The 72,089-nt window shown below is 42.4% G+C and overlaps 1 protein-coding gene across 2 annotated transcripts; it reads right to left on the bottom strand.

Annotated features, from left to right (window-relative positions):
- Positions 1–5,841: 5,841 nt before the first annotated feature.
- RBBP6 (RB binding protein 6, ubiquitin ligase) lies at positions 5,842–39,293 on the bottom strand. 2 transcript variants are annotated; one of them, XM_060648801.3, is made up of 18 exons: positions 38,016–39,293; positions 33,227–33,326; positions 30,880–30,916; positions 26,285–26,329; positions 24,109–24,197; positions 23,899–23,995; positions 23,362–23,501; positions 20,315–20,487; positions 18,259–18,362; positions 17,810–18,144; positions 16,438–16,534; positions 16,225–16,303; positions 16,068–16,122; positions 14,674–14,742; positions 12,632–12,994; positions 12,240–12,341; positions 9,624–11,381; positions 5,842–7,830 (listed from the first exon to the last, which is right to left on the bottom strand). In XM_060648801.3, the coding sequence occupies exons 1-18, from the start codon at positions 38,179–38,181 to the stop codon at positions 6,261–6,263; spliced, it is 5,379 nt and encodes a 1,792-aa protein (XP_060504784.2). In that variant the 5' UTR covers positions 38,182–39,293; the 3' UTR covers positions 5,842–6,260. The 2 variants fall into 2 exon arrangements, with proteins under 2 accessions (XP_060504784.2, XP_060504785.2); XM_060648802.3 differs by lacking the exon at positions 12,240–12,341.
- Positions 39,294–72,089: the final 32,796 nt, after the last annotated feature.

Raw genomic sequence — 72,089 nt, forward strand, 5'->3', positions numbered from 1 at the left:
GGTCACGATCTCAAGGTTTGTGAGTTCCAGCCCTTTGCTTCAAAGGATATCACAAAAATGGATCGGGAATCACAATGGCTTTGAACTCCTTCTCGGCAATGCTGGAAGCTAGATTATGAGAAATGCTTGCAAGTATGAGTGAAAATAACTTGCAACCTACAATTCTTGACTCAAACCATAAATCAGGTGTGGGGGTGGAGTCAGAACATTCGTGATGTTACAGGCTGTCAAAAAACTTACCTTTTCACGCAGCCTTTCTCAAGAATCTACCAGAGAATGTGCCCTTCACCGCAAATAAGGCAGAAAACCTGGAAAGAGAAAGACACAGAATGGAAGACACAAAGATCCATTGCAGGGAGAGGGTGAGGAAAATTCCCAGGATGGTAGTAAAGAAGCTTGCAGGGTCATAGCTGTGTGGCTAGCCTAGAGGACAACCAATTTTCATAGGAGATGTATCACACGAAAAAAGATAAACTAAAAGACCACTTGATTTATTTGAATATACTGAGGAAGAGGTTTACATTTTTTGAGTAATCTTTAGGAAATGAAACACTTTTTAAAATAAGCCAGTTATTAATTCTGGGGAAACCAAAATTTTACAGGAAAAAGAATCCTAATATACCAAATGATTTGATTTTGAAGTACAGATGTAAAGGCCTAAGAATGTCCATAGCATTTCAATTCAGTCCAGATGAGAACTTTTATTTAGAGGATGGGAGAAGAGACTTGTGGGGGGATGGGGAGGGGCTAGAGTCAGTAGTAGCTAATACTTGAAACTGAAAAATCAAGACTTTTTATGTTCAAGTGTTTCTGTTTTGTTTTCAAAGAAAGAAGAGTTGGAACTGATTGCATCTGAAGAGCTGGAGTCTGGAGTCAGGGTGCAGTGGGTGGGGGCAGGAGACTCCGGTGTTTTAGGTCTTGAAGAACTCGAAGACTTGAAGTCCTATGCAAGGACTTTGTCAGAAATAAACACAGAATTTAAAAGCCTGCAAACTGAGGATGTGTATTACGATCTAAGCAAACTTAGTGAAATATTAACCACGGGACAAATGCTGGTGGAAATGCCAAGGGGATGAGGCGAGGGAGAATTGGGTTGGTTTGGGACTTGCAGGCAACTCTAAATACCTGAAGGCAGAGGAACTTCATCTCACTGGTGTTTTTATTGCCAGTGACATTTAACCTTTTCAAATGTCAATTGGCCATTTGTATTTCTGTACAATAGTTGAGTTTGTAATTTTTAAAAATTGTACAGGGAAGAAAGGCACTGCTATTCTAAAGAAATGCCAGCAGCGTCCTCTGCTCTCTAATGGCATAATTCATCACAGGGCGATGGTTTCTTGCCTCAGAAAAATACCTTGAAAGAGGAAGAGCTGATGGTGTAGGAGAGAAAAGAAGTAATGACACTGGACACAGGGAGATGAGAGGGTGTGATGTATCCTGAGGGAAATGTCATAAAACTTATGAAGACTTGAGACTCTACTGTAGTGAGATCCGAAGAGAAGAATCAGCACCGGGAATGGACACCAGGGAGTCAGAAAGGAGCCAACTACGATAAACCACATCTCACAAGTATTATCAGAAATATTGGGGAAGATCTTGGGTTTCCAGGTGACCGGTCAGTTTGAAAAATAAAGACCTAAACTATCAAAGATCCTCGAAAAAGGAAAACTGACCAATACTCAGGTTGGGTAGTAAAATAAAATTTTGGATATTTATTTAATCCATCTAGAATTTTAAGATGTGAAAATTTTTTTCTCAAAATGGTAATCCAGCTCTCTCAAAGCTCCTTACTGAAAAATTGATCTTTTTCACATTTATTTATGCTGCAACTGTTATTACTTACTTATGTGGGTCAATTTCTGGAGTTTTACTCAATTCCTCTGATCTACCTATTCTAGTACCAATATTATCATGAGTTGAAAATTGTGTACCTTTGGTTTTTAACCCCAACTTGTAATAGCCGGGGGAATGAGGCCTCTGTGGTCTAACCCCCTTCCTGGCAATGAGTCCACATACAGCCAATCTGGTTTCGGGTGGAATCTTCTCCTATCCCCATCAACGTTGCAGCCTAGGTTTCAGGGTTCCTTTGTGCAATTCCCATATTAAAATGACCACAGAGGGAGTAGTCCTCATATGCTCCATAGCCTACCATTGTCCCTCCCGATTATGAAGCATTCATAATGCTCAAGATCTTCTATTTGCACTTCCCAAAAGGCCATCTGCTTTGTCAAGGAAGAGAACTCTGGGCATCTGTCTTTAGTTTGAAAACAAAAACAAAAAACAAACAAAAACACAACTTTTAAAATGTGGCATTGTGGCAAAGTTCCCCCATTTCTGACTGTCTGCTCCTCCCATCCTTTCCCTGGGTTCTAGCACTGATACAATTTTCTCCTATGTTCACTTTTCATCCAATTTGTTTTTAAGTCTCCACCCAACGTGGAGCTCGAACTCACAACCCAGAGATCAAGTTGCATGCTCCACCAATTGAGCCAGCCAGGCATCCTTCATCCAATTTATTAGTTTTAAGTTTTAGGACATGAAAAGGAATCGGTCTACCATATTTCCTTGTGTGTTATTAAGCCTAGGTTAAAACGTACTTATAAATATCAAAAAATTTACAGTGTCAAGGTTTCTACAAAAAGAAACTATTTTGAATTTTCAGTGAATGTCCACTCTTTTACTAGTATCTCTTAGTACTGAAGACTTTAAAAATGAAAAACTAAATTGAAAAAGATCCACACTGGCCAAGCCAACTTCATAGCAAATGACTATGTAGCTACATTTCTGTGTGGGAAGGCAAGATTCATTCTGGTGTTGGTTCTAATACGGGATCACTGTTCACCCACCATTAGTTTTTTAGAAATGCATAAATTAGCAATGGCTTTTTTCCCCCCCTTCAAATTAGCAATAGCTATTCTTTACAAGTCCTTTTAACATGATCTTAAAAATAATCTCAAAAGCCTATAACAAAGAGAAGCCTTGATGAAGTGTTGAGACTACATTGCTGAAAAGAATTCTCATGAAATCTCTGAACACTCCTGGTAACCCCATTTTTATTAGTGGGTACTGTTATCCACATATACCAGTGCCACACTACCCTTTATCAAGGATTTAAGTGGCTTACTTTATTTCTTTCATGATTACAATTCTTAAAAATGTTGATGAAAAATGTTAATGCCAAAGGATGTATTTAGGATACATAAATAGAAAAAGTAGGGCACACTATCTATACATACCTATGTATTAGCAAGGCTTTGTTAAAGTAAGAGACCAGCTGAAGCTGGCTTACGTAAATAGCAGTAATATAAAAGGACTTAAAGAAGAGCGAGCATGCTCCAAATCAGAGGTTTTGTTCTGTGTAGTTTGGTACAATAAGAACAGCATTCATTGAAGGAGTTAAAGACAGGAAAAAGTGGACAAGACAGATGGGGACACTTGCACAAATCGGAATGAATAAACCATTAACTGGCTTTCTCTGAAATCCTAGGCTTAAACATTTTGGAGGGGACTTAGCACTCTTCATTTGGCATGCTGAGACTAGCAAAGGAGTTATTCTTAGGCCTCTGATTGTAAGGCTTTGCAATATCCTTGGCACAGTGAGGCAGCTGGTTATTGGAAGGCTACTATCTTCCAAATCTGTAGTAGCTCAAAAATTATTTTCCTCCCTTACAAATGTTGACACATCGCTGGTTTCCAGGAAGATTGCAAAATTTAACTTCAATCTAAAAAAAAAGTTACTCTGTCTTATCAAACATTATGTGCAAGGCGTGGTTTGGCTTCTGGAATATAAACCACACATTCCTTTCGAGGCTCTCAGTCCCGTGAGGAAGACGATCAAAGCCCATAGAAAACAACTGGAGTGTCACCACAGCATATTCAGCGATGCCACTGTATCCCGGGTGTGCACCGGGGTGGGCGGGCAGGTACTGCGAGGGAGTAGTTCAAAAAGGGCAAGCTAACTCTTGAACAATCAGTAGGAAATTGTGAGACGGGGGCAGAGGCGGAAGAAAATTCCAGCCAGATTAAAACAGCTGAGTGCATTAGGTAAGGAGACAGAACGTGGACTTTCTGGGGACCAGCAAAACTAGGGGTTTCTGGTTGGGCCTTCCATGTTGCCCAACTTTCTAGCTGGGCCTTCCATGTTGCCCAACTCTGCCCCATGGCAGGGGTAGTTGGACTAGTTAGGCACTGAGGTTTGAGCACCCAAGGTTGGCCTGCAGCTTCATAGGCAGTGGAATTTCCTCCTCAAAGGGGTATCAGACATACCACTAGAGCCACTAGAATTTTTAAGGATCAAATAGACACAAGCACCTTACAGTGCCTGGCAGTCATTCCTTAACGTTTCTCTCAAGCCTTTAATTTCGCTAAACACCCCATTCAGCACCCTTGTTTAGGTTTGGGAGTTCCACTGTTTTGGAAAAGGAAGATGGGGAAGAGGGGACAGGTTTGGGGAATGTCATGTGGAAATGGCAGGGCTTAGGCAACCACAGACAGTAGAAAGAGTAAGAGAAGAGTTAAAACCTCGGGCCTAAGTTGAGGATGGAGCTGGAAGACCAGGCTACCTATGAAATACTGGTTTCAACTTATGAGCAGAATCAGCACAGATGAGGAATTCTGGAAAACTGTCATACGAGTGCACTGCAGTTAAATAAAAGTCAGCTGAGATTAAAATCAAAGACCAGAGGCTTGGTAAAGAAACTGACTTCACATGATGAAATTTATGCTGAAGAATTCTGGGTGCTAAAGTCCTCAATGAATGGGGGAGATAGGATCTAGATCTGGGGTCCCGATTTACAGTAAGAGTTAAGAGGGTAGCCTAGTTGGGAGTATCTGAAAGTAGAAACAGCAGTATGTGTTGTGGGGGTGGGGTGGGGCTGCGAGTGGGCAGAACAGACATCCTTATCCCCAGTGATGGAGCCCTTTAAAGGAAAGTTGGGTTTAACTTATTTTAACAAACTTACTTTTGAGAAACATTCAATAAACTTAACTCAGTTCTGAATGACGCTGTTTAACATGTGTCACCCACATTAATTTTTCTTTGAATATTAAATGCTGCATTAAAAAACACATTCAATGAAGTATGTATGTCTGCATTACTATCCACATGGCAGAGTCTGGAAATCCTGACAAGGCACAGAGACACGAGGTTAACAGAAGCAAGTTGCTGCTAATGTAAATCCTTTCCTGTTACATGATCACAGTCCAGTGGTACTCCAGGGCCACCCTCAGACCGGAGCTGATCTTTCTTCTTCTCCTCCTAGCAGCTGTCGTCTTGATCCCTGTTCGTGCTGCCGTGTTTCTATTCTTACCCCAACCCCCCTAAAACCTTTCGATAGCTTTTCATTGCCTACAATACTTCCTGATCGGCAGACACAAAGGAAGAGCCCATCAGAGTCTAACCTAGTGTTCCCGGACCTACTGCAGCTTGCTTTTGTCAACCAGGCAAACCAAGTAGGCCTTAGAGGCTCACCGGTGTGTGCTCTCTAGCTGACAACTCATCAATGAGTTTCATACTCCTTTATCAGGGTTTCCAGAAAAATACATGACCATGTAAACAAATCACAATTCCTCATGGCTAAAATGCAAGTCCAAACTTGTAATTACTTTATATGTTTAAGGCCCTTTTAGATTTTTTTCCCACCCAGAACTCCAATTAATCCTGATTTCTTATTTCTGGCCATCCACCACCAGCCCACTGATGAAGTCTATCCACCATGTTTGCTTCCTAATTTTGTACACTCAGTTCGGCTTATACTACAGGCTCAAGGATATTTTAAATGAGGAAATGGGAGGGGGGCAGAGACAGGACACACTTTCTTCAAGTAATGCAAATATTCGACATTTGAAAAGTTTACTGAAAACTTTTATTGTAATCAAAAAGTGACATAACGGGGTTGTAATGAATTCAGCAAATCATTCTGCTGATATTTTAGAACTGATATCAGCTTTTGCCAGGCAATTAAAAAAATTCAAATGTGAAAATTTCACAGTACAGTAAACTCCACCCCAACTAATTAATGGTGGTTAAAAATAATAGGCCCTAGCAAAACCTCTCATGTTACATGGTCACAACTCACAATTCTGTACAAAAGTTCGTGTTATAAAGCTCTGATGTAAAAATCAAATAATCAAGCAGCAATATTTTAAGTGCAGCACAGGGTCTTCCATATCATTATTTACAAGGCTTGAATCTCTTTACATTATAACAAAATTTAATACAGATGACTTAGTAATTAAGTCAATTTTTAAAATCTGTCCCTTTATACAGGGACAGATTTCGCTTTTTGGTCATCTTTCTCCTTCTCCTTTTCTTTATCTTTGCTCTTCTTGGACTTCTTTTTCTTGTGTTTGTGTTTTTGGCTTTTTTCTAACTCTCCTTCAGTGCCTGCATGCTTCTTATGCTTCTTGTGTTTTTTGTGTTTCTTGTGCTTCTTCTTTTCCTTCTTCTTCTTCTTCTTCTTGCTGTCCTGACTCTCTGCGGAGCTGGCACTACTGCTGTGGCTCCGGGTCCGGCTGCCAGAAGGGCTATGACTTCTGCTTGGACTAACACTAGGGCTGCTTGGACTCTGGCTCCTGGCGGTGCCTACCTGGCTGGCTGCTGCCGTGTCCAGGCTGTCTTTTGCTTTCTCCACGACTTTATCTTTCAGTTCCTTAGCAATCTTTCCCGAAGTTTCCTCCTCTTTTACAGATATGTTGCTTTCACTGTCACTTTCATTATAGTCTGGTTCAAAAGCAGCTTCATCAGTTTCCCTAGTTAAGTCGGAGGAAAGTCGGGAGGAGTGGCTTAACTGTGGCTTAGGCTTGACAGCGCTCTTGTCAGTCTGCCCAGTAACTTGCTCCTTTTCAATCTGTGGGTCTGGTGGGTTAAGCACATACAGTAATTTGTTGCCACCCGATTCTTTATTGTTCCTTGCTTCTAACGTGTGCTTCTCACGATCCTTACAAGGATTTTTATCTACAGATTTTGTCTCTTCAGTCGAGCGTTTCATATCATAAGTGGCTTTGTGATCATGAGGTTTTTTGTCTCTGGAGGGACTAGAATTGCTCTTTTTGGAATCTCCTGTTCCTTTTTTAGGCAAATCTCTCTCCTCCCTTGGCTTAGTTTTCTGTCCAGATGCAGAATCTTTACTTCGAGAAGGGGAGTCTTTCCTTCTTGTTAATTCATTCCTTTCGTCTCTACGTTTGGAACTGGAGTACTCTCTGTTGTCATAGTCTGTTTTTTTGTCTCTGTTGGGAGTGAAGTCTTTAGTCGAGGAACCTCGAACGGAATCATGCTTTTCTGAAGTTCTTGTCTCTTTGGAAGATTGAGACAGACTTTTAAAGTTTCCTGGTTCACTCAGACGGTCCAAGTTACTCTCTTTCTCTGGCTGAGTGCTGTTTTTCCTCTTTTCGGGGTTTTCCTTCTCCAACACCGAATGATCTCGATCTTTGGCTTTCCCCTTTTCACTGGATGCAGAGTTTTTTGAACTCTTGATCTCATGCTGTATAATTTCATGGCTAACTTCCTTGGTGAGTTTCTGAATTTTCTCTGACGACTCACTTTCTTTTTCAGTATACTTGACTGTATTTAACGGTTTAGTGCTAACATTTTTTATAACACTGGCGGGTTTTCCTACACTTGACATAGGCTGTGTGGCCTTAACATCTTCTTCCTCAGATTCAAAGTCATCTTTATCCCATTTGGACTGAGGAACCTGAATCATAATAATCACGTCTTCAGCAGGAGCTGTATTGTCATTATTATACTCTTCCATAGTTTTAATGACGGTCCGTTTTGTATCTGTTTTTTCTTCAGATTTCCGCACAGGACTGCCTCCAGTTGAGCTCGTGCTAAAAAGAATTAAAATGTTGTTAATGAAAAATTTGCTATTACTAAACACTGATAAATAAGAGTTTTAAAAATATTTATTTTGAGAGAGCCTGTGTGCATGGCATGTGCAGGGGAGGGGCAGAGCAAGAGAATCCCAAGCAGGCTCTGAGCTATCATTGCAGAACCCGACACAGGGCTTGACCTCATGAACCAAGAGATCATGACCTGAGCAGACCTCGAGTCAGACACTTAGCTGACTGAGCCACTCAGGTTCCCCTAAACACTGATAAATACATAAAGGCTAATAACTTAAACATAAGTGTCCTTTTAATTCTCAAAACCCAATTACCCTACTCTAATAGAGATTAAATGATTTAAAGACAGGATTACATAAAAATAAATGCTGGCTCACAAAATCTACTTACTTCAACGCCTTTCTTTAAAGACAGGAGTAAACCAGCCTAAACCCTTCTTTTTTTTCTTTTTTAGAGAGAGCGAGCGGGGGGGGGGGGGGGGGAGGGGGAGGAGGGGGGGGAGAGGGGGAGGAGGGGGAGGGAGAGGGGAGAGGGGAGAGGGGGAGGGGGAGAGGGGGACGGGGAGGGGGAGGGGGAGGGGGAGAGGGGGACGGGGAGGGGGAGGGGGAGGGGGAGGGGGAGAGAGGGAGAGGGGAGGAGGGGGAGGGAGAGGGGAGAGGGGAGAGGGGGAGGGGGAGAGGGGGACGGGGAGGGGGAGGGGGAGGGGGAGAGGGGGACGGGGAGGGGGAGGGGGAGGGGGAGGGGGAGAGAGGGAGAGGGGGAGAGGGAGAGGGAGAGGGGGAGGGGGAGAGGGGGAGGGGGAGAGGGAGAGGGAGAGGGGGAGAGGGACAGAAGGGGAGGGAGAGGGAGAGGGGCAGAAGGGGAGGGAGAGGGAGAGGGGCAGAAGGGGAGGGAGAGGGAGAGGGGCAGAAGGGGAGGGAGAGGGAGAGGGGAGAGGGAGAGGGAGGGGGAGAGGGGAGAGGGAGAGGGAGAGGGAGAGGGAGAGGGAGAGGGAGAGGGAGAGGGAGAGGGGAGAGGGAGAGGGGAGAGGGAGAGGGAGAGGGAGAGGGAGAGGGAGAGGGAGAGGGAGAGGGAGAGGGAGAGGGAGAGGGAGAGGGAGAGGGAGAGGGAGAGGGGAGAGGGGAGAGGGAGAGGGGAGAGGGAGAGGGGAGAGGGGAGAGGGGAGAGGGAGAGGGGAGAGGGGAGAGGGAGAGGGAGAGGGGAGAGGGAGAGGGGCAGAAGGGGAGGGAGAGGGAGAGGGAGAGGGAGAGGGAGAGGGGCAGAAGGGGAGGGAGAGGGAGAGGGGAGAGGGAGAGGGAGAGGGGAGAGGGGAGAGGGGAGAGGGGAGAGGGAGGGGGAGAGGGGAGAGGGAGAGGGGAGAGGGGAGAGGGAGAGGGGAGAGGGGAGAGGGGAGAGGGGAGAGGGGAGAGGGAGGGGGAGAGGGAGAGGGAGAGGGAGAGGGAGAGGGAGAGGAGGGAGAGGGGGGAGAGGAGGGAGAGGAGGGAGAGGAGGGAGAGGAGGGAGAGGAGGGAGAGGGGGGAGAGGGGGGAGAGGGAGAGAATCTTAAGCAGGCTCCAGGCCTTCTCTTTCCCAACATGGGACTCAATCCCACCACCCTGGGATCACGACCTGAGCTGAAACCAAGAGCTGGACGCTCAAATGACTGAGCCACCTAGGTGTCCCAAACCTAACCCCTTCTTAATTTATAGGTTACATTTTGAAAGCATAAACGTGGATAAAATTAAAGGAAACTCTTTCCGAAAACGAACATCCATGCCCAACCACCCATAATCAGATACCTTGTATAATCCACAAGAGTTGAGCTGGATCCCTCAGCTCCAGCTACTTTTCGTCTGACCTTTCCTTTGACTTTTTCTTGTTTAACTTTGCTAGATGCTGACTCCAATTTTTCAGAGGGTTCTTTCGTATTAGATACATTTTCTGTACTCCCAATTTTTTTACCAGTTTCTCTGTTGAGCTTGATTTTTTTGGCTGGGGCAGTTGATGATGAAATTTTGTCTTTCTCAGGGGTCCTATCCATTTTTTCAATATCAGGTTCCATTTTGCGCTTTGGTGATGGTTTCACTATTTCAGTCATTTCCAGTTTAGAGACTTTCGTTGAAGAGGACTCAAAATCTTTCTCTACACTCTTCTCTTCGGTTTTTCTTTTTCTTTTTTCTCCCTTGCTATCAGGTGGCTTACTTTTCTCACTAGGCTTCTTGGCCTTTTCTTCCTTATTAGTTAGCTTTTCTGATTTCACGTCTTTGGGGTAATCCTTCTTCACTTTTTCTTCTTTGACTGGTTTTGTCTCTTGGTGTTCTTTTGCTGATTTAGAGTGAGCTTTTCTGGGGGTACCAATGGTCTTTTCATCTTTTTGGGAGGAAGATGATGATTTAGCATTATCAGTCTTTGGAGTCTCCTCTTTGGCTTTTTTAAGTGGAGGTTCAGATCGAGGAGATTTTTCACGCTCTCCGTCTAGTTTTTCTTGGGGTCCCTTAGCAGGTTTTGCAACATTTTCTTTTTTGGACACAGCAGACCCATCATTTTTCCGTTTGGTCTTGTCACCTTTTGCTTTTGGTTTATCTTTCTCCCTCTTGTCTTTTTCAGACACCGACTTGAAAGTGATGGATTCTGCATCCATTGGTTCGTCTCTAACAGGTGTAGCATCATCTCTACTTGGGAGAACAAACAATGAGTCTGTTTTATTTTCTTCACTGCTTGTAGGTTCTCTTGATTTCCTAGAAGTTTCTAATAACTCGGGGTTTAGAAAGCCTTCACTCTCTTCCCCCTTTCTTCTTTTCCTATGTTTCTTATGTTTGTTTCCTTTGCCATCTCCGGGATTATTTTCGCTCTCCTTCTCTTTTGACTTTGTGTTGTCCTTCTGATTGTGACTATCTCTTGTTGAAAGCTTTTCTGGATAGTTGCCACCTAAGTTTCGACTTCTATGACTTTGTCCACCAGCATAATCTTCTCTGCGGCCTCTCGTGAAAGGAGAATTTCTGATATTAAGAGGCAAAAATCTCTCAGGAGAAAAGTTCTCTCTATTTGCTGATGGTCTAGGCTGTGCTCCGGCAGCATAACCTTTATAATACTTTTCATACCACTCTCTATATTTTCTTTCCCATTCTCGGTAACGCTCTTTTTCAAATGGGTCTCTAAAGTCAACACTCCTCCCGTAATAAGCTTTCATGTCGTAAGGTGGCGGAACTTCTCTGTATCTATTAAAATATTCACGTTCTGTTTCCCCTTGAGGCACATTACGTTTATTGGGAGACTGTCCCCTAAATGCTTGAGGAGATCTTGACCGTGAATGGTATCGTCTATAGGGGGGTGACCTTGACCTAGATCGATGATATCCATGAGATCTAGACCGTGAACGGTAATTTCGGCTCTTGCCTCTGCCTCTTCGGGGGTATGGAGGTGATCGGGAATAGGAACGAGAGTGTGAGCGGCTAAATGATCGAGAGTAAGAACGTGAACGTGTTGAACCAGATCTTGACTTAGAATAAGTATACGAACTTCTTGAATATGATGAACCACTATAAGGAGATTTAGACCTAAAAACAAAAAACAAAACAATAGTTGATAGTTGAGAAATATTTGCAAAATAAAATACAGACTCAGATTCTAGCATGCTCTCCTCACGGTTCCATCTTTCTTTATACCAAATTTCATCTTAGATGATTAGAGAGGCACAGTGACCTCTACTGGAATGGAATAAAGTACACAAAGATCAGAGCAATCACTTGTTACAAAACAAAAGTGAAATCTTGACAATTAGAGTGAAGCGCATTCATGTACCGTGAGTTATATGAGCTAATTAACTTAACATTAAACAAAATTCCAATTAAATTTAAATTTTATTTCCTATCTGGTTATTTAAATAGGAGTAATTTCTTTGTCCTACGTTGTTGGCCAACAGTCTAGCACTTTGAAAGGAACCACAAATGTAAGCTTAAAAAGTAAGTCTTTTAAACAAACTTCCAGGGAATTTTTATAATTCAGTTTTTCTGTCGATAAAACAATTTGTATTCTACCACTGCTTCATAATTACACAGGTTAATGTTCCAGCAAGAAGCTGTAGCCTTAGATAAAAGCGTCCTCAGAAATGTTCTTTGGCTAGTCCTCTATTTCTTTCCTTCCACAAACATTTTCCCAATTATTTCACACTATAAGTAACTTCAGGGGACAAGGGCAATTTAATCCCCATAACTGCTAGTTCTACACAATAGAATTTACATTGAGACAATATTTCAATAAACAAATATTGGGAAATAAGCTACATCTCCATTTCTATAAGCCTGGATCGAATCAGAAAAATTCCGTAAGTGCAATGTTATTTATATCCATAGCTAATCCCTGGATATTCAAAGTCCCATTTGTAATTCTGTTGTGAAGGCTTGCAAAACACTAACCTGGAAAATGAGCGCCTACGCTCCTTTTGAATCTTTTTGTATTCCATCAATTCCTTAGCAAAATCATTTGTAAACTCATCTAGCTTGGACTTTTTCTTTTCCCTAGTAAAATAAAGTTAAAGAGTGAAAGTTAACAAAAACCATTTAAGAAAACTAACAAGACAAATGTAATTAGATCATGAATGAAATGAATGAAATTGCCATTAGTTTTCCACTTTAAAACTATAAATAACTAGGAGTCCCTGAGGAAGTTGCTTGTATGGCTTTGGTTTAATTTTTAGGTGATTTTTTTTGTACTAACTGGAAACAGTAGAAAATGTTTCCAAAGATAACCTGTTTAATGTTACATCAGAAAATGAAAGTGTATGATAATTTCACACTGAAACACTCACTCTTCCTTCAGCCGTCGTTGCTCTCTATAGAATTCTTCCCTGGACAACGGTGGGGCTTGCGTTGTTGGGATGGTATTTGAATGAGCTGTCTGCACTCCTGATGATACCCAAGGTGTCGATAAATTGGCCGGAGCTGGCGGAAACCCTGGAGGAGGGACACTATATCCAGCAGGTGGTGGCTGGCCAGGAGGAAACTGAGGAGAAAACTGTGGTGGAGGAACACCTGGAGGGAGAGGAAGTGTATGGGGAGGAGGTGGATACAAAGGAGGGGGTGGGACAGGCACAAAAACTGGAGTTGCTGGTAGTGATGGGCCTTGAGTTCTCTGTGATCTTTCGCTGTGGTGTCGTCCTCGGTTTATACTTCTGGAGAAATAAATTCCAAGATATTATTCCTTCAAACTAACATCACCCGAGACAAGTAAGCTTGTCTTTTCTATCCATAATTATCTTCAAACTTACAAACAATGGAATAGAATCAACTATTCAAATAACACTGATATTTATATGTAAATAAAATTTTTAAGGCCACCTGGGGATTGAGATGATCCAAGTTTACAGCGCCTTCTCCATGAGGTGCTGCTATATTTAGAAGTTCTCTTTTGTGAAGTTCAGATTCATTACCCCTCCACAATGATCTTTGGTGACTTCCCAATCTGTCATTTAAAGGAACTAACAAGGCTAATGCCTCTCTGACCTAGGCCTCCCCAAAAAGCCTTCCAAGATCAAAACTTTAAATGGAAAACCACCTCCTGTAATCTTTTGAGGTAGGAAGTGTAGAAAGATCCTTCAATGTAGAATAAGTATTAGGTATTTTTTATTTTTATAGTTTTACATAATTTTATTTCTCACCTGACATTATATCATGAGCATGTCTCTATGTCGTTAAAATGTCTTTGGAAACCTAGTTGTTAAATGGCTTCATGGTTTTGTGGGGTGTTTTGTACTTAAAGTACTTTTTATTTATTACATTTTTAAACACTGAGGTATAGTCACGGTTACATTATTAGTTGCAGGTGTGCAACACAGCAATTCAGTTAGGTCTGCATGTTACATCATGTTCACAGTGTGACTGCCATCTGTCCCCACACCATACCACCACAGTACCACAGATTACATTCCCTATGCTCTTTCATCCTCAAGAAAGTAAGTTCCACTTTTAACATCTGTAAGCAACAGCTAAAAATCTCAATTATTTTCTCTCAAAGGGTTAGGTGAAAATTACAGTGCTGGCCCAAGTTTCTGAACTGTCGCTCTTAAAAGAAACAGTGGCTTCTTTAAAACATGGGTTCATTTCTGTTAAGCTAATGGTTCTTTAAATTCTAGGTAACTGGTACAAAGAACAGCAGCAGCCAGGGTTTAGATTTTAAGCCTCTTCAGAATCTGAACTGGTAACTATTATCTTCTATTAACATGTGATCTAGTAACAGAGTTACTTAGCAATTCTCAGTAGAGCACTAGAAGACACCCTTAATATTCTTATTATAAAGTTCATTTGGAGGCCCTTTACCCTGGTGGCGAGAACGACCTCAATAAGACCTACGGCTTACTTTGCAGAATAACATGGTTTTTGCCTGTCCAGGGCAGGAGCCCCGAACAATCTCTTTGTCTCTTCTTTTGGAAAAGAGAAGGTGGGAGAAGACTGGGACAATTGAGTCTAGAAGAGAAATAAATGCAATTCTTTCTCACGCTTGAGAGGTAAGCTAGTTAACTTTTGCCTTAAATTAAACTGACATCTTAAATACTGTCTGGGCCTTAGTGACTTCCTTCTACCCTCAAAAGAGTAAATGTAACCTAATATTCTGCTGTGTGCTGGAAGAAAGTAGTCATTGGGAAGGAGTATTAAAGACGCAGCCTAAAAGCATCATTTAAAACACTAAATGTAACCTGTTCTTCTCTAGGCCTCAAGATCAACTACTGAGGACTGAAGTGAGATGAGCATAAAGTAATCTCCCTCCCTTGCCACTGCCATGCTTTCGTTTCTTTGTGTTCTATTTTTCAGCAGTGTCATCAGATTAATTTTTCAAAAATTTTAAAAAGCATACCTGTAGCAGCTCCTCTCCCCCCTTCTAATTTGCTGTGGCGGAGAAACCAGATATCCAAGCTTATTGGAACTGTGTGGAAAGAAAGATAAAATGGGCTTGAGTATAATATACAACCTCCTAGCGTGTAGACCTTAAAAGATACCTATTTTAACTACTCTAGAAGATTTTTCCTCTCCCTGATCCCCATTCGGAAACTTGTTCCAGATAGAGGAGATAGGAGCAAGCATTACACTTACTTGAGTTAATTTTCCTCATTAATTTACTGTGACAATAACTAAACCTCAATGTACAATATTTTCCGCAACATGGTATTTCATTTAGCATCCTACAAGTGACTGTGAACTTGTTACAGAAGAGAAGAGCCCTTTCATCTGCTAGGCGCCATGCCGGTGGAACTAGCACTGTTCCAATTCTGCAGATGAGGCAATGGGGCTGAGAAGTAAAATCGCATGCTCGGTGTCATGGCACTGCCAAGTGCAGGGTCTGGAATTCCAACTCAGGCCTACCTGTCTCCAAATCCCTTGCTCCTTCTACTGAAAGAATCCGCTAAGTCTCTCATTTAGTCTATTTGTTTAAATAAAATATTTGATTTATCTTTAAAAGAAAAATCATAGTTTTAGAATAGAAGCCAGTTTATGCAAATACGTAAGCCTGTTGATATAGACTAAGACACAAATGATTGCATACATAGACAATAAGTAAACATACTAATTTTTAATACCATAGAACATCTTATAAAAATCATAATTCCTTGTATTTCACAGGGCAAAAAATAATATCCTATATATTTTGATATGCAATAAAATCTCATTAACACAGATTATTCAAAATGAGAAATTCTATGTTTGGTAGCCTTTAATCTTACTATGTGTTAAATCAAAATTTGAAAATCCATTTAAGGATAGGAAAAACGAGGGGCACCTGGGTGGCTCAGTCAGTTAAGCATCCGACTTTGGCTGAGCTCAGGATCTCACGGTTTGTGAGTTTGAGCCCCACATGGGGCTCTGTGCTGACAGCTCAGAGGCTGGAGCCTGCTTCGGAGCCTGTGTCTCCCTCTCTGTCCCTCCCCCATGCTCTCGTGCTCCCCACCCCCCCATCTATTAGCACAATGAATGATTCAGTATTTCAAATACTCTTTCAAAGAAAATAGTATTTCAATTAATCTTATCTATTCATTAACTGAGATCCTGTCAAGATCACTTTGTTAAGACATGAAAGTAAAAAGCGGAGCCTGGGTGGCTTAGTTGGTTAAGCATCCAACTTCAGCTCAGTCTTAACATGTCATAAAAAAAGGGGGGTTTACAATAAGAAACATTCAGCAACACACTAGATTATAATTCCCATTATCTAGTTTGAAAGCAATCATCTGGAGATTATTTTAAACATATACTTACTGTTCCCAACCTGGTCGACCACCACCTGGACGAGCAGTATTTATTCTTACTGGACCTTGGAAACAAGAACAGTAGGTAAATATGAAATTGCATGTTAAATAAAGTTAAAATTATTTTTTAAAGGAGAAAATGTTCAACCCAAAATGATTTTACTCACCAGTTGTGGGGATCAACTGTCCATGCAGTAGTGACTGTCCAAGCAAAGATGGGGTTCCAAGTACAGGCACCTGGTAACCCTTTAGGAAAAAAACATGCATAAAAAGAAACAGTTTAAAAAAAAAAAAAAAGAGGGAGAGTTAAAAAAAGAAAAAATTAAACCCATCAGAAAACTGTAAGATAAATCTCACATTTAAAAGCCAATAAAACTTACCTTCTCTTCCATAAGAGCAGTAATTGCAATTGAAGAGGTTCCCTTTGAATGTTCTGATGCAAGGGCTGCAGCTGGTAATATTTTATTATCAGAATCCCTAGAAGACAAGAGAATTTGCAATATGTGAAAAAGTCATCAGAAATGGAGGAGTAAGAGTAAGCAAATTACAGTACATTATTTAGTAAGTCTGTTCACCCACCACCTGCATGAAGATGCGTTGATGAAAACTTTTGGGTCAAGTGGAGAGCTCTTTGGATACAAAAGTGATAAGGAAAAAAAAAAAAAAAAAGGAAATCTCTTTAAGAGGTCCCATCTATATAGATGGGAGAGAAATCAGCTGTAAGAATAATAAAGCTTAAAAAAAAAAGAAGAGGGGCGCCTGGGTGGCTCAGTCGGTTGAGTGTCCGACTTCAGCTCAGGTCGTGACCTCGCAGTTCGTGAGTTCAAGCCCCATGTCGGGCTCTGTGCTGACAGCTCAGAGCCTGGAGCCTCCTTCAGATTCTGTGTCTCTCTCCCTCTGCCCCTTCCTTGCTCACGCTCTCTGTCTCTCAAAAATGAATAAATGTTAAAAAAAATTTTTTTTTTTTAAAAAAGGAAGAAAATCAAATTGTGGGACCAAAAGAATACAGGATTAAGAGTAAATTCTACTTCCAGCTCCACCACTGAAAAGCCAATGAATTCTGACTGAGGTCTTAAATATAAATGTAAAGGTCCCAGTCCTCAAGATTTTGCTTCAGTATGTCTGCACAGACCCCTGGCATCTATTTTTTTTTTTTTTTAAGTGGCTGATTCCTCAAGAATTTATGAGCCACTGGGGCACCTGGGTGGCTCAGTTGGTTAATGTCCGACTCTTGGTTTTGGCTCTAGTCATGATCTCAAGGTGAGTTCAGGCCCCCAGTTGGGCTCTGCGCTGACATAGCGGAGCTTGCTCAGGATTCTCTCTCCCTCTCTGCCCCTCCCCCACTTGTGGTCATGTGCGCTCACACTCTTGTCATTCAAAAATAAACAAACATTAAAAAAAAAAAAAAAGAATTTATGAACTACTGGACTACATGTCCGAAGATCCTTTTCATGTCTGAACCAGTAGGATTTAAGTGAGTTTTAATTCAACACTTGACAGGGGTGGTTGGCAACTCGTATAGTTCTTTATCCTGGGATGCTTAATCATTTGCCAAGTGAAACTCCTTCATTTGCCTGTTCCTCCAATAAGACTGAGTCATCTCTTAAAAGTACCCGTTTAGCAATGGGTTACTTTATGGAGTCACCCACCTTACTGAGCACAGTGGTTCACAAGGATGATACTTACCAGTCACTATAACAACTACTAAAGCAATAAACAACAATGAAAAACCAGAGAGATACACAGACTTACCGGAAAGGTCCATCTGGTTTCTCAGAGTGGACTGAGATGGACACTGTGGCAGTTATATCAGGTACAGGAGCCGGGGTAGAAGATGAATTTCCAGGCACAGGAGGGGCCAAGGAAGACTGATTAGAAGTTAATGAAGATATAGAAGGAGCAGGGTGAGTTGAAGAGGTCACTGGAATCATCAGGGGATCCTGTTGTCTTGATATTGGAGATCTCATCAGAGGTTGTAGGTTCCGCTGAATGAGCGGTCTCGGAGGTGGTATTGGGGGCTGTGGTGGGGGTAACTGTTTTCGTAGTCTTTTTGTATAACCGGTTTCATTTTTGAAGTTATTAACAGCCTATAGATACCAAACAGAAAGATGCAGGAAAATGTAAGGTGGTATTTCCTCAAGCACAGTTTAAACCACCAAAAATTTTTAAAAATTTTCCAAAAGGGATACAAAGTCAGTTACCTGTCGTAAGAACTTATTGGCAATTAAAGCATCAGGAGAGACATCATTCTGATGGCATGTTGGACATGTATGATCATCTGATTCCAAGAGTGCTGTTCTTATACCTATGTGAAATAGTTTAAATATTACATTACTCTTTCCAAGCACACATTACTTATCATTTCTAAGATTGAAAAACTTAAAAGTACAGACTCTTGCCTGATAGCACTCCTCTGCTGTAACTTCTACCTTAAAAACATAAGTCATTGGGGTGCCTGGGTGGCTCAGTCGGTTAAGCGTCCGACTTCAGCTCAGGTCATGATCTCGCGGCTCGTGAGTTTGAGCCCCGCGTCGGGCTCTGTGCTGACAGCTCAAGAGCCTGGAGCCTGTTTCAGATTCTGTGTCTCCCTCTCTCTCTGTCCCAACCCACTCGCATTCTGTCTCTGTCTCTCTCAAAAATAAATAAACATTAAAACAAACAAACAAACAAACAAACAAACAAAACCCAGAAGTCATAAATAGAATTTAAACAAAAATTTAAATTGAGAGAAAAAGCACTCTTTCCTAAATACTATTCTCTTTGTTTAGCTAAAAATTGGAATAGTATAGGGGAAAAAAATAGAAATAATATATAGTCTAGAAAGGTAAAAAATTTACAGGGCTAACAGGGTTTTTAAAAGAGCATCAGGAGGAGGAGTGCCTGGCTGGCTCCATCAGAAAAGCATGCGGCTCTTGATCTCAGGGTTGTGAGTTTGAGTCCCACATGTGGTATAGAGATCACATAAATAACTTAAGAGAAAAGGGAATTATAAAAAACAGAAACATTGTTCAGGCAAGGAAATCAGCAACAACTACAGCACAGTACAGAGGAATAACACTAAATTACAGATTCACTGATTATGCTTCAGTGTAGTAAAAAATTCAGTAATGCAAGTGGTTTGTTAAATCTAAGACACTTGGAAACAAATCTTAAATGACCTCTTCTTGACTTTGGTCTTCACTGGAGAGGCCCCAAAATAAAGATTTATATTCCAAAGCTATGAAATGAAAAAGGCCAAAACAGGACTAAGCAGTGAAATTTTCAGATGATGCCATTTTCATCTTGATAAGAAATAAGTGGCAGAAAAACCCAACCCAATATAAAAGATCAGAAAAAAATCACAAGTAACCACAAGGCAAATGTTGGGTAGTATGCTTACAGAGAGCAGTTCTCAATTACACTTAGGAATTTTAGAATAAACTATTTTTCCACCATCCAGGAAAGGGATTTAGGTACCATTTAAAAATATTTCTAGAATATCTAATGCCCAAAAGGCTTTCAAAATTCTGCATACCATTTAAAATGTGTAGGAAACAGGGGTACGTCTGTGGCTCAGTCGGTTAAGTGTACGACTTCTGCTCAGGTCATGATCTCATAGTTCGTGAGTTCTAGCCCCCCATGGGCCTCTCTGCTGTCAGCACAGAGCCCACTTTGGATCCTCTCTCTGTGCGTCCCCCCCTCAAAAATAAATAAACTTTAAAAACTAAAATAAAATGTGTAGGAAACAAAAGTCCTACATTTTATAAAACCTTAGTACAGTCACCCTAATGAAGGTATAAGAAATGGTCAATTCTAATATTTAAAAGGACAGAGGCTGTTGTTTAAAGAAAAAAATGTAGGGGCGCCTGGGTGGCTCAGTCGGTTAAGCGTCCGACTTCAGCTCAGGTCACGATCTTGTGGTCCGTGAGTTCGAGCCCCGCGTTGGGCTCTGGGCTGATGGCTCAGAGCCTGGAGCCTGCTTCCGATTCTGTGTCTCCCTCTCTCTCTGCCCCTCCCCTGTTCATGCTGTGTCTCTTTCTGTCTCAAAAATAAATAAACGTTAAAAAAAAAAATTTTTTTTTTAAAAATAAATAAAAAAAAAAAAAAGAAAAAATGTAGTGACAAAAACAGTTCTTGCTATTAAAGGTGCAATGATGAACTAAATGATCAATTATCAACATTTCATACTGATTAAAACATACAATGTTGCTAAAGAGCCCTTCCAAATAAATACACATATTCTAAGACGTGTATTTCTGAAGGTTCAACATTTCTTACATTCATCGCAATAACTGTTTCCACAGCAGGGAATGACAACGGCATCAGTCATAATATCTTTGCAGATGAGACACAATAATTCATCTGGAATTGGATCATCTTCTTCTGAAGAAGAAGATGGCTCCTCTGGTAAGAAAGGTGGTTTTTCTTTCTTCCCAATTGCATATGCTTCTCTGTAAAAGAAGGTTTTACTGTTTTAACATTGTTAAGAAAACAAAGTATTACTAAGACAGTACATGTTCTACTATACCATAATGGGAGCTTATAATTCAGTACGATGCCAAATTCGTTTACACAAGTATAATACCTTCCAAAATAAGGGAGTAGTCATGAACATCCTCCCCCTAAGCAACAAAAAGACAAAACAAAATCCTAAACAAGTATAACAAAAAGAAACAAATGCTATAAAAGTGGCTAAAAGGATCTTAAGAATCCACATCTCTAGAACTCAGGGCCAGAGAATAAAGGGACACATTCAATGCCACAAGTTTATGCTTAAGTGGCAGAGACAGGATTTGAACTTGGACATGACAACACCCTAACCACAATTTTCTCTATCCTACCATGTTTCTTGAGGGGGTGGGGGCTATGGAGGGAATTCCCTTCCATAGAGCAACAGTCCCCAAAACCTGTGAAGGTATCAGAGAGCATGCTATAATATAGGAAATGGAAACTGGTGCTGACATCATACAATCGAGGGGGACAGTTCAAGGGAAATATTATGCAACCAACCACACCAGTAGCTAGTAGCTAGAATCATCAGACTTCAAAACCAGTGGTCTACTTCTAATTAGTATTTTAAAAGAGAGATTAATCTATTTATAGCCAACTAAGAAATACTAATGACTTCAATGATTGGAATATGTGTTACAAGAATATAAAGTAACACTTCAGTCATTTTGGGTCCATTTTCTGGTAGAAATACATTTTGCAGAAATGTTGCATATTAAACATATTGAAAATAAAACACTAGGGGTGCTTGCATGGATCAGTCAATTGAGCGTCCGACTTTGGCTCAGGTCATGATCTCACAGCTTGTGAGTTCGAGCCCCATGTCGGGCTCTGTGCTGACAGCTCAGAGCCTGGAGCCTGCTTCAGATTCTGTGTCTCCCTCTCTCTCTGCCCCTCCCCTGCTCGCTCACTTTCTTTCTCAAAAATAAACATTAAAAAAAATTTTTTTAATAAAATAAAAAACCAAAGTACACTATTCTCAGACTTGTCACCACTGCTTCCAACACCCACATCTTCTCTAATCAGGCAGATTTGTATAACATAGGAATTCCTAGGTAAATTCTATCTCATTTAGGAACAGAGTGTGTCGATCTCACTGCTGAAAATGAAAGCATCTCAGCTGTACAGAGGAGGGTACCTGAGGTGTGTTATTTGTGTTGCAGCTGCTCCATAGACATCACCACGACTCCAGAAATAAGTATCAATTTGCTTATGCCCCATTGTTCCCAATTTGTGAAAGAGGAGTCTCCCACTGCCCAAAAGAGAGAAAAGAAAGAAAAAAAAAAAAAAAAAAAGAAGAACAGAGGATAGAAAAAGAAACAAGAAGAGTCTGAGTTGCTTATCAGTGGTGTTAGTGGAGAGGGTGAAAGTTTCATTTAAAATATTTGGGCTCCCATTTCCCCAGTATTTGCTGTGTGTCTGGCACAAATGGGCTTTTGCATTTCAGCATTCAAAAACAATGAAGTTAATTATTAGTTAGGGTTCACAAGGGTGATGTTAATTTTTCCGACACAAACTTCCATTTAAGTACTTTTACTTGTATATATTATATTAAGATGAAGCGGTCTGCTCTTAAATTGTGTCCGTAAAAACCATCCATTTCAACCTAAGTTGTTTGGAAGCACATATGAAATGTCTGAATCAGAAACAGCATAAAAACAGACTGCTCTAAGATGAACCACAAGACAAAGGATGGTGACTGATCAAAAATTGATGGGGGTGAAACGGAGAAAGTGAGCAAGGCTGGGAGTTCAGGAAAACACTAATCCTTATCTGTGAATGAAAACAGTCTATTTACTAAAGTGTATACTCAAAACCATAAAATCTTTTCAAGATCATTCCACGGCACTGCCGTTTTCATCACCCTCATCTGTGCACTATGCTGCGTTTCAACGCTACAGCATGAGGCTGAGGACAACTGTTCTTTTACTCATTCTCTTCATGTCACGATGAACAAGGGCACTGTTAATTCTCTAAATGGATGTTTCTCAAGGTATGTCCTGAGGACGCCCTCACTTCATAACCCACTGGAGGACTTGTTGGAGAACCCAGTCCAAAGGGACAGTTAATACTGTGCTCTGTATCATGTGAGTTCATAACTGGTGAGGGTAACCACAAAGGTAATTAGCGGGATTAATAAAAGCAGATAAAATGAGAAGTTGTCAGTTGAATTATACCACTAGTAGGTTTTCAGGTCTATCCACTTCATTAAGAATTGGCTCCTAAAATAAGATCTGAAAACACATTCCAAATAAGCATTAAGCTGTAGGGTATAGAGCTGTAGCTCATCTGAACTAATGGGTTTGTAAAATAAATCGTTATTTTAGAAGTGTAAGACTCACACGGTACATCCAAACTTATTCAAGAGGACTCAGTTCTTTATTTATTCTTGGCACTTAAATTTGCCCTGACATCTTATACAACTTTTGTGCTTAAGCCTTCTGTTTCTCAGAATGATTAAGACATTGGTCTTTTTCACTTAACATATGTAGATAGCATAGAAGATCATGTGGGAGTATGTATGTGAATGAAGAAGAAAGCAGGGTATGACAGAAAAAGAAAAAATTAGAAGCCCACAAGGGAAGTGGCACTCAGTGGTAACAAAAACCCCCAAATCCATTCTAAATTTGCATTTAATGGAGCAGACTGCAGCCTCTCATTCTTCACACAGAAATGCAACATGTGGAGACCAACAGTCTTGCTATACAATGCTCACAAGAAATCCAAGTAGCCAAGTGGCGACCCCAAGCCTACATAAAACACCGGCGCCCGGACGGGCTGTGGCCTCACAGGTCATACGTAACTAGAATACTTACGCGTCTATAGTCGGTATCGCATACTTTCCAGTGTTGGTAAGCATTGCACCTTTCATGTTAGGATCTTTCACTTCCATCATAAAACTTCTGGGAATACCAGTGCTCTTTTTAATCCTCGGACCAGATTCAAAGTTTTTATCCTATTTGGAGGGGAAAGGAGAAAGGAGGAAGAAAGAAAGCAGTTACCCTTTGTTTAATATTAGCTAACACGCAGTGCTTATTAACTGCTTATAGTATTTGTAGTGCTCTACATATATCTCATTTAAACCTCACAACAGCCATGCGAGGTAAATACTGTTATTACCATGTCCGTTTCATAGAGAAGACCGAACAGGCTTGAAGAAGTCAAGTGGCCTGCCCAAGCTCAGTCAACCGTTGAGCAGCAGAGCCAGGATCTGAAGCCTGGCAATCTGGCTCCACAGCCTGAGCTCATTTGCCATTGTAATAGAGAAGGCAGTATTTACCAAGAAAAATCCGATAGCTAAGAAATCATTGTAAGAAAAACAAGGTGTACCATGGTTTCTACTTTGGACTTACCCCGTTTGTTGGGCAATTCTTAATGTAATGGCCAGGTTTACCACAACGAAAACAGGTATAAGATGGAGGTGGTGGGCCTAGAGGTTTCTTCATGTAACTGAAAGGGAAACAGAATTACATGTACACAAAACCTTGAAAGAATAAAGCTTCTGATTGGGGGGGAAAATCCACCCCAATGTACCTATTAGTATGAAGCACTTATGGACTTACTTGATTGGGTCGTATTCATGGCCAGATTGCGACATCATTGCTTTAATTTTATCTTCTTCAGAAGCATTGGCTTCAGCCAGATTGGCAGTCTGTTTAACAGGTAATTATTTGACACACACATTAGAAACACATTTAAGACCACACAGCCAAAGACAACACCACTCATCCTGTAAAGAGCAGTATCTAATCTTGCATAAAACCTAAAACTGAAAGCTATTTACACGTATAACCTAGAAGAGGCATCAGGAGTTCCTTAGGTCATTCATTACATGATGTTTGGGTGTCTGCAGGGCTGAAGGTCTTGCTGGGGGCACTCAAACCTTAGACCCTGTTTGTACCTTACATTAAGATTTACATATGACTCCTCTAAGAGTTAAAACAGATTAAGGAAACACTTGACATTTTAAGCCTTAAAAATAATTCAAGTGTCGTAGCATAAAGACTTTATATTTACAACTTGGAGGTAGGGTTATGGGTAAAACAATTGAACATTATGCAGATGATATTAAGTCAGAAGGCTCTTTAAGAAGTAGAATCAGTTTCAAATTAAGTGCAAAGCACATGCAACGGAGCACTCATCATTTTAAATCCGATTCTCCGAAGTTTTATGAACTTGATCTTTAAGGTATTACATAGAATAGTCTAGATATAACCAGGGTCTAAGGGAGTGAGTCCTGATAACTTGAAGCTTCAAGCATCTAGCACTCACATCAGCCATTCATTGGGTTTTATCTTTACATTCATCCACAAAACAAGCAACCAGTTTTAACATTTTATTGTAATTTTATATACAAAGAATGCTTAACATTAACAGAGCTTAGAACAACAGCAACATTTACAGAAAACTGGATTACAGATGTTGAACAACTAATTTGTTTGAACCCAAACATTAATTTACAAGTAGTTAAAAAAAAATCTCCCAAACCTCCAAAATTCCCCAACTGCTTCCCACAAAGAAACAATGGTAGGAACAGACCAAAACTCAAATAGGGTCCTTACAGCACATAAGAATTAAAACCATGAACTATAAACTGCTTAAGATGTAAACTCTATGCTAGACCACTTTTGCATTAGAAAATTGTTAAGAGACGATGGTTTCAGCCCACTTCATGTTTTAGAATCATCGATTTTAATGTTTAGATTCCCCAGAACAAAAGCTTAAAAAGCTATATTTGTTACTAGGACATTTCTTTTGGGATACATTCTAGGGGAAAAGGATACAACCTATAACAAAGTCAAGGATAAGATAGGGACAGCACTAATGGAAAATCCATCTAACTCATTAATCTTGGTTGCTAAGTCTGGTTTTACTTTGATAGTAGGGAAAAAAGGATTTTTGGAAAACTGGAAGACTTCCTTCTTGGTCCTCAAAAATCTGCCTAATCTGTAATGTCTTTTTTTTTTTTTTAAAGGCACGATTTGCAAGCTACATCTATTGCTTTAAAAAGTAATCCATCACTAGTGCTTTCCCAAACAAAAGGTACACATTGTTGAGCAGAAAATGCAAGCAATTTTATCGCAAAACATGGCATATACAATTATTTCAGGAGGTAACAATTTGCCCCTCTGCCAAACATACACATTGGTATATTCCTGCAAACAGCTTTACACATTTACACAATTCACTGTAGTCTGTGTTCAAACAAATTAGGTTGTCTAAAACTTTTTCTAATGCAGACAGACTACAAGTCTAGAGCATAAAGAAACAATCGTAACACATTTAAAATGTTGACCTTCATGGGATCAATTCAAATATTCAAGAAATAGCCGTGCAATTGTCCATGTAAAGGAAAGCTTCTATTTTGGCTGCATAAAGAAAGTCCACATAATTTACAGCCAAAACCAGGGAATTCCTCCAGAACTTTGTTAGTTTCCAATGTATAATTAAACAAAATGTGTAAGGGGGGAAAAAAACCCACCAAATAAGTGTAGCTTCATGTGTTTCTTCTGTCTTGAAGATGACCAATACTCCAACATTATGGTGAGGCTGACAAAACACTCCCCCTATCTTCTCAAAGCGGCAACTACTCTTTACAGGATAGTAACAATGTGTACAATATTTTTGTAAGACATATCCTCCCCAACCCCTCTTTAAACAATTGTTCCACATTTAAAAAAATACGATGTTAGAAAAAGATTTATATTTGCAAGAATAGATATATATATATATATATACCTTTGTAAGCTGGGCCAGAGAAATAGATGCAGAAGAGTCATCAATCTGTTCACAAAAAATTAAACACACATTCAAGTTCCACACTGAAAACATCTGAAAGTGATCATTTAGTCCCTATTGCCAATTAATGTTCAAATATTGGGCATTTTCTTAGAAGTTTTCTAAAGAATGTTATTCCCTGTTTTAAAGCTGAAATTGTAGCTCACCCCACTTTACCCTTCTCTACTATTTCACACATATAATAAAGGTTTAAGTTGAGGGGGACTCAATTACAATATTAAAAAAAAACAACAAAAAACAGGGTAAAGAAAAATATATCACAGAAAATATGTTCAGAGCAGTGACTGAATATTAAAGAAGAGTCCGTGTCTATTAATGGTTTCTAAATCTGATAATGCTCAAGAGAATATACACTAGAGAGAATAAGAAATCTAACTTTCCTGGAGTGCCATTATAGAACATGGTAAAAACAAGCAACTCTTTAAAGGCTCAGATAATTGCTTTAATAAAACAGCTCCCACATAATTGCTACTTTTTTCTCTTTTTTTAAGCATGTACTGTTCAGTCTGAATAAGTTTGTTTATTCTCCCATACAAAGAGCAAGAATGGCTTCTTGCCAAAGAAACCGCAATTTTATCAGAGCAAAGATGTTAAACCAAAAAAAGGAAAACCAGTGGTAGTGTGGAGCAAAGGCAAATAGGGCTATTAGGAGGAGGGACTTTAATAACGCGTGAAGAAAGTTAATTTAATCAAATGGAGAAAGTATTATATATTGAATAAGAAAGATTTTTAAAATGTATTTTCAAATGTGGTATTTTAAGATTTTTCACTATTTGACCCCCTGAAATGATTTTAATATCAGTTTTTAAAAAGTGTGTATCTGTATACACACACACACACACACCCCTTTCCCATCTAACTCTAAAGATATGATTTCCCTGTTAAGTGTACCAAAAAGAAAACATTATTTGTTTCCTATATAGTAATTGGGTTGCTTATTCAACATGTTGTAAGCTTCTCATGCATTATTGGTCAGAACTCTTGTTTAAAATGGAGAGAATGTAACAAGATGTCTGGATCAAAGAAAAATAACAACAATGAAGGGAGTCTTCATCAGGTATTTTTCAAATATTCCAGAGAACTAAGAGTATTAAAATAAAAGCAGCATGACTTACAGCCCCAAATAGAAATGTTACCAGTTTCAATATGAAGCTCTTAGCACAATGCCTACCACAGCAGTTCAGTCAATAAAAATCATGTTTGCTAAATTTAAAATATATCTTCTAAATATCTTAGGGTTTTAAAAGTCAGTTTAATGGATAGTATTACTGGGACGCTTACTTCAACAAAAGGTTCTTAGCTCCCCACTGAGGGGCTGCCCCAGAATTTGTAATGCACTATTCCATATTCCTAATATGCAATCATATAATTCACCAATGTGTTCTTATTCTCATCTGGCTCTTAAGTGTTTTCTTTACAGAACTAATCTCAAAGGAAGCTTAAAAACAAAAACAAAAACATAAACATCCTATTTTTATCCAGAATAAATTCTGATCATCTCAATTTATTTTGAAAAAGGTTACTTTTTGCATTAGTTAGGAACTATGTGAATTTAAGTAACAAGAACCAAATGCTGTCAAGCATCATCTATACTGTTTCTAACCAATGAAACTAATAACCCTTCAAAATAGCCCATTACTATCTAGAATATGAACACTCATCATTTCCTTAAGAGAAAGCAGTTATATTAACTTTCTTACAGCTAGAACTAAAATACTAACATTTTTTGTTCTTCCCACTATGATATATCTGTTTTTTTGTTCTTATGTCAGGCCATCTGGTCCTTTTAGTTTTCTGTCGATTTGTCATTAGTACTGGATAAAGTGGTTTCAGATACTCAACAACATCTATATCACTTTTTTCCCCACCAATCATTCTAGCACCTTAAATACCTTAAAGTCCATGAGAAAGTCAAATTTACCATAAATTGTGAAAGGTGTCCAATAGTTTTCTACAAAAAGCAAGGTACTAGAAATCAGTGAAAATTGCTAACAAGGAATGGTTTAAAAATGACTAGGAATTTACATGTACTAGGCAGCAATAAATGTATTAACTCTCAGATACTAATGATTTAAAAAATGTACCACATTAAAAAAAAGTCGTCTTCATAAAAACTGATCAATGCATACTGTGGACATCATTAAAATTAACCCACTTCCCCACATCTAATTTGTGGTCTTGCTTCTGGGAGAAAGAATATGAAATATTTTATGCCACTTACACTTGCTTGAAATTAAAGGATCCTACAAAATACAATTCTGATATTTAGTAAACAGGAAGAACATCCAGCTTTGGAATACCAACATGAAGGATGGCTAAATAAAATAAGCTAAGGAATACAGACAGAAACAGCCATCCTTGATTACAGTTGGCTTAAGTTACCAAAAATGTACACACATTTACTTTTATTAATCAGCATTTAGAAATCTGGTTTAGTGGCTCTATCTTACTTGGCTTTTGTGAATGTGTACAAGAATACATGATTCATAAGATGGGCATTAATTATGCTTAATGAATATATTCTCTCATCCTAAACACCAGCATATGTACCCCAAGCAAATAAGTGGTGGGGATATTAAGTTATCTAATGTCTCCATTTCAGACAATTCTACCTAAAAATTAAAGCCACTTTTAAAGTATTAAAAAAAAAAAAAAAAGAAAAAGAAAAGAAAAGAAAAGAGAAACCTAAATAAGCATAAAATAAACTGCTTCTTATAAGTGTAATACAGACATGCCAGGGAACACACAAGGCTAAAAGAATGTTAACTTTATTTATGAACATGTGATTTGTGTTTATACACATGCTAATAAACAAAAAGGAAATAACTGTTTTCAAGAAATAAAACTTCATCTGAATTAGTTTAAATACTATATAAAAATATTTTATACAAAACGTGTTACATTAACCACTACAGTCACCAGGATAGTCACTCTGATTTGTGCTAGCATTTGGATACATAAAATCAGTTTTAAACCAATCACCAGCAAAACAGAAACTTGGACAGTTTGTTTGTTGTTTTTTTTTTTTTTTTTTTTTTTTTTTTTTACAGCATTATGCTTTAAAAACCAAAAAAAAAAACAAAAAACAAAAAAAAAAAACCAAAAACCACCAAAAAACAAAAACAAACCCAAAAAACAAAAAAATAAAACAAAACAACAACAAAAAAACCCCAAAACAAAAAAAAGCCCATATACCCCAGAGGGTGGGGAAAAAAACCCAAATCTCTAAATTTTGATCTTCGAATCACTGTATTTAGTTCCATGAGAACTAAAGGCCATATATTTTAGAGAACAAGTCCAAAGTTCAGATATTCTATATTATCATGTTTAAGATGCAATGATCCAAGGTTAGTGAAATGCCTGATACACAATTAAAGATCAGTAGTATTTAAAAAGGATAAAGTGAAACAGCAAGCAGTATCCTTGAATTCTAAAATGAAGATTTCAGACATCTCGTATTGTGTACAAATCAAGCCTGAGCAGTAAAATGTTTAGAGAACCATCAAGTTTACAGAACTCCGTTACTACAGACCTACTTTCTGAAACACATTTCACCTCACAACTTAGGTATTTCCACTACCTTTTACTTAAGACCTTCAAGTCAACATGGTGTTGTACTTTAGCTACGATAATAAAAATTAAGATGTTATTCCACTTAAGGGGAGTTATCTTTGATAAGCTACAGCTTTCAATTAGCTTATAATTAATGCAGCTTTTTAATATCTTATAAGAGGGAAATATTTTATTTTGGAGAACTGAACAGGCTAGAACTGGAAGACCTTGTATTAAAATTTGAAAACAATGTACTGAATTGTATAAATCATCATTGAGACGTTTATGTACTCAGGGGGCCCAAATTTCAGGTCTCACTTTTATAGTACAGATATAAACAAAGAATAAAAGCTGGAAATTGCCAAATAAAGCAAAACTGAATAATAAAGCTGCATCAAAAGTCTTTGGAAAGCTTTTTTCTATAGGTGTCTGAACTTGGAGAAAGCATCAAACTTTCATATTAGTTTTGCATGTTGCTAATGCATTTTTAAAGCCATCAATTAGGCAGAAAAAAAAAACTAACAAAAACTAAGTGATACAACGTGAAAAATGGCAAAATATACACTCCAAACATTTTTTTTATTGCAAGAAACAAAAAGCACACAACAGCCTGTACATACATACAAAATACTAACTATAGACAGACAGATGTAGAACATGTTATCATGTTCATTAGTGTAAAACCTACATGATCTAAAAAGAATCATACATTAACTGTACAACACAGTGTCATACAGGGAGAATGCTATATTTAATATGAAACAGCGTTTTTTGGGGGGGCACAAATTACCCATTTCTACAAAATAAGTCTGCAAATTATGCCACATATATCCATATTCAACTGAACTGTCATCAAAATACATTTTATTTACAATATGTACTATGATCAGTTGGATATTAAGTTCTAAATGATTCACTTCACTGCTACATTATAAAGGTAAAAGCAATGTGTAGAAAAAGTGTGAGATTGTGTTTTTACATACTGCTTTTGAAGTTCCCATCACTGGTTCAGTTCGACTTCTAAAAAATAAACAAAAACAAAAACAACATTAATTATGAGTTGTTATTTTTGAATTGTGCTAAAACATCTTAACACATATGTCTAATTACATGTCTTTATGAACACAATTCTCCTTTGTACAAACATTTAAAAACAGCCAATTTCCAAAGTAATAAATACACTACTTTGATTAATCTTTACTACCTTTAAACAGCTTAAGACATACCTGCGACAAAAACAAAACACAACAAAACAACTTGGTACAGAGGAATTCTAGAATAGGCGTATCTAGAGTAATAAATACATTACTTAGGTTAATCTTTACCACCTTTAAACAGTTTAAGACAGATCTGCAGGAAAAAAAAAATTCCATACCAAGGAATTCTAGAATACGTGAAAACAATAAATGTTTTCTCAAAGGTAGCATGAAGATCTTGTTAAGAAACTTTGTAGTTATTTAATAGACTGAACAACCACAGTACATCATTCCCCAGTTTTTTTTAATAGGTAACAAATGTAAACTTTCACACATCAGATCTTCTTGAAAGAAGACCACTGGTAACATTTATACTTTGGATCCCTGAGAAATTGCTGGGCTCCAAAAACTAAATGTCAAATCCAGAAAAACAGGTTGATAGTTACTTTAATTTTTTAAAAAGTCTCAAAACAATGACCAAAGTTAAACAAGAATTCTAAGTTTCAGAAAAATGCAACATACTCTGACACTATTTTAGTTCAAAGAATGAGTCTGATGGTTATGAAGAAATGAACAGATTGATTTTTTCAAGTACATAACAAATAAACCCCAAGAAGAAATTCTTAAAAGTCCACACAGGAAAGGGGATGGGGGTTGAGCTTCTAAATACAATGCTCAAATGCTTCGATGAAGTTTATGCTGTCCTGACTACAGAGAAATGTGAGGGAACATCTGAAAGGAGTTTCTAAGTTTGCATGTAATTTGGAAGTCCTGAGATAAAAATGAAGCTTTCCTTTTCTCAACAAACTTAGAGCCATTTTACAAGGCAAATATATTACAAAGGCAACCTCACACACAGTGAATTAACAAGCAATTCTGTAAGAGGCAACTTATTTTCCCATGTACTTCAAATAATTCTCTAAGTTTTAGTATCCAAAAAAAAAATCAACTGAAAACTACACGTTTACTGTTTTTAAAAAGCACTTAGTAAATTAAAATGTAATTTCACAACAAATTCTAGGAATTACTTCCGTATAATTTCTTAAAATTACACAGCTAAAAGCACACAGTTCACTTGGTATTTACAAGAAAAACAAAGTATTCAGGTTTTAAAACTGTTACTACACAGAAGGTATTACACAAAAGATCTCAATGCTGGGATATGGAGTATATAACTTTATAGCAAACTAATGACCGTCTTAGAATGAGTGTTTGCCCCTACAAGGTAAAGCTCCAAGAAATAACTGTTTTACCTCAATTCCAAGAACACATTCCATTTCTGAGCACTGGGAAATTCCAGAATTTTTCACTGGCCAAAAGTAGAATTTGCCAGAATTTCAAATCACTACCCTCTTCACATTAGCATAATTCTATCACCATTAAAATTACAAGAAAGCAGGGACTAAGTGTGAATCCTGCTCCTTTCCCGAATTTCTTAAACTCTAGCCTAGTGCTAAGATACTGCAGTGTTCTTACTCCAATAATGGGCATCTACCACACGCCAGGCACTGTTCAATTCTTACAGCTTTCCTCTGGAGGGAAGTACTCATATCCCTATATTATTTTGAGGAATCTATTTTGAGGCTTTAGGGAACTTACCCAAAGTCACACAACTGGTGTGAAGCAGCAACTGGAGTCAAACCTAAGCCTGATTCCAGTCTGTGCTAATAAATCCTATACTCAACAGCCTCCCAACAAAAGACCCTTGTTGAGAAGCAAATGTATTACTGATGCTGTCAAAATATTTAGGACAAATCTCTCAACACACTTATATATACATATATGTATACATAGGTATATATATTTGTGTAGTGAAAGAACAGTCAGAAATAAAAGTGTGCCAATAAAAAACAAAAGGGTATGTATGCAAATACTTATTCGCCGATTTGAGCATCATTTTGTCTCTGTAAATATTACAAAGCAAAAAAATTCTTCTTGATAGCTCTTACCACTGACTACAGGTTAACTGGGGGAAGAGATAGGAAATAACAAACCCATCCTCACCGTTTTAAGGATTAAGAAGATATACTTATTAGGGTAAAGTAATGAGTTCAGTTCTAAAATACTTGTTCTTCCTCACAAAATAAAAAAGTATTTTGAGGACTTAAATACATGAGATTTGATAAACACTCACATAACATATGTCTTGCTTGTAGATTTAACACCTCCAATAGGAATTCTTCTAACAATTACAGATGAATTCTTAGGAATTAGAGCATTATCATCAGTATATTCTGTAAAAAAGATAAAGAGTTGAATTTCTATTTGGCGATTTGGGTAAGTCAGTCCTCAAGAATTAGAAAACTTCAACCAAAGACAAATTTTACGGAAAAGGAATTTAAATTTGAGAGAGCATGTTCCTTGCCTCTAGAATACTGATAATGTCAGAACAAATATCCACATCCATAAGGAGGTTCTCTTCAAAGGACACCAAATACTGCCAGCAGGTTCTTGGCTCTGGTGCCTCTACTTCTATGGAACCCCAAATCTCAGTAAGACTAAGTCATTCTCCACTTTAACCATTAACGCTAAACATCTGATCTATGAGAAAAAATATGTAATTTAAATGAAGACATTCTGTCTCTCCTAGCCCCTCAACGTGAGTATTACAAAAGAAATTATGCCATGTTTTGAATAGAGGAAAAGGGTTTTATAAAAAGAATTAGTAGTGGGATGCAACTTTGCATAAAATGTTGATTCAAGGCCTCTCTAGGAACTGATGCTTGAGACTTAAAGACTGAGAAGCCAGACAGATGTGCAAAAAAGATGGACAGAGTGTTTAAAGACAGAAAGAAAAGCAGGTGAAAAAAAAAATCATTAAAAGGCCAGCATAGCTGGAAGATAATGAAAGGAAAAGAATGACTTGAACTACAGTTAGAAAGTACAGGTCACACATACTCATTTATATTTTGTTTCTAAGTACAACAGGAAGTCATTGAAGGATTTTAAACAAAAATGACAATGATTTACACTAATAACAAACAAACGAAAAAGATAACTCTGGTATCTATGTGGAAAATGAACCCATAAGGGAACAAGAGTAGAAACAGGGTGACTAATGAGGAGGCTGCTGCGAAGTCCCGGTAAGAGATGATGGTCTGTGCTGGGTTGTGACAGGTGAAGACATGGAAATCAGAATGTTCTGAGGTAGAACTGATAAGGCAATCAATGGATTTAATTGGGGGGGGAGGGGAGAAGATGAAGGAAAAAGAGCAATAAGGCATAAGTAACTGAGTTCCTGGCTTAAGCAACTGGAAGAACAGTGATGTCACTTTCTGAGAAGAAAACAGGGAGGATGAATGGATCCTATTTTCTACTCTTTTAATTCTCTATTACTTGCAATACTTCTGGAAGAATGAAATTAAAAGAGAAACTGGACCAATTAATTTAACTATGGGTAAAAAGATTTCCTGAGGAAGGGATTTGTAAAATTACCAAAAAGAAAAATAACCCACCACAGGGAGACAGATGCAAGAATGTACCCATCTCCCTAAATCACACATTCAGGCATCAGGGTTCATTCTTAAGATTACAGAGTTTACTTGCAGTGGCCGACTACCTCTGTTCTTCCAGTTATTTCAATTTATCACACATACAAGCATTTTAAGCTTATATATATTTATGGGTGTGTGTGTGTGTGTGTGTGTACACACATGTAATTAATTTTAATCATAACACTATTAGTTATTTCCTGTTACAAACTAAATTGTTCAAGAAAGGGTTCTTTTCAGTATATTTCAAGTAGCAAACTGTATGTGATGCAATTTCCCAAATTCAGGCATACCATGAGAGGACTATCATCATTGCTTTGATAGTTCATGATAGTCCCAAATTTCCAGCAAGCTCTGAGTAAGAAAAATTGGAAGATGGGGGATGTTCAAAAAGTAAATTCTAGAAACAAAAAACACTTGACAACAAGTTTCTAAACACATAACAAAAGCATTCACTGTAGCTTTCCACCACAACTTATTAATCTGATCGGCACAATACTGTGTCAGACTAAAAGTCAGGTGCCCCTACACCAGATTTGACCTTTTAAGTACCTGAATTACACTGGTGACTTCCTACCCTTAAAATACCTTGCTAAGTATCCTGTTAGGTTCAAAAGACCTTTTCCAGGTGCCAAAGTAATTTCTAACCCAAAAATATAAAGACCATGGATTTCGGAATGAAAAACAAGATGAATCTGAGAAATGGATAAAGATAATAAGAGTCTTTTAAAAATACTTCATTCTCAGCTTTCAAATCTTTCACACTTAGTTCAGAATGAAGGTTTGTTTTGTTTTGTTTTGGAGGGGGGAAACTGAAACACAGAAAAACAACGGGAAAGCTGTAAAAAATATATAGGAAGGATCATTTACGATTTGTTTTGAAATATAGTCTAGAGATAAAGGAGCAAGACTCTTAAATCTATATTATGAAATTCTGATCCAAGCATTTTGGTCTCATCAGATTTAAGAGTCCTAAACATGGCCAGATTTCCAAAACTCTAAGGAGTGTTTTACAGAAATGTGATACACTGGGTAATTTAAACATTAATTCAAACAAATTAAAGTGATCCAGTTCAGCATCCTCTCCTGGGCAATCTCCTAACTATGAGGCTATAAACATTAATTCTGTACTCTCTTAATTCACTGGATGGTGCTAAAACCCAACCCATTCTTACTCAACTGCCTGTGACACTGGATGTTATTTCCCATTAAAACTCATTAAGTGACTACCCTCCGCACTACTATCAATGATATCTTTTCCACCCCTAATCTGAGGATTGAACAAAATGCACATGCTCTCGCCCCAGAAGCTCCCTCTCTTAACCAATGTAACATCAAAGCTTTCTCCAGTAAGGACAGTTCACATAAATATATAAAAGAAAATAAGCTGCTAGGCAGAACACTTCCCTGGTTTTCAGGGTTTGTAAAAATAATACATCATATAATGTCCTGGCTTAGGAAAAAATACAACAATGCCACAAAACCCTTAGATTTTTGACAAGAATTCCATCAACTCTTACTCCAATCTAACAAAGTTGTATTCAATTACTAGGTGGAGAAGATGGACAAAGTCAAGTTCCAAATGATGAAATCATTTAATACTCCAGTAAAAGACAAAACTTGCCTAGCATATGATTAAAATTGTCTTTGTATTCTTTACTTTCATTTATATTCTTTCCTCTTACTTACAAGTATTATTAACATATCAATATATCCTGAAAGTCTCATAAATCCATCTGTTCTGTGAAGTGTGACAATACTTAAAGGACACTTTTGGTGGCCTTAAAAAGTATTTTTAATGTATTTTCTTGAATACTAGTTTAAAACAGATGTTTCTCAACTGTTCATGATGATCAGCAATTTTTCCTTTCCTTAAGTAGAGGATTCTACACATAATTACAATTACCAAAGTTTCATGTGAAGAATCCCTTAGGACACTTTAAAAGGGGGAGGGGAGCGGAGAATATTTTTTTAGATGTTACCATGTGAGTAAATAAAGGTCTTCCTTAATAAATATTTTTGAGTCATGCCAGTAGTGCCATTCCTTAACATAACACAATTATACTTATGCCTGGATATAAATGGAAAACAGCTCTTATACATGACAAGATGTGCTCTATTAAAAACAATAGGCTAGAGACGCCTGGCTGGCTCAGTTGGTGGAGCCTGCAGGACTCTGGATCTGGGAGTTGCGAGTTCGAGCCCCATGTTGCGCACAGAGATTAAAAATAAAATCTCAAAAACCCCAAACTCGTATAGGCTAGAAGTGAGGGACCCCCCCCAATTTCAACTAAAAGAACACAAGTCACACCTTAAGCCAAAGTTGGTGATTAAAAAAAACTCAGTGATCAATAAAAGACCCTAAACCTAATTAGAACTTCACATTATTTCCTCTCATCCCATTAATAAAACTCAAAAGACTGACCTACTGAAAACTACACATCAGCATTACAGTACCGAGAAAAAGAAGCCAAAACAAATGCAGAGCCATAATCTGAAAAGCCAGTTTATCACATTGTCATACCCAATGTTAAATTCTCAACATTATAAAATGCTTTTAAAAAGGATAAAGAACTTAAAGATTCCAATCAGTGGCTTGTTTGAAACTCATGCGGTAGCAGCCTACTACTTTCTGTACCCTAGTAACAATAAAATCATGTAAAGTCTAGCAATTACTCCTTTAAAAAAGAAAACCCTTTACTTTTAATCTTTACTAAACTGCTGAATTTTAAGATTACCGTGATGAATTAAGAGTTCAACCACTTAATTACTAATTCTGCAATCTACACACAAAAGTGGTGACATCAGAACATATCAAGTTCCAAAAGCAATTCCAAAAACATTCAAGACAGGCTGGATTAATTCCTCAAAAAATAATTAAGTGAAGGTCCCTTCTCCACGACACAGGCAACTCCAAATAAAAATAAATTAAGTACACACAAACAGGAAGAAAAGGAGTACAGAAAACTTGCCACTGAACCCCAAACCGCTGTCAGATTACAAAGTTAGAGAAGTATCTCTACGCTGCTTTAACAAAAAAGAAGCCTGCAATATGCTCTCCTCCCCTCCTTCCGAGGAAAAAGCAAGCTGGAAAACGCCACAAGGCACAAGCACCCCAAGAACCTGGATGTAACACCCCCCGGCCTCTCCCACCCCAATCTTCATTTTAAATAACATTTGAGAAGGATAATCAGACTTCCACGTTTTTGGATTAGCCAGTTACCGATGCTCCCAAGAACGCAGAAATCAAACAACCCAGTTCAACTCCCAGGCCGACTGGCGCAACCCTCGGGTCTCCAGGAAAGTTGTTCCAAAAGTACTAGAATGAACAGTCCCACAGGAGACGTAATGGCGGTTAGTCTCCTGCCAGGCCCTCGCACTACCGGTATCTATCTTCAACCAGCAAGTATCTGGAGCCCATGTGGCCCTTACCTTCTTTCGTCTGCGCGTTGGTGATCTGCAGGTCGCAGTCGGCAGCTTTCAACTTCTCTCTCCCCATAATCTGCTTCTTTAAATCGCAGAGGGAGATGTGGAGCCCATCAAAGGTGACGGTATCATAGTTGAGTTTAGAGGAAAATTTATAATGCACACAGGACATGGTGCCAAAGGATTCCTAAGGTTCAGCGAGGAGACGTGGACACTCTCAATATATGTATATTTATAAACTTAAGAGCAAAATATGTACACACAGAAACACTCAAAAGACACCGAAGGACCCTAAGGCCTGAGATTAAATACCCCCCAACCACAAGCAGGGGTTCGTAAAAACAATAATCCAGAACCGCCCCTCCCGACCCCGGTACTCAGAAGCACTTCATACGGGAGGAAGCGGACGAGGACGGGGAAAGGGGAAATCGAGAATCCGCCAACGGGCACAATGTCACCCGGCTGGGTCCCCCTCGCTCATGCTAAGGGCCGGCAGGAGACGGGGGGCAGGCGGTGCAGTCAGTAGCGGTCAGTCCACACGTTAGAGTCCGAATGACCCCGCGGGGTCAGGGGTCCATAGCGCGGCCGCACCTCCCGGTTGTTCTCTCTTTCCGTGGATTGGGGTGACCCAGGCCCCGGGAGAAGGTTGGGGGAGAGGGCCTAGGCCCGGAGTCCACGAGCGGCCTCTCGCCTCCTCCTGGCTTCCGGACGACCGGCGTCAGCTTCCCCAGGCCCAGGCCCCCCCACACACAAACCCCTGTCGCCTGCTCCCCGGAGGCCACGAGCGGCCCGCGGCCTAGGCCAAAAACGCGCGGTCGGCGGAGGAGAGGCCTTCTCGCAGGCCGCCCCCGGCTCCGCCTCCCCCCCGCCGCCGCCGCCGCCGCCGCCGCCGCCTCAGACACAAAGCCGGTACTAGGCCTCAACTAGGCCTCGAAGCACTTCCTCACCACCCCGGGCCCCAGCCAGCGGCCGGGTGGCTTTGGCGGACCCTGGGGACGCCGCCGAGGCTCCCCGACGCTTCCTCTCGCCGTGTGCTCCGCGCTTCTCTCGCCTTTCGCTCCCGTCGCCTTTCGGCCCCGAACCGCAAGAGTAGGCCCGGAAACGGCCGGGCAACGGCAAGGGCTTCGGGGCTCTCTTTTTGTTCTGCCCCCCTGCCGCTCTCGGGCCCTCACCCAGCGCCGGCGACACCTCCAAGCCAGCCACTATGGCGGACGCGGCCTGGCTTCGGGCGAGCGCCCCACTCCGGGGTCTCTTAAGCAGGGATTGCACGGGCGGCGCGCGCGAGGCGGGGCTGGCGTGCGCGGATAGGCGGGCCGGGAGGCGGGGCCCGTGGCGTCACAAAGCGCACCGGCCCGCCCACGTGACCCCGCGCTTTGTGACTCTGGAGCGCGGAACCTGAAACAGCCGGGAGAACGGAAGAAACCATCCGCCCCGAGAGGGAGGGGGCGATGCGTGGAGGGCCGGCTCACGGGGCGGCTCCGGGGACGGGGGGGTGGGGCGCGGATTTCTCCTGCTACCGTGCTGGTTAGTCTCCACCGCAAAGCGGAGTGCCATGGGGTGACGGGTTAACTCCCTTTCTCCGCAGTCCCCACCAACTCCCCCAAGTCCACCAGTTCAAGTAAACATTATGGTTGCTATGCAATGAACTATGGTTGCTATGCAAGCGCCCCCTAGCCTCCCCTTCCAACAAACCAGCCACCTTACGCTCTTCCTAAGTGGAAATTCTGGAGCAGCCCCCTAACTGGAACCGACCACCACTAGAAAGATTTATTGAGCTCTTGCTATGTATTAGGCACCGGGGGGCGGGGTGGGTGGTGGTTAGCGCTGTGTAACTGCCGGCCCCGGAACCCAGTTGTCTTGGTTGGAATCCTAGCTGTGGGACTCTAGATTTAACTCCTCCGTCCCTCAGTTTCCTTGGTTGTAGTGCAGGTTAAATGGTACTCGGTCTACCGGCTTGTTATGAATTAAATGAATGAATATGTTTCCATTGTTTAGGACCACGCCTGGCATATGGTTCATTGTGTCTCACATGTAGCTCAATAAATGTCATTTTAGCAACATCATAAAAACCCCTAAGTGCTCAGCACTACCATTATCTCCGATTTATAGATGAGGGAACTGAAGCTGGCAATCAAAAACTTTCTGATTTCGCAGAATCAGGGGAATAATGCCTGCTCTGTAGCAAGATCCGAAATCCCATTCCTAATTGTGAATGAAGGGAGCTGTGCCGAGGACCCCCTCAGTGGATTGGATTATTTTTTTCCTTGGGGGCATGGGGAAGTTATTATTACATCCATAAAATTCATACTGTAACAAAATTGCATTCATAAACTGCAGTAACCACTGCAATTTACAATGCATTTTTCTTATCCTCTCTGGATTTTTACAGGGTTGGGGTCAGAGAAGTTAAGTCACTGAGAACAACATCACACAGCCATGATGGGACAAAGTTTGCCAGGGATTTCCTAAATACGTACACATGGTCCTTACTGAACTTGGTTTATTTATTTATTTTAATGTTTATTTATTTTGAGAGATAGAGACAGTGTAAACAGGGGAGGGGCAGAGAGAAAGGGAGACACAGAATCTGACCCAGGCTCCAGGCTCTCAGCTGTCAGCACAGAGCCGGATACGGGCCTCGAACCCACAAAGTGTGAGATCATGACCTGAGCCGAAGTCGGATGCTTAACCGACTGAGCCACCCAGGCGCCCCTATTTATTATTTTTTTTACATTTATTTATTTTTGAGAGACAGAGCCAAGCAGGGGAGGGGCAGAGAGAGAAAGACACAGAATCCAAAGTGGGCTCCAGGCCCTGAGCTGTTAGCGCAGAGCCCCAAAAGGGGCTACGAGTCATGATTGGTGAGATCATGACCGGAGCTGGTCAGAAGCTTAACTGACTGAGCCACCCAGGAGCCCATCCTGAACTTGGTTTAAATCAGTCATCGTCTGGAAAATCTTCCTGAGACCACTTTATCCAAATAGGATGGCCACAGTTCTCTGTCTCTTTACTGTTTTAATTTTTTCCCAAGCATTCATTACTACTTGACATGGTATATATTTATTTTTTAATTTTCTGTTCCCCACCACAGCAGAGAATAGGGATTTTATCTCTTTTGGTTATGCGATATACCCAACTCTTAGAACCCCAGCCTTGGGGTGCCCAGTGGCTCAGTCAGTTGAGCATCTGACTCTAGATTTTGGCTCAGGTCATGATCCCAGGGTCGTGAGATTGAGCCTGGAGTTGGGCTCTGAGCAGAGCTTACTTGGGATTCTCTCTCTCTCCCTCTCTCTCTCTGCCCCTCCCCTGCTCAGGCTCCAAATCTCTGTCTTTCTAAAATAAATAAATAGAAAAAGAAACCCAGCCCGGATATAGTGGGCACTCAATAAATGTGTTAAATAAATACATTTTTATGTGATCCATAGAAAGATCATGGCAGTAAGATTTTGGCAAGTCAAGGGCAGCCCTGGAGATACAAATACAATTTAATTCAACCACATCATTAGCATCAGTGCTTTTCCGCAAATAACAAATTGCTCCCACCTTTATCTTCTTTGGTAACCAAAATTTTCATGCTCTAGGGTCCATTTCAGAATGGCTGCTTTTCTAGAAAAATCTGTTGAATGAAAGGGGGAACATTACATCTGATGAAAGAAAAGGTGCACAGGAAATGATGTATTGTTATCTGTATTCACCACTCTAAAGTGGTAATCTATGTTCTTTCACTGCTCCTTGGCTAACTCTTCAGACTTAATTCAATGCTAATTTAAATCAGCCTGACAGAACTCAAAGGGAACCACATCCTTAGGGTAGAGTGTATTAGCATCCTGCCAGAAGATGAGTATGTGTCCTTGGAAAAACCATAGTCCGTGTTATGATTTGTTCCAATGGTTCTCTTCAGCCAAGAGCCCTTCACAAAGATTTTGGAGCCCTCATTCTGTATCACATCAAACAGGTCAAAATTCACCCACAGCCGCATTAAATGGCGCTTGTGATGGGATTTCACTCAGTTGGTGGCCTAATTGACAAAATGTTACATTTGGTTCATTTCATTAAATCCCTCAATGAATCACAACTTTGTAAATTTCCATTGGTAATATGGAGCTGATTTCCCTGCCACTTCTTACCCCCCCCCCCCCCCCAATATTCTTGTAAGCCCTGGAAAAGCCTTTTGTACTGCACCTACCTTTCCAAGCTTCTTGTATGTAGCAACTCTGGACCTCCCCCCTCCTAGGATTTTAAACTTTGGTCATTCCCAAACCCACTGTACCGTCACATCTCCACCGAACATATACACTTAGTAAATCTCCTACCTTATTTTAGTATGCCACAATTTCAGTTTCAGTGAACAGAACTGGGAGACCCAAGAAACTCCGGCAGTCACCTGCAGGACACTTGTGCTACGATCCAGGCTCTGGAAGTTAGAATGGGATCTGTCCTGCCCAGGCTGCTGTATATGTTTATGATCTAATCCCACTAAGTGCCCCAACAGTGGTCATGTTACCAGATTCTGAGTCTGGCCTCCAGGTTGTCAGCCCAAATTCACAAAAGATAGATCCTTTATATCACCAATGCATCTTCCCCAGATGGTTGATTACCTTTATATTTTCTTTAATATTGAAGCCTACAAAAAGCTTTGCATTTGAGAGAGAGAGAGGAAGAGAGAGAGAGAGGGAATCTTTTTTTTAATGTTTATTTTTGAGAGAGAGAGAGAGAGAGAGAGCGCAACCAGGGGAGGGGCAGAGAGAGAGAGAGGGAGACACAGAATCTGAAGCAGGCTCCAGGCTCTGAGCTGTCAACACAGAGCACAATGTGGGGCTTAAACCTGCGAAGTGTGAGATCATGACCTGAGCTGCAGTCGGACACTTAACTGACTGAGCCACCCAGGATCCCTGAGAGAATCTTCAGCAGGCTCCACACTCAACGCAGCGCTCAATGCAGGGCTCAATCTCACAACCCTGGGATCACAACCTAAGTTGAAATCAAGAGTGGGTTGCTCAACCAGTAGCCACCCAGGCCCCCCAGGTTTTGCATTTTTATGCAGTAAAGCCCATCAATGTTTATTCCTAATGTTTTTCGCCTTTCCTTGTGCATGGTAAAAAGTAGTTCCTAGCCACTCAGCACCCACCTTAGATATTTATTTGCTTCTGTTTCTTCCCAGTTTATGTATGGACATCATGATTTTATTTAAAAAAAAATTTTTTTTTTTACTGTTTATTTTTGAGACAGAGACAGAGCATGAGCAGGGGAGGGGCAGAGAGAGAGGGAGACAGAATCTGAAGCAGGCGCCAGGCTCTGACCTGTCAGCACAGAGCCCAACGTGGGGCTCGAACCCACGAAGTGTGAGATCATGACCTGAGCTGAAGTCAGACGTTTAACCGAGTGAGCCACCCAGGCACCCCTGGACATCATGATTTTAAATTAAACTCTGTAATCTCCTTGAATTATTTGTGTATAGTGTATAACATAAAGCAAAGACCATTTTATCCCTTTTAAAATTGTGAAATATATTGTTGTGAAAGGGAGAAAAGCACAAAATATGTATTATGGTTTGATGCAAATTATACATGTGTTTTATAAAGGGAGTTTTTATCTTTTGTTTTTTTAAATTTTTTAAAAATGTTTATTTATTTTGAGAGAGAGATTCAGAGACAGAGCGCAAGCAGGCCAGGGGCAGCGAGCAAGTGGGAGACACAGAATCTGAAGCAGGCCCCAGGCTCTGAGCTGTCAGCACAGAGCCCAATGCAGGGCTGGAACCCACTAACTGAGAGACCATGACCTGAGCCGAAGTCAGAGGCTTAACCGACTGGGCCACCCAGGCGCCCCTATCTTTTGTTTTTTTAACTATTTATATTTTATGGCATTTCCTAACAGATGGAATGATTGTAGTTTTCGTAAGATTTTTGCAACAGTTTACTTGAAATTTTTCATTTTGTCTTCTTGGCAACATTTTAAAGCACACTTAATTTGCTTAATTTATTGATTGACCTAAAGTTAAAGGTTATTGATTGACCATAGGAACTTATTTTTTCTGAACAATCTATAGTATCCCCATTAGTCGATCATTTATTCATTCAACACTCATTCAACTGGAAAAATTATAAAAGTTGACAAGACCATATGCGGGAGATGGAGATCAGTGGGATCCCCTATGATCACCGGGGGGTATACTTCAGAGCAGTAATTTTGGGAAGTGATTTGGCATTCTCTTGCAAATTTTAGCACTACTATACATTACTATACCCTATGAATCAGCAATTGCACTCCTGGGTATATAACCAAGGCAAAATTTGACTCATGTACTTACATGAGAATTTCATGGAAGCTCTCTCTCTCTTTTTTTTTTTAATGTTTATTTATTTTTGAGACAGACAGAGACAGAATGCTCCAAGCTGTCAGCACAGAGCCCGATGTGGGGCCTGAACTCACAAGCTGTGAGATCATGACCTGAGCCAAAGTCGGACGCTCAACCGACTGAGCCACCCAGGCGCCCTGGAAGCTCTCTTTTTAATAGCAAAAATCTGAAACAGCCTGAATGCCCATGAGAGGGCAATGGATAACTACATTACAGTCTGTCCAGATAATGGAATGTTCTATACTAGTGAAAATAAATAAAATACCAGTCTATGTAACGACACAGCGATGGACTCTTTTCGGCTATTCTTGAGTCAAAAAAGCAAGTCTCAGAAGATGGCATAAAATACCCTTTCTATGAATTTCAAAATACCCTTTCTATGAATTTGCTTTTAAGCAAACAATACATCATTTAGCTAGGCATGCAAATGTAACACATCTGAAAACTAGCAACCAGGACATGTGACATTCGGGACAGTGATCATGTCTGAGATGGGAAAATGATACGGGTAAGGAGCCCAGAGGAGATATGAATTATCAGCAATAAGCTAGTTCTTGGGTGAGTTCAGAGGTAATCGTTACTGCACTGAAAATAAACAAAGAATAGTTAAACTAAAAGGGCATAATAATAATAATAATAAGAGGTCATGAGATTAGGACCATGATTAATGCATTGATGTGCCCCTGAGATTTTATCTCTCCTTTCTTCCCATCACCAGCAAAGAATCTCACAGAAAAAATGAAGTCTCTTTCATAGAAACAAAAAATAGGTTAGCTCCTTAAACTCTTTTGCAGCACTGAATGCCATAACTGTAAATAAAACTCGTGTTTAGCTTATACGTTTATAATTTGGTTCTCGTTTTCTTGGCGTTCAGAAACAATCAGAGAGGGGACTTGGCCATCAAACTCGTGGAGACCTGAGGACCCGGGATCAGAACATGCCACCAGTGACCTCAAAGCCCCTGCCTGCAGGGAGTTTACAATAAATAAAGGATTTTTAGAGGCTCCAAAACTTGCTGTGTGACCTTGGGAAAGTAACTTAACTTCTCTGGCCCTTGGTTTCCTCCAGGGCCCGTTTCATGGGTCCTATGTGATTGTGCCTGGTGCAATGCTCTGCTGTCATCATCTTGATATTCCTCATAATTTTCATTTGTCGTCTTCATTTTGCTCCGAGTCCCTCAAATTCTGTAGCTGATCTTGGTTTCTTGACTTGTGAAACAGAGTTAAAATAGTACCTTTCTAGAAACAGAAACCAGGGGTTACAGGACGGGGAAGTGAGGGGATGATGTTCAATGGTTATAAAGTTTCATTTTTGCAAAAACAAAAAGGAACACAAAGAATTCTAGAGATCTATCGCATAACCACGTGAATATGCCTAACACCGCTGAACTGCACACTTAAAAATGGTTAAGATGGTAAATTTTATGTTATGTGTTAAAAAAAAAAAAGAAAAAAAAATAGCACCTTCCTTATGAGGTTGTTAAGACAATTCCATGACAGAGCCTGGCACAGAAGCGCCGTGGACATGTTGTTGGGATAATAAATGCAAGTGGCAAATGCTAGAGAGGTTTCTTTGAAGTTGAACCGCTTCCAACTGGGATAAACATAAAAACAAAACAGCTAGCATTTGCCACTCGCGTTTCCTATTCACCACCCTGTGCCAAGTACTTTTAATACAGACTTCCTTAAATCCTCTCAAGAACCCTGTGAATGGGTCCCAGTTGGTATCTCTATTTTAGAAATGCAGCAGTGAGGTTCAGAGAGGTGAGGTCATGTGCTTGAGGTCACACAGGAGCCGCGATTTAAAAAGGGGTGTGCCTGCATGGGAAGGGCATTCTCTAAACCACTGACTCTGTTTTATTGCCAAGGCATCCTAGAGAGGGGCCCATGGAAGGGTGCCCTGTCTTCAGGTACGAGGAGCAAAGCCGGGGGACTGCCAACAGACTGTCCGTTGGCCCTCCTCTGTCTGTCTTCCACGTACCCTCTTTGGTCGTGTGCTTTTATCTTGTCTCTGCTCCTAGATGAAGCTCCCAGACCTCCTCATCTGCCTCATCTGTGTCTTTTGTAAGGCACCTGGCAGGTGCTGGGTAATTATTTGGGAAGCCCCAAAAGGACTCTTGATAAGTGGTTCTGCGTGGCTTCTCCGGCAGTAACAAGCTTGGCAGATTAAAGCAGGGCAGTGGCCTCGAAAGTCCCCTCAGACTCCTGAACCTCCCTTGAGGAAGTGCAAATGGGGACGCTTGTCAGGCTCTGTGCGTGCCCCTCCCCGACCCTGCTTCCGGGACGCCCGATCTGATGGGCCTGGCACTGTGCTACGTGCTTCACGTGTTCTACCCCATTTCACCTTCCGTGCCCCTGTGAGGTAGGTCTGATTCTTTTCCTGACTTCACGCAGGAAGACAACAGGCCCCTCAGAGAGGAGCCCAAGGTCACACACTGCAGAGGTGAGGCCGGGGTCACAGCTAGGAGTGACAGAGCCAGGATTCAAATCCAGTCGGTGAGCTTACTCTCCCGGCCAGGTGTTCCTGGTGGCGTGTGTTACACCTGTGCCTGTTCGGGGACACAATGTGCCTTCAGTTTGCTGGCTTTGCTGCTGGAGGACACTGGTCTGGAGGACGGGGGTGGGGGGGTGGGGGTAGGGAGACAGAAAGTGCTGATGGCAGAGGCTCTCATTCATCTCATAGATACTCACGGAGTGTTCTAGACGTGGTTCCTGGCTGGCTTCTAGCATTCAGGACACAGCAGGGACGGTGACGGGCAGAGCATTCGCTCTCCTAGTGTTAGAGAGATAAAGTAAACACCTAGAGGAGCAAAGGGGAGACAGTTACGGAAAGCCGTATTATGAAGAAAATAAGACAGGGTTAGCCAGATGGAGAGTGAGGGGGCAGGGAGAAGAAGGGAGACTTTACACCAGACGGATGGCCTCTGTGAGGAGGTGACCTTGAAGCTGGCATTTGAATGCCAAGAAAGAACTAGCCGTGTGAGGTGCCAGGGGAAGAAGTCTCTAGGTAGGATGAATGGCAAGTGTAAGAGTCTTGAGGTGACATTCATGACAGTCAAAAGGCTGGTGCGGCTCAAGTGTGGATCGTGATGGGGAGTGACTGGGCTCAGGTCAGAGATAAGCAGGGGCCATGTTGGACCATAAAAGCTCTTTAAACAAATAATTTTTTAAAGTGTTTATTTATTTATATTGAGAGAGAGAGAGAGAGAGAGAGCGAGAGAGAGAAAACGAGTGGGGGTGGGGCAGAGAGCGGGAGAGAAAGAATCCCAAGCAGGCTCCGGGGCTCAAACCCATAAACTGTGAGATCATGACCTGAACCGAAATCAAGAGTCAGACGCTTGACCTACTGAGCCACCCAGGTGCCCAGCGCCCCCCACCCCCTCCACCCCCACCCATACTAACAAATTTTGATTTGAGAGAGGAATGTCCTAAAGGGGTATGAGAACTCAGGGCCAGCCTATTTTAACGTTCAGGGCCATCTGACTATGGCTGGTTCCATGGGTTCTTACCATCCAAGTTACAGCTGAACTCTGCCTTCTGAAACATCCTGGGAGTTTCCAGGAAACTGAAGGAGCTCGGGATAACACGGTGTTGTCAGGTGTAGTTTACTTAAAAGACCGCGACGTTGGGTGACACATCCACCGTGGCTCACAGTAGCTCTCGCACTGGTCACATGACCGGGTATAGCTTCAGACAGGTGGAGAAGGATGATCCCAGGACGGCTGTTTCCCCCTGAGGCAGCTAGAACCTGTTCCTCCTGACATGCGGGCTGGTGACATAGATGTGTCAGGAATGGGTCAGAGGCAACCCTAATAGTCCAGTCCTAGAACTTGGTGAAGAGCCGGTGAGTCAGGAGAAGGAAGCCAGCGTGGGGAATGCCTGTGTTCCAGCACCGACCGTGCCGAGGCATGGAGGTTGATTGCAAACGCGGAGGCTGGGGAGTCTGACTCAGCAGATATTTGCAGGACTGGCACGTGAGTCTGACGCACGCAGGATTAAGACCCCCGTTCCAGGGGCACGTGGCTGAGCTCCCGGATGCAGACGCCACAGCCTCCGGCCGAAGCCGGGCTCCGCCACTGCCTGCAGGAGGGCACCGAGCGAGTCGCGTAAGCTCACCGTGCCCCAGTCTCCTCATCGTCAAATGGAGCTGATGATAATAGTACCTCATTCATAGGCCGTTGCAAGGAATAAAGCCCCTGAGGGCGGTCCCTGCACGAAGTACCGGCCACGGTTGCCCATTTCATTGCCCTTCGGGACTGCCTCGTGAGGAAAGTCTCATGATTATTCAGATTTACAAATGAGAACTGAGGTTAAGTGACGTTTCCAAGGTCATAGTGAAAGTGTTTTTATTTCAAAACAAACAGGAAAAACAAACAAAGCCAAAACAGAGGCCATTCCCAAATGCTCAAATGATCTGGGGTCCGATGGGCCGGTATCACCTACTGCTCTGCAGACAGGAGGCAGAATGACACCTTTCTTGCAGGGGTGTCTGGAAGGTGAAATGTGGCAGTTAAAGAGTGAGGCAAAATTCCGCTCCCAGTCATGGCTGCCGATCTCCTCCCAGATGGATCCTGTGCAGACAATAACATTCAACTGGACAAATCGCAAAATCGCAAACCCCACCCCCCATACAAACTCAAACTGTCTGAAGACACTGGGGAACAACCCAACACAGGGAGGTGCCAGAGGGATGTCGTCACTTGGAAGAAAGGGACACGTCCAGGGTGAGTGTCCCGTTTTCAAAGGTGTGGCAAATCTGTGCCGAGAGACGGTGGCCCAAACTCTGCCAGGACACCTGATTTTACCTGCCGGAAGAGCCAGAGGACAGGGGGGTGTGCAAACAGCCCCGGGGTGTTGAGTCGGGAGTCCTGGAAGAGGAACATCGAGAGGAGGGGAGCCCCAAATTCTCTGTATGAGCTCTGCTCGCATCTCTAGCAGAACGCTTGTATTCAGGGCTAAAGCTAAGCAGAGTGAGCCGATGTTCCAGTTGTCACTCACCCCTGTGGAGGCAGTCTGCAATTCGAGGTTAGCCAAATTGCCCGCCTGCTTTAAAAAAGCAGAAGAAAAGGGGGCGGCTGGGTGGCTCAGTCAGTTGGGCGTGCAACTCTTGGTTTTGGCTCAGGTTATGATCTCACGGTTGGTGGGTTCAAGTTCACGGAGCCTGCTTGGGATTCTGTCTCCCTCTCTCTCTGCCCCTCCCCTGCTCATCATCTCTCTCTCAAAAATAAATAAATAAACATTTTTAAAAAATTAAAGAAAAAAAAGAAAAGAAAAAAGGATGAGACCAGCCGCTATAAAATGATGTGGAAGGATGTTTAAAACATATAGTTAGGTGCAAAGCAAAGACCAGTGTATCATATGTTCCCAAAGTTATTTATACATATACATACACATAGGACATATGTAAATTTATACACATGTAAATGTATATACACATAGAAGTATTCATGTGCACTTGTATATATCTAGACTATTTCTGAGAAGCCTGAAAGGATCTACAAACTGGTAACAGTGACTATCTTCTGGGAAGGGAAAATAGAATTGAATGGTTGGTCCAGCGATGTAGAGGAAGGACCACTTCATTTTCCCCTTCCTATTTATTTATTTATTTGAGAGAAAGAGAGAGAGTGAGTGGAGGAGGGGCAGAGAGAGAGGGAGAGAGAATTCCAAGCAGGCTCCACATAGAACCCGATGTGGGGCTCGAACCCCCAAACTGGGAGATTGTGACCTGAACCAAAACCGAGTTGGATGCTCAACGGATCAGGCCACCCTTGTGCCTCTCGTTTTGTTGTTGTTGTTGTTTTTAAGGAAGATTCATTGAAGTATAATTTACATACAGAAAAATTCACTCCTTTTTAGTTTACACTTGTCTGACTTCTTAAAAAATTTTAATGTTTATTTATTTTCAAGAGAGAGAGAGAGAGAGAGACAGGGCATGAGCAGGGGAGGGGCAGGCAGAGAGAGGGGACACAGAATCTGAAGCAGGCTCCAGGCGGTCAGCACAGAGCCCGATGTGGGGCTCGAACTCACAAACTGTGAGACCATGACCTGAGCTGAACTCAGATGCTTAACCGACAGAGCCACCCAGGCGCCCCTGCACTTGTCTGATTTTTGGCAAAGACATACAATCACGTAGCAAGCACTGCAGCCAAGATACAGAGTATTTCCATCCACTTCCAAAATTGCTGTGTGCTCCTTTGCAGTCAGCCCCTCTCTACTCCCGGCCCCTAGCACCCACTGACCTGTTTTCTGTTCCTATAAATGGGCCTTTTCCAGCTTATCATGTAAATGGAGCTATACAGATTGTTGCCTTTTGAGGCCGGCTTCTTGAAATGCCTCCTTCTTGCTGTAACAGCAGCAGGCCATTCCCTCCTGTTGCTGACTAATCTTCCACTGGGTGCATGCCCCGCTGTTGGCATGCTCAGCAGTCGACTCTCTGGGTTACCTCTTGTTCTGGCGTTTATGAATAACACTGCTATAAAATTAACGTGTAGGTTTCCCCATGAACATGAGTTTTCATTTCTCTTTGGTTAATACCTAAGAATGGGTTATCAGGCCATCGGGTAAGAGGATGTTTGACTTTACGAAAAAGAAAACATGCCGAACTGTTTCCCAAAGCTTCGTTTTGCATTCCCACCAGCGATGGAGGAGATGTCCAGTGAGTCCGCAGTTTTGTTAGCACATGGCATCGTCGGTCTTTTTTCTTTTCTTTGTTTTAATTTTTTAATGTTTACTTATTTTAGAGAGAGAGAGAGAGACAGACAGACAGAGCACAGCAGGGGAGGGGCAGAGAGAGAGGAGGACACAGAATCCGAAGCAGGCTCCAGACTCTGAGCTGTCAGCACGGAGACCAACGTGGGGCTCGAACTCATGAACCGTGAGATCATGACCGGAGGTGAAGACAAATATTTAACCAACTGAGCCACCCAGGCGCCCCTGTGCTTAACTTCTTTAAAAAAACAGTTTTTTAAATGTTTATTTATTTTGAGAGTGAGTGAACGAAAGCCAGGGAAGGGCAGAGAAAGAGGGAGACACAGAATCTGAAGCAGGTTCCAGGCTCTGAGCTGTCAGCACAGAGCCTGATGCAGGGCTCGAACCCATGAATCATGAGATCATGACCTGAGCCAAAGTTGGTCAGTCATGACCGACTGAGCCACCCAGGTGTCTCTCTATGCTTAGCTTCTTGAGGAACCACCAGACTATTTTCCACAGAACTATGCTGTTTTACATTTTCATCAGCAATGTATGGGGGTTCCTGTTTCTCCACATCCTCACCAACACTCATGATTGTCCTCTTTTTTGATTACAGCCATCTGGTGGGTTGATATAAAATTCTATCTTATTGTGGTTTTGATTTTCATTTTCTTGATGACACAATGATGTTGAGCATCTTATGTGCTTATTGGCCATTGGTATATTTTCTTTAGACATATATGTATTCAAATCCTTTGAATATTTTTAAATTGGGTTGTCTTTTTGTTATTGAATTATAAGAGTTCTTTATATAGTCTGGATACAGGTTCCTTATCAGACATATAATTTGCAAATATTTTCTCTCCCATTATGTGATTTATCTTTTCATTTTCTTGATGATGTCCTTTGAAGCACAAAAGCTTTAATTTTGATAAAAAATTTTATATATATATATATATATATATATATATATATATATATATATGTAGGTGTCATATTTAAGAAATCATTGCCCAATCTACAGTCACAAAGAATTATTCCTATGTTTTCTTCTATGCATTTTATAGTTTTGCCTTTATATTTAGTTCTATGATTCACCTTCAGTTAAGTATTGCACATGGTGTGAGGTAGGGGTCCAACTCCACTCCTTTTTATGTGTGAGAGCAACTGTCCCAGGACTCTTTGTTGAAAAGACTGTTCTTTCTTCACTGGGTAGTCTTGGCACCCAACGTTGAAAATTAATTAGCCATAAATATAAGAGTTTATTTCTGAACTCTTCAAATCTATTCTATTGATCTATGTAAGTGTATCCTTAAACCCAGTACTACACTTTCTTATTACTGCAGCTTTATAGCAAATTTTGAAGGAAGTGATTGAGAGTCCTTCAACTTTGTTCTTTTTCAAGATTGTTTTGGATATTCAAGGATATGAATTTTATGATTAGCTTATCAATTTCTGCAAAAAAAATTCCTGCTGGAATTTTGATACAAATTGCACTGAATTTGTCAACCAGAAGTATTGCCATCTTAACATTATTAAGATTTCTGATCTGTGAAGACAGAGTGGCTTTTTATTTATTTAGGTCTTCTTTATTTCCAACAATGTTTTGTAATAGTCATTGTACAAATCTTCCTCTTCTGTTGTTGAATTTATTCCTAAGTGTTTTATTCTTTTTCATGCTATTGTAAATGCAATCGTTTTCTTAATTTCATTCTCACATTGTTCATTGGTAGTCTGTATCTTCTTTAGTGAATTGTCTTTTCAAATATTTTGACAATTTTTAAACTGGGTTGTTCATTTTCTTATTATGGAGTTTCACTGTATTTTTCATATATATATAGAATGTGTTTTGCAAGTATTCTCTCCCAGTCTGTGGCTTGTCTTTTCATTTCCTTAATTTCATTTTCAGATTGTTCACTGACAGTCTATGTATCTTCTTTAGTGAATTATCTATTCAAATATGTTAACTTTTTTTAAAACTGTGTTGTTCATTTTCTTATTATGGAGTTTCATGTGTTCTTTGTATTTTTCTTGTATATATAGAATGTGTTTTGCAAATATTTTCTCTTAGGTTTGTCTTTTCATTTCCTTCATGTCTTTTAAAGAGCAGAAGTTTTAAAATTTTGATGAAGTTCAACACATCAAAATTTTCTTTTGTGGATTGTGCTTTTTCTGTCTTATCTAAGAATTTTTTGCATAACTCGAGATAACAAATCCCTTATGTTTCCTTCTGGACGTTTAAAAAAATTTTTTTAATGTTTTATTTATTTTTGAGACAGAGAGACAAGAACATGAATGGGGGAGGGGCAGAGAGAGAGGGAGACACAGAATCTGAAGCAGGCTCCAGGGTCTGAGCTGTCACCACAGAGCCCGATGAAGGGCTCAAACTCACACAGAACTGTGAGATCATGACCTGAGCCGAAGTTGGATGCTTAACCAGTGGAGCCACCCAGGCACCCCTCTTCTGGACGTTTTATAGTTTAAGGTTTTACATTTAGGCCTGTCCTCCATTTTGAGTTAATTTTTGACTATGGGTCAAGGATTATTTTTGTTTGCACATAGGTTTGCAATTGTTATAGTACTGTTTGCTCAATAGTCTGTCCTTTCTTCTCTGAATGCCTTTTGACTTTTAATGAGAGTAATCCGTTATATATACATATACATGTAGAAAATGCATAAAATATGTTCAGCTTAAAGAGTAATTACATACAGGGTGCCTGGCTGGCTCTCAGTTGATGGAGCATGTGACTCTTGATCTCGGGGTTGTGGGATTGAGCCCCACACTGGGTTTAAAGATTACTTAAAAAAAAAAATCTGGGGCACCTGGGTGGCTTAGTCGGTTAAGCGTCCGACTTCAGCTCAGATCATGATCTAGCGGTTTGTGAATTCGATCTCCATGTGAGACTCTGTGCTGACAGCTCAGAGCCTGCAGCCTGCTTCAGATTCTGTGTCTCCCTCTCTCTCTGTCCCTCCCCTGCTCACACTCTGTCTCTGTCTCTCTCAAGAATAAGTAAACATTAAAAAAAAATTAAGGGGCGCCTGGGTGGCTAGGTTGGTTAAGTGTCTGACTTTGGCTCAGGTCATGATCTCATGGTCCGTGGGTTCCAGCCCCATGTCAGGCTCCGTGCTGGCAGCTTGGAGCCTGGAACGTGCTTCAGATTCTGTGTCTCCTTCTCTCTCTGCCTCTTCCCCTCTTGTGCTCTGTCTCTCTCACTCTCAAAATTAAATAAACATAAATTTTTTTAAATAAATAAATAAAATAAGTAAAATCTTTAAAAGAGTATGTACAGTACTAGTCACATCAATCTCCAATTACAGCCCCATTCTTCTCTCCCAAGAGTACTGACCATCTTGATTTTGCAATAATAATTCCCCTTGGTCTTAAAGATTTACTACGCATGTATGTGTACTTAAATAATTTCGTTTAGTTTGGGCTGTTTTGAAATGTTATTATATGAATGGAATCTAACCAAGCATATTCTTTTTTTTTTTTTTAACCTTTATTTATTTTTGAGACAGAGAGAGACAGAGCATGAATGGGGGAGGGTCAGAGAGAGGGAGATACAGAATCTGAAACAGGCTCCAGGCTCCGAGCTGTCAGCACAGAGCCCGACGCGGGGCTCGAACTCACGGACCGCAAGATCATGACCTGGGCCAAAGTCGGACGCTTAACCAACTGAGCCACCCAGGCGCCCCAAGCATATTCTTTTAAAAACTTAAATTGTAGTAAAATACACATGACATACGATTCACCATATTAACAACTTGTGAGTATACATTTCACTGGTATTGAGTGCTTCACAGGGTCGTGCAAACTTCACCACCATCCATCTCCAGAACTCTTTTCATCTTGCAAAACTAAAACTCTGTACCCAGGAAATAATAACTCCCCATTCCCTCTCTACCCCCCTCCCCCCCAAATGTATTCTTTTGTTCAATATGATATTTGTGAGAGCAGTCTATGACATCCCACATACTGATGTAGCACATTTTCATCGCTACATTGTGGTGCTTCTCAAAATCAGGCCATCCAAGAAGTCAAAACTGTTTTCATACTACCAACTACACATCCATAGTATATAAGTTTGCCTGAGAAGTTATTTGCCTTTTTTAATCTCCATTCTCTCACGAGGGTACTGTGGAGCTTTCCAGAAGCTACACGGTGTGCAGTATTGCAACAGACTGGATGCAGAAGCAGATTCAAGAACTCATTTATCTTCTTCTTCTTCTTTTTTTTTTTAACGTTTATTTATTTTTGAGAGAGAGAGACAGAATACCAGCAGGGGAGGGGCAGAGAGAGAGAGGGAGACAGAGTCCGAAGCAGGCTCCAGGCTCCGAGCTGTCAGCACAGAGCCTGACACGGGGCTCAAACTCACAAACCATGAGATCATGACCCAAGCCGAAGTCAGACGCTTAATGGACTGGGCCACCCAGGCACCCCACTCATTTATCTTCTATAAAGGAAGACATTAAAGAGATTTGCAAAAATGTAAAGTAATTCTGCCATTCTTGCTAGTTTTTTTTTAAACCAAGTTATTGTTCATAACAATATAATTGTTATGTTATATGTTTATTATTTTAAGAATGAATTAATACATACATATATCAAAAGTTTCTCAGTTCAAATGTCTTATCTGGCAAGTACATAGAGCTGTAACCATGTAAAAAAAAGCTCTCTGAGGGCAGTTGATAGATTTTAAGAAGTAAAGAAGTCCTGGGACGAAAAAGATTGACAATCACTGTAGAATCATATTCATTATATGAATATGCCACAATTTATCTATGCACTCTACTGCAGATGGACATATGGGATATTTCCGACTGCATTAAGAACAATGCTCCTGGGGTGCCTAGTGGCTCAGTCGGTTAAGCGTCCGGCTCTTGACTTCGGCTTGGGTCATGGTCCCACAGTTCGTGGGTTCGAGCCCCACAATGGGCTCTGTGCCAACGGTGGAGTCTACTTGGGATTCTCTCTCTCCCTCCCCCTCTCTGCCCCTCCCCCTCTTGTGTACTCTGTCTCTCTCTCTCTCTCTCAAAATAAATAAACTTAAAAAATAATAAAAAAGGAACAGTGTTCCTATGAATAACCTTGAACATGTCTCCTTGTGCCCATCTGCATGAGAAGAGGAATTGCACATCTTGAAGAATGTCCTACTGTTTTCCAAAGTGCTTGGACCCACTTGTGCCCTTCCAGCTCTACATTTATACCAACATGTAGAACGACAACACTTCTAATTTTTATTTCTTGCCGACTTTGCAGCTGTATGATAGAGAGCTACTATATAGATCCATGTGTATTGTTTTGTGTGTTTGGAATTTTGTTTCATGTGCATGTGCACTTATGAAACTTACACTATATGTTTTTAAAAAGAAAAATGTGTCTTTATAAAGCCACTTTAAAATAACTTTCCATACCGATATGTTGACAGTGCTTACATATATTTTCACTGACAAAAATTTCCTCGGAAATATACGTTGTGCCGTCTGTCTGCGTGTATTATTTTCTTGGCAAATACGGGCGCGTGGCAGAACTGGAATTTTCGCCCATGTGTCTCTCTTTCTCCAGGCTCTTTCGCTTCTCTTAAGGACAGCACGGTGACAGGCAGCAGAGCTTTTCTTGGTTTATTTTATTTTTTGATTTAATTTTAAGCCACCTTCGCAAGAGGATGCTGCTGATGGCTGCCCCCTAGTGGACTCCTGCAAGACTGCTCCCGCTGGATTGTAAGAAACCCTCTCAGCCGCGCTGAGCTTTCCCCTGCTGGAGGGCGAGGCCTCAGCATTAGCATCTGCTTCCAGCGGAGAATAAACAAGTTGATAATCCTCAGTAGCGCCACGACGTGCTTACCTCGGCAGTATAAGTACACTCTTGGGGACTGATCAAGGTCAGCCTGTGCAGCATGATAGCTTTGGTTACAAGCTTGGGTTGGCTATCAGATTGAAAAGGCACAACAGCCTTTAAACGCAATAGTTTCTCCCACTAGTGACATTTTGGGCTGGATAATCTTTTGTTGTGGGGCGCTGCCCTGCACATTCTAGGATGTTTAGCAGCATGCCTGACCTCTACTCATTAGATTTCAGTAGCATTCTTTCCCTAGCCGTGACAGCTAATAACGTCCCCAGACGTTGCCAAATATCTCGTGGGGGACAAAACAGCCCCCAGTTGAGAAGGATGAGATTCAGCTTGCACAGCTTTATCTCATCAGGACGGCCAGGGGTACCCATGCACGTAGATTCTGTTGTTCCCTCAATCACACGGCTGCAACCACAACAGCCAAGCTGTGCATGAATCACCTTTACACAGAGAGGCCATATTTATGACCTATTAGTCACGCTGGCCTAGGTCTTGTATGCGATTCAGAGAGCCTCCCGCAGGTACCCTCCCACAGAGCAGAAGAAATGGTCACAGCATTCCATGCTTATCTTGAATCTTTGTTTTCCAAAAGAAACTGCCCCAGGAGAACTCAGACCTGAGGGCATCCCCTGACAGGCCTCCCTTAGCGGGGCCTGAAGCTAACTAACACTTTACTTATCTACAAAGCCATACCCAGCCAATTAGAGTTGGTTTATTAAGTACTTCCCTGCAGAAATGCTGTTCATGCCCCACCCCAGCCCCAACCCCACCAGAAAGAGAACAGGGCCTCTGTGTCAGCCAGGACCTGCACAGCCTCAGAGCAGCCTCCGAGCCCACCTTCAGCGCCCACCCCATCCCCACATTTCAGATGAACTTTGTGGGGCCATCAAAATATCTAGGCTTCAGGGGCATCTGGGTGGCTCCAGCATCCGACTTTGGCCCAGGTCACGATCTCACAGTTTGTGGGTTCCAGTCCCGCATCAGGCTCTGAGCTGACAGCTCAGAGCCTGGAGCCTGTTGCGGATTTTGTGTCTCCCTCTCTCTCTGCCCCTTGCCTGCTCATGCTCTGTCTCTCTCTCTCTGTCTCTCTCTCTCAAAAATAAGTAAACAAATAAACATTAAGAAATTAAAAAAAAAAAGCCTAGGTTTCTGGGGTGGCTTGCAATAACTTTGTTTGCCCCTTCACTTAAAATACTCTGCTTTATATCATGTCTATTGTCCTGGTTAAGGTAGATATGGTGTATCTAGAAACATCTGTCAGCATGCTAGAGACATCTTGGAATGTTCCCCTTAAAAGAAGAGTTTGGGGAGTATTTCACAGGCCGTGATTCCACCCCAATGGGACACCAAGATTCTTTCAAGACACTAGTGGCTTCTTACTTTGACAGCTGCTGGAAATGTGCTGGGGCCAAGGAAATTTTGGAAATCTCAAAGAGTTGCCTTTTCTACTGGTAAATGCCTCAGAGATCTTTATTTTACCCCCTGCCCCTCCTCCCAGGACCATAAATAATCTATCTCTTCCCCACAGTTGCTGAAAAGATAAGTCATAAACTTGAATTTACTGATGGCCATTGGGGAGACCCTGCCTGGAGTGGAGTTGTCTCCAAGAGAGTTCCTCTAGAAGCAGATCTCAGAACAAGGTTGTGAGTGCAACTAGCCAATTTGGTAATTGATCCCAGGAAGCGCCAGTAGGGAATTAGAGTCATGAGACAGGGAAGGAAGACAGCCAGTTAGAAGTGTTTAATGGAACAGGTTATTGCTGTGCCAATTGGGGTGTGAACCCCACTGGGGACTCTGGGAGGTTGCGTAGAACATGCAACATAGGAGTGTCTATGTGGCTCAGTTGGTTGAGCGACCAATTTCAGCTCAGGTCACGATCTCGTGGTTTGTGAGTTCAAGTTCCGCATCAGGCTCTCTGCTGGCAGTGCAGAGCCCGCCTAGGATCCTCTGTCCCCCTCTCTATCTCTGTACCTCCCCTTCTCTCTATCTCTCAAAAATAAATTAACATTAAAAAAAAATTTAGAACACGCATCATAGAGTTATCCTGACCACAGAGATGGGGTGTTGGTCCCCCCATTTTCATCAGCATTTAAGGGCATGCCGAGACTCTCTTGCAGGTGGGCCAAGTGGCCTCAGTGGCCAGACAGAGCCCCAGGCGAAGAATCACAGCTGCTCGCAGGGGCTGCTAACTCCCTCCTACTTCCTGTTAGGTTCCTCACTCTGTCTTGTCCCTCTGTCCCTCCAGGTGGGAGCCCATTATCACAATTTCTTAAAAAAAGATCACCAACAGGAGCATTGGTGGGATAAGCCCCACGTCCACTATTTCAGTTGGTCCTGAGGCCAGACTATCTTTACTATCCATTCTCAAGTCTCCTCCACTTCTTGGCCAGCAATTTTTTTTTTTTTGTCTCATCGATTTCTTCTTATGAGATATAACTCACAAAGTATAAAATTCGCTCTTTGAACAGTTTGTGCAGAATCGTGGTTTTTAGGGTACTCACAAAGTTGTGCAACCATTCCCGCTGTCTAATTTCAGAATGCTTGCATCACCCCCAGAAGACACCACCACTAGGGGTCGCTCCCCCCTTATTCCTCTGTTTGCTCCCCACCCAATCCCTGGCAGCCCCTTACCTGCCCTCTGTCTTGTCTCTGTGGACTTGCCTTTCTGGAAATTTCATGTACATGGAATCAGCCACTAAATGGTTTTTTGTGTCTGGCTTCTTTCTTTCTTTTTCTATTTTGAGAGAGACACAGACAGCATGAGTGGGGAAGGGGCAGAGAGAGAGAGAGAGAGAGAATCCCAAACAAGCTCTGTGCTGCCAGTACAGAGCCTGATGTGGGGCCTGAGCTCACAAAACTGGGAGATCATGACCTGAGCCAAAACCAAGAGTCTGCCTCTTAACTGACTGAGCCACCCAGGTGCCCCCCCACCTAAATTTTTTTTTCCCCCTAATGTTTATTTATTTTTGAGAGAGAGGGAAAGAGACAGAGTGCAAACAGGGGAGGGGCAGAGAGAGACACACAGAATCCGAAGCAGGCTCCAGGGTCCAAGCTGTCAGCACAGAGCCTGGCACAGGGCTCGAACTCACAAACCGCCACATCATGACCTGAGCTGAAGTCGGCTGCTTAACCAACTGAGCCACCTAGGCGCTCCCCACCCCGCTGCTTTTTTTTTTTTTACAGTTTGTGTCCGGCTTCTTTCAATCAGCGTATTTCGAAGGCTCATCCAAGTGGTAGCATATATCAGTACCGTGTTCCTTCATGGCTGGATGATTCTATTGCATGAATATACTATTTTGTTCACCCGTGTAAGATGGACATTTGGGTTGTTTCCACTTTTTGGCTATGTCGGGCGACGCTGCTGGGAATATTCATGCACAGATTTTTGTGCGGACAGGTGTTTCCATTTCTCTTGGGTCTCTACCTAGGCGTGGAATTGCTTAGTCATAATGGTAGCTCATAGTTTAACTTCTTGAGAAACTGCCAAACTGTTTTCCAAAGCAGCTGTGCTATTTTGCATTCCCACCAGCGATGTACGAGGGTTCCGATTTTTTCACTTTCTCACCAACACTGTTCTTCTTTTTTGATTATGGCCATCCTGGTGGGTGGGAAGTGCTATCTCATTTTGGTTTTGATTTGCATTTCCCTGAAGACTGATGATGCTGAGCATCTTTTCATGTGCTTATTTTGGCCACTGATTTTGCTTGTCTGGACGGTTAGCCTAGATCTCCATCCCTAAGGGCTCTGAGCCCCTGGTTTCCAGGCCTGAAGGAGGCTGGGGTTGTTGTAGTTGCCTTTTCACGGTTAAAATCAGGCACGGGAGCACCAAAGGGCACCCCGGCAAACCCTCAGAGCTTCAGAATCCTCTCCTCTGTCCTCATTACGTAGCAGTGATCCTATATCCTAGTGATAATGAGAGTCAATTAGCTCAGCTAATACAGTAACTGCTTTTTCTGCCTGCTGGGCTACTGGCTAAGGAGCCCAAAATGACCAGGTAGCAGCTTTCCTTTAGGTCGGTGGAATGGTTATTATGTCACCTGCCAGGAGTGTCCTTCCCATAGGAATCAGGACCTCCAGTTCAGCAGAGCTTAAAGTTGCAGGGAGAGGAAACACAGGTTCCCTAAGTGGGTCACTGGGTGTGAGGGTGGAGGGGTAGTGATGCTACTCTTGGTTCTCAGATCTATGCATTATAACTTTGTTGGTAGGAACACGCTGCCCTATAATGGCTACTGGGGCAAAGTACATACTATGTCTTGAAGGACAGCACCTGACCTCCCCCTGCAAGGTGTCATCCCCAAGCTGGTGTCTTAACTGTGCTTTTATTTTTTATTTTATTTTATTTTTTTAGATTTATTTATTTATTTTGAGAGAAAGAGAGAGAGAGAATGCAGGGGAGGGGCAGAGAGAGGGAGAGAGAGAGAGACTTCCAAGCAGGCTCCGCATTGTCAGCATAGAGTCCGACACGGGGCTTAAACTCAAGAACCACGAGATCACGACCTGAGCCGAAACCAAGAGTTGGACACTCAACTGACTGAGCCACCTCAGCATCCTAGTTTTGCATTTAAGAAGCCATTTCTGGGTTCCGTTAGGCAGCTTCTGAGCGACATGGAATATCATGTCCACGGTGGCCTCTCCTTCATCATAAAACAGGAGGCCCTTGGTGCAAGACTTTGTTACCCAAGATCCCATGATGGAAAAGCAGACACTCTGTGAGGCTTCAGATAGTGGTGGCCGCCATGGGCAGGAAAGGCATATTACCCCATACTTGGAATCCAAGTGAATCCTCATAGGGAGACATCACTGCCCGCTCCGGGGTGGAAATGATCCAATGCAATCAACTTGCCACCCGTTGGCTGGCTGGGTCTGCCAGGGACTGCACCATACTGAGGGTTTAGTGTCCATAGATGATGCCGGCAGTGGCTAGATCAGCCTTGGTGGGAGGGAGCACGTGTCGTTGAGACCCTGCTGAGCCTCCAAATCTGCCACCTAGTTGCTCCATTCAAAGGCTTAGAGTTATGGCACAGTTGTAGCTGAATGAAGAGGCCGGCTGGTCTCCACCGGAAAAGTCACGCTGCCCACCCTGTGGCCCAATTGCTTCCTTTCAATGGATACCCTGTGATGGTTATTGACCAGAGGCACCAGGGCCCACACACGCCGTGTCTCTCCCACAGATCCAGTGACATAATTCGGCCTCAAGATCTCTGACCTTCTGATCTTGCTCCTTCAAGGCTCCCGACCAATCATTTGAGCCATTCACCGCTGCCAAGAAGTTAGCGTATGTTAACTCGGGCTACTTCTCTCTTCTCACAAAGTTGGTGACCAGGTCCTCTGCCTAACGTTCTTTCAAAGCTGCCTCTGAGTGGGGATACAGTGCAGGAGAAGTACATTTTGAGCTCACACCAATATATTGAGCCAATCCATCCATGAGCTTGGCTTGGATTTTCTCTTTTTCCAGGGGGTCTGTAGAAAACCCTTCATCAGGACATAGGCAGGAGGCGAGGAAGGGTGTTGGAGCAAGAGAGGTAGATACAGGGAGGTCTGGGCCACGTGTTTGTGTAGCGTAGCTTAATTGCGCTCTCTGGACCTGCTCGGGACTGATCCCAAAGGTGCCATTTCCACTGTACTATGAATTTCTGCCTCCCTTGCCCACTCTCATGACTCAGGGGTCTGACAGCAGTCAGCTCATGACGGTGTTCCATGGTGAGGTTTCCGTCTCCTAGAGTCCAGTAGCACGCGAGGAGCCGCTTTCTCAAATATTAAAGAGTTCTCCGCTGCACGTGGCATGGCGTTGCACCAGAACCCTGGGGGTCTATGCTGCAATTCTCCTGTTGGAGATTCTGGAGATTCTGCACAGACTCACTTTCTATCGTGGACACCTCTATGCCATGGGATCTGCCATGTTCTGTGGCTCCAAGTGCAGATCCCTCCTGCAAAGCTCTGTTCTTCTCTGGGCATAATTCAAAACGCGCTGAGGGGGCGCCTGGGTGGCTCAGTCGGTTAAGCAGCCGACTTTGGCTCAGGTCATGACCTCACGGCTCATGGGTTGGAGCCCCGCGTCGGGCCCTGTGCTGACAGCTCAGAGCCTGGAGCCTGCTTCGGATTCTGTGTCTCCCTCTCAATCTCTCTCTCTCTCTCTCTCTCTCTGCCCCTCCCCCCCTCGCCCTCTGTCTCTTTCTCTCAAAAGAAAACATTTAAAAAACAAAAGGAAAAACAAAAACCAAACGCGTTGCTTTCTGAGTTAGCAAGAAGGGCATCTCCGTGTGTCTGAGTTATCCCTAAGGCCTCAAGAGGCCTACCTTGTGCTATCCTTCTTAGTGATATGAACTGCCAAGTGCAGTGTGCTTTCCTTTGTCTTGGGGGGGATACCCTGGACCATCAGGCTGGAAGGAAAACCTCACCAATACAGCAGCCTCCCGAATCTTTGTCGACCGCGTCTCCTATCCTGTGGCACCCCAGAATGTGCAGAGATTTTGCACTTCCTGCCCACCAGGGCTGATCAGCATGGTGTCACTGGTATGGTGGATCAGAGTGATATTTTGTGGGATGTGCAGAAGATCAAGGTCCCTTGAGACCACAGTGTGACAAAGAGCAGGGGAGTTGGTATAGCTCTGGACTAGCGGATCCTCCTTTCTGATGGGGATTGAAGACGACTCATCTGCCAGAGGGTGTGTTTGTGCTGGTGAAGCAGGGGGCGGTCCCTGAGGGGTTTCGGTCAGGGGAGTCATATGCTTACAATTGCATTGTAAAGTGTCACTTGGCATTCTGTGTGGGGGCCAGATTGGAGGAGAGGTCAAGAAGAGATTCCATAGAAGCTCATCTGTTGTGTCCTTCAAACTTGAACTTGTTGCCCAGTAGGCTTGGCTATATTCACCGAACGGCTGAGTGAAACAGAGGGAGTCCAGCCCACCTCTAGAGCCTAGGCTCTGTCCTTATTGTTGAGCCCGTTTCTCTGTTATTAGCAGCCAAAAAAAAAAAGCATCCTAACTGCTGGAACTACTGGTAGGACATAGATCTGGAGCTCACCTGTATCATTATAGAGAGAGACAGCCCGCTTGCAGAAGAAGCCAACACAGGGGCACCTGGGTGGCTCAGTCGGTTAAGCGTCTGAGTCTTAGTTTCGGCTTGAGTCACAAGCTCACGGTTTGTGGATTTGAGCCCCGCATCGGGCTCTGTGCTGATGGTACAGAGCCTGCTTGTCTCTGTCCCTTTTGCTCTCTCTCTCTCACACACACAAATAAACATTAAAAAAAAAAAAAAAAGGTCAACATAGAAAAACTGAGCCCTGAGGTTTAGAAAGACCAGTCCCCAAAGTTATGTTTTGAACTCCTGCTCCAGCAGCACTGGCATATTCAGTGACGTGAGCCTGTGAACCGCCCCTCCCCCCCACCCTTGCTCTGTATTTTTAAGCCAATTTGAAGTGCAGTTCTGCCATTTGCAGTCAGAGCCCTGCCTCTTACAAAGTTGCACCAGAAGGCGTGGCGGTGACTTTGCTCCTGCTGTACGATGGGAAGGGCAGCAAAAACTGGAAACCGAGCAGACTCTGATGGAAGCCCTCTGACTTGACTTTGTTACTTGTTAACAAATGCACTTGTAGAAAGATCGTTTTAAGATGGGCCTGTCGCAACCAACCAGGGTTGGGTTGGAGCCAGGTGCTGTCACGTGAGAATCCAGTGGACTCAGGAGTAGACGGGGCGGTGGTGGCGGCACAGCTGACGCAGCAGACACCCGTGTGCCCTTGGCACTCACCGTCCCATTCGCGACTTCCCCCTCCAGCGGGCAGCTGCATCTCAGCCTGAGGGCTTCCTCCTGGACCCGGAGTGTTGGGGAGTTAATGCTCCCGTTGCAGCCGTTGGCTTGCTCTCGGGATGGGATAATCCTGAAAGTGTTTGACACGATCTCCCTCGTGTCCTCAGTGGGGTCAGGGCCCCAGCTGCCTACAGCGATAACCTGCTCAGTAAAGCATGCCTCATTTGCTTCTTTCCTTCTCCCCGGTCTTACTTCCCGTTATGGATCAAACTGTCCCCTCCTGTGACCCAAATTTCTATGTTGAAGCCCTACCCTCTAGGACCTCAGAATGTGACTGTTTGGGGATAGAGGGCCTTTAAAGAGGCGATTAAGTTAACATGAGGCCATTTGGGTGGGTGGGCCCTCATACAATCTGGCTGGTGTCCTTAAAGAAGAGGGGATTAGGACACACAGACAGCAGAGGTGTGCACAGAGAAAAGACCTTGTGAGGACACAGCCAAACAGTAGCCATTTGCAAACCAAGTAGAGAGATCTTAGAAAAACCAACACTGCTGGCCCCTTGATTTTAGACTTCCAGCCCCTAAAACTGTGAAAAAATAAATGTCTGCTGTGTAAGCCCACCTGGCGTGTGCTATTTTGTGCCGGCAGCCGGAGCTGACTTCCCCGGTCTTCTCCCGGTGCCCCCTGAGATCACTTCCCAAATAAACTCTTTGCACTCAGATCCCACCTCGCAGACCGACAGTGGGAACGGGGTAGGGAACGGGGTACACGGAGCTCTACAGGTCAAGCCACAATGCCCAGAAGTCAGGCAGGAGGCGCCTCAAAGTGTGGGTTTCGGAGTCAGGCAGAACTGAACTCAAGTCCTGGCTCTACCGTCTCTTGGACGAGTTGCTTTACCATTTTTTAAGCCTTAGATTTTTCTTCTGTAAAACGACAGTACAGTAGAACCTGCCTCATGGGAGCGCTGTCAGAACGGACTAAGAATGCACGTGAAATGCTTAGCGCTCTGCTCGCGGGGCGGGCCATACTTCACAAACGGTGGCTGATCCCAGTGGCAGCAAAGTGCTGCAAACCTAAATCCCTCCAACCCTGTATAACCAAAGGGGCAGCCCGAGCTCCTGGTGGACTGCAAGTGAGGCCCCGGATGAGGCTCCATGGACCCAGTAAGGGGACAGAGACCCGCGGCATCCCTGTCTTTGCTGAGCTTCTAGTCCAGGTGGGAAGTCCAGCATCCCGAAATGAGCTGTTTCCATAGCAGCGTTTCTAGCGTCCTAGCGAGAAGAGCATTTGAATGGGGAGCAGAGGACCTCCGTTCTGGAACCGACTCATTTGGTCTCTAAGTTCCTGTGGGCAGGGATCATGCATTTTGCTTCACATTGCCAGACTCGAGTGTAGGGCCCAAGGCAGGTGGATAAATACAGGAAGGTTCAGGAGCCAGACAGGATTGGGTTAAAACCCCACCCCTGTCACTTATAAATGAGTGGACTTCACCACGGGGTGTAACTTCCCTGTGTATTAGCACAATTCAGCATTTCGTGAGCTCTCCAGAAAGGTTGCCACGTAAAGCCGCGTGCTGGGGTTCGGGCTTAGCTTTGCCACATTTGAGCGGCTGCAACCAGCCGTCTGTTCAGTTTTCTTCTTGACCACTAGAGGTCAGGCTAACTCCAAAGTTCAAAGCCCTTTAACTGCATCCAGGAGCGAAAGCAGATCCTTGCTAAGAAACTGTTTATGGATGCCTTCCAAGATGTGTCTCTCCCTGTCAACCAGCACCCGGATTTTATCACTCAGGTGAGAGGATGGGCAGTCCCATCGGGGGCAAATGCATTGAGTTACTTCCCAGAAGTCTTCAGGGAAAGAAAGGGGACAAAAGATAGAGAAAACTGGAAGTAATAAAAACAGCTTCTGAATGTTAACTATGTGTTGAGAGCTTTTAAAGGAGATTTATGCATATTAACTGATTCAGTGCTTATAAAGCTCTATGGGAGGGGGTATCATTAGTTTCTTTTTTACAGGTGAGAAGCTGGCATAGGGACATAAGTGACTGGGATTTGCCTGGGTGGAGGCTCGACTGCCGCTAAGAACCAGCTGACTTATTTCAGGCCTGGGATTTGTAAACCAATAAAGGCTCTGAGCTCTTCTCAGGTGCTGAGTCTTTCAGTCTTTGGGCTGCGTCCTCCCGGTGTGCTGGACCAGGGCCGGCGCCTGATCTCTGTCTCCTCCCTTTCCGTCTGGGGCTTTTTGGAGGGGTCACACAGACAGAGGTTCAAATTCTGGTACTGCCACTTGCCAGCCACGTGGCCTGGGCAAGTCCGCACCTTGCTGAGCCTCAGTTTCCCCCACTGAAAGACATAGAACCTTGTCACAGGTCACTCTCCAATCTCTCTGATTCTTGTTTCTTCTGCAGTGTGAGTTTCTGGAGAGAAGAGTCCTTGTTTAGTACATTCCTTCTGATGCATAGGACAGGGCCTGGCACCTAGTAGGTGCTCAGAACTATTTCTGGATGGTTGCTGACCCTCCCCGCTGAATGTCCCTTGAAGTGTCAGTGTCTCCCCTTCTGTATTCTCACGGAGAGTGCATGACTTCAATCATTTCCTAATGACTGTTAAGTCATTCATTCATTCATTCATTCATTCATTCCAAAACACTGTTGTGCTTCTATTCTGATAAGTTCTGGGTCCATAAAAAGGCATAAGATACCTCCTTTTTTTATTATTATTAAATGTTTTTTAAATGTTTATTTATCTTTGAGAGAGAGAGACAGAGTGTGAGCTGGGGGAGGGGCAGAGAGAGAGGGAAACACACAATCGGAAGCAGGCTCCAGGCTCTGAACTGTCAACACAGAGCCCAATGTGGGGCTCTAACTCACGAACCATGAGATCATGACCTGAGCCGAAGCTGGACACTTAACTGACTGAGCCACCCAGGCGGCTCCTCTTTTTTTTTTTTTTTAAATGTTTATTTATTTTTGAGAGAGAAAGCCTGAGCGGAGGAGGGGCAGAGAGAGAGAGAGAGAGAGAGAGAGAGAGAGAGAGAGAGAAAATCCCAAGGAGGTTCTGAGCTGTCAGTGCAGAGCCTGATGCGGGGCTCAAACCCACGAACCGCAGGATCATGACCTGCGCTTAAGTCAGGCGCTTAACCAGCTGACTCACCCAGGCGCCCCAAGATGCCTGCTCTTAAGAGCTTCAAGCCAGGATGAGACCTGCTGGCAACGATGAGTTAGAGCTCAGTGGTCTCCTCCCCTGCTGCCTCCACTGTCTGTGGACGTTTCCTGTGTACTTGACCCTTGTCCCCTTAGAAGCAGAACCCACTGCGGCCTCTTCTGCTAAGGGAAGAGTACCACTTGGGCTAGGCAGTCTCATTAGCTGCCTTAGAAGTGCAAGACCTGGGAGCCTCTCTGAGGCTGCCCTGGAGAGACGGCCATGCACAGGCTGCCTCGAGTCCGGGCTCCTATTTGAATGGAGAGGCAAGAAGGACCCAGGCCTCCCTGGTCCAGGCAACCTGCTAATGCTCCTAAAATTGACTGCTCAAAAAGCCACCCACACTCCGACGTTTCGTACGCAACCTTAGATCCTAAATGCCCACGGAAGCATTCTAACCCAGTCCCACCTGTTTGTTTTAAGGCCTGCAGGTTTCGGCGAATTAGGAGTCTGGGGACTGAAGGGAGAAAGTCTCATTATGAGGTGTATCACAGGCCCCGGAGGAGATTGCCCCAGGGGACCCCTACCACCAGGAACCCAGAGCCCCAGCATTCTTTGAGAGCGGTGTGCATGTTCTGGCTCACTGAAAGCTGGGCAGCTTGACGTCACGAGGCAGATGAGATGGACCTTGAGGACTGAGGGGCACAAACGGGCATTGCTCTGGTGATCATCAATCAGCATGGCTTCTACTGCTCTCCTTACTGGACCAGGTACGTGGCCTTCCCGCTGTGATGCTGGGCAGGGCTCACTCACGGCTAACCGCATGCACTTCGTGTCAGTCACTGTTCGAAGTTCCGTGCCTAAATGAGCCCCCACAGCAGCCTGGTGAGGCGGGTGCTGTTGTCAGCCCCATTTGACAGAAGGAGAAACTGACTCGCACAAATCTGAGCCGTTGGGAGAAGGTCACCAACTCTCCCCTCTAGGATGTGGTAAAGACGGAGGCTGTGGTGGCTTTCTTTAGTCTGGAGTAGGACTTCTTCTTCGCCCTTTGATCCTACAAACTCAGGCAACTGCTGCCATTGTTCTCCGGATTTACGCTGACAACGGTCTCCCTGAGGCAATGTGTCGGTGACTCACGTTAAGTTGCTTGGGGGACGGGGTGGGGAACTGCCTCAGGGTGACAAGGAACTGAAGCTACCACATCAGTCTCTGTGCCTCCTCCTTCCCATATTCTACTTCCTGTCTTCCTGTCAGCCTCAAGTCTTGGGGATGTGGCTTAAGACTGCAGCCAGCCCAGAGCTGCCCTTCTGCCCTCTCCCTCCATGGCTAATCGAAATATAGCGTGAGCCATACATGGCCTTTTAAACTTTCTTTTTTTAAAGATTTTATTTTTTTTTAATGTCTATTTCTTTGAGAGAGAGAGAGAGAGAGAGAGAGAGAGAGAGAGAGAGAGAATGTAGTGGGGGTGGGGCAGAGAGCGGGAGATACCGAATCCGAAGCAGGCTCCAGGCTCCGACCTGTCAGCACACAGAGCCCGACACGGGGCTCGAACTCACAAACTGTGAGATCATGACCTGAGCCCAAGTCCGAAACTCAAGCTACTGAGCCACCAAAGATTTTATTTTTAAGTAATCACTACACCCAACATGGGGCTCGAATTCACAACCCTGAGATCAAGAGTCACGTGCTCTTTTCAACTGAGCCAGTCAGGTGCCCCTAAACTTTCTAGTAACCACCTTAAAAAGGTAAAAAGAGGGGTGCCTTGGTGGCTCAGTTGGTTGAGCCTCTGCCTCTTGATTTCAGCTCAGGTCAGGATCCCAGGGTTGTGGGATTGAGCCCTGTGTCGGGCTCCATGCTGAGCATAGAGACTGCTCAAGATTCTCTCTTTCTCTCTCTCCCTCCCTCTGCCCCTCTCCCCGGCTTGCCCTCTCTCCTTGTTTTTTTAATTTTTTTTTTTTTTTAACGTTTATTTATTTTTGAGACAGAGACAGAGCATGAACGGGGGAGGGGCAGAGAGAGAGGGAGACACAGAATCTGAAACAGGCTCCAGGCTCTGAGTGGTCAGCACAGAGCCCGACGCGGGGCTCGAACTCGCATACCGCGAGGTCGTGACCTGAGCCGAAGTCGGACGCTTAACCGACTGAGCCACCCAGGCGCCCCTCTCCTTGTTTTTTTGATCCTTCATTGTTTTTATTTAAATCATTTTTCAAGATGATGAATTGAACCTGATCATTTTTTTTTCTGATTGCTTGAAAGATACATTTATTATTATTTTTAATATAATTTATTGTCAAATTGGCTAACATACAGTGTGTAAAGTGTGCTCTTGGTTTTTGGGGTAGATTCCCATGGTTCATAGCAGTGCTCATCCCAATACACGCTCTCTCTCTCTTAAAAAATAAAAGTAAAAAGACACAAGTGAAATTATTATTTTTATTTTTTAATTGCTTATTTTTGAGAGAGACAGAGCGTGAGTGGTGGAGGGGCAGAGATAGAGGGAGACACAGAATCTGAAACAGGCTCCAGGCTCTGAGCTGTCAGCACAGAGCCTGAAGCGGGTCTTGAACCCACAAACCTGAGATCATGACCTGAGCCAAAGTCGGATGCTTAACCTAACTGACTGAGGACCCAGGCGCCCCACAAGTGAAATAATTTTAATAATGTTTTATTTAAGCCAGCATGTCTAAACTATCATTGCTTCAACGCGTTATCAGAAGAGAAATTCATTACATTCTTTTTTCCATGATAAATCTTTCTGAAAATACTGGTGCGTACTTTATACTTACAATCACATCTTAATTTAGACTAACAATATTTCAAGTGCTCAATAGCCACACATGCCTAGCAGCTACTTATTGAATATAGCAGCTCTCCAGCTCTGGAATCTCTTGTCTAGAGGGACCACACTAGGAATCTAGGGTTGCTAGGGTTGCTGATGTTGGCAGGTGGTTAAGTCCCAGGGCTATGTTTATCTCCAACTTAATCTCTCCTGGAGAAATGAACTTTGTTCTCCTTTAGTGGAGAATCTCCCCTTGGTTTGCCGGGTTGTGAGATGTTTTCTGGAAGGCAAATGCTAAGCCATGACCCAAATTAGCTTAACACATGGAGAGCGGGACAATATTTATTTATTCAACAACTACTTAATTGAAAACCTCATTGGTTCAAGACCCCATTCAAGTGCTAGCCAAGGTCCTGGGGAAATGGGAGTAGATTGTCTCTGCAGAGGACATAGGAGGTCTGCAGAGCTCCCTTCAAATCTTCAGCTGAGTGCTGATCAGTTCATGCAAGAGAGGATACTACTGGAGGCCAGGGAAAGACCACCTGGAAGAATCAGGTGGAGCTTACAGAGGGCCGGGAATTATTTGTGTCCTCATCAGCCAGAAAGGGGAGAACACCCAACAAGTGGGATATTGAGCAGAATCCTGAGAAAGATATTATCTCAGTCAGTAGTCACCAAATGAGCCCTAGACTTAAGGCTCTTCTGGACCTGCTCAACAATCTTAAAAGCAGGCCTCGAAAGATTCAAATTCTTCCCAGTAATGTAACGACATCATCCTAAAACAAAAACCCAAAATATTGAAAGGAAAACCAAAAATTTCAGTGCTCAGCAATGTGAAATTCACAATGCCTGGCATCCAGTAAAAAATTACCAGGCATGCAAAGCAGGAAAATACGAGCTATAACGAGGAGAGAAATCAATCAATAGAAACAGATCCAGAAATGTCACAGATGATAGAATTAGTAGACAAGGACATTAAAGCAACCATTAGAAATACACTCCATATGCTCAGGAAGGGACAGGGAAGCATGAGCATGTTAACAGGAGGCGTGGGAGATATGAAACAGACCCAAATCAAACTTCAAGATCCGATCATCGCAAGGAAACCCAAGCAAGTCTTGGCTCTAATGCTTGCTGTGTAACCATGGGCAAGTTAATACATCTGTCTGAGCCAGATTTCCTCATTTGATGCATAGCAGTTAATGTATATTGAGCATTTGTTCTGTATCAGGCACTGTTAGAGCTTTCCACAACAAAACTATGTGGGTACTGTTATCACTGTCTCCGTTTTGTAGATGAGGATAACGGAAGGTTGAAGAACAGGAAACTTACATAACTTGCTGAAGCTTACATAGCACAGAGAGCTGGCGGATCCAGGATTCAAACCAGAGCCCAAGCTCTTATGCGTCCATATGTTTCTGCCTCTCTCAGTGCTGTAAGCTTGAGGAAATGATTGTGTTTGCTGGATAGGCTTAAAAAAAATTTTTTTTTAATTTCTTTTTTTTTTTAAGATCTTATTT

Source organism: Panthera onca, chromosome E3 (assembly GCF_046562875.1).
Source record: "Panthera onca isolate mPanOnc1 chromosome E3, mPanOnc1 haplotype 2, whole genome shotgun sequence".
NCBI lineage: Eukaryota > Metazoa > Chordata > Mammalia > Carnivora > Felidae > Panthera > Panthera onca.

Excerpts from the sequence above, each read along its gene's own strand:
- RBBP6 (XM_060648801.3), bottom strand. The coding sequence starts at position 38,181 with ATGTCCTGTGTGCATTATAAATTTTCCTCTAAACTCAACTATGATACC. Across the intron at positions 23,502-23,898 it reads AGAATTGCCCAACAAACGGG|GATAAAAACTTTGAATCTGG; the intron begins GTAAGTCCAAAG and ends CCCTCCAAATAG. Across the intron at positions 12,995-14,673 it reads GGGGAGAGGAGCTGCTACAG|AAGTATAAACCGAGGACGAC; the intron begins GTATGCTTTTTA and ends TTATTTCTCCAG.